Source organism: Malania oleifera, chromosome 1 (genome assembly GCF_029873635.1).
Source record: "Malania oleifera isolate guangnan ecotype guangnan chromosome 1, ASM2987363v1, whole genome shotgun sequence".
Taxonomy (NCBI): domain Eukaryota; kingdom Viridiplantae; phylum Streptophyta; class Magnoliopsida; order Santalales; family Ximeniaceae; genus Malania; species Malania oleifera.
In genome coordinates, this window is record NC_080417.1 from 10,664,610 (window position 1) to 10,736,698 (window position 72,089).

The following is a 72,089-nucleotide window of genomic DNA, read 5'->3' on the forward strand; positions in this document are numbered from 1 at the left end:
TTTGAGACAAATTGAGTTTCATTTGGTTTCGATTGATTTTGGATTTGGATCATTGGATAATGCTAAGAGGCTTGAGATCCAAGGCAAGAAGATTGATATGCATGTTGTTGGGAAGCCTGATCTTATATTTGGAATGACTTTGGATTTGAAGTTGTATTGGGTTTAAATTGAAATTTGTCCAAATTCATCAAAATTCAAATTCAAGGTCCAAAATTTATATTATCAAATTTAACATGAGAGTAAATGCGAAATTAACCTTAGTATTATTGTGTTTGTGTAGGTGAATAGGAATGAAAGTTCTTGATTTCATTTGGGCTTTATTTTTGTTGTGATGGGGAGAATGGATCTAGCTTGCAAAATGATACCCTCCAACTGGAAAAAATATATATAAAGTCGACATGTAAGTAGATTTTAAAAATTTTTCTTAACTCTTTATAATGTGTCCCGTAGTTTACTTGATGGATTTTCAGGGATGCATTAATAAGTGAGTGACAATGTTTCCATCCCTACGGTTTGGAGTTGCCTAAATAGGTCCGAAGGGTTTGTCCAAATAGAAATCTTGAATCATTAAAAAATAAAATAATATATAAATAAAATAATATTTAGGTCCAAGGGACATATGTCAACACTTGAGTAGAACAAGACAACATAGGTCATGTTGAGTTGAAAATTTTCAAGTAGTCCAAGACTGCTTAGTTATGTTAATAACCATACATTTTTATTAATTAATTAATTAATAATATCACATGATGCCTGCGAGACGTTTTCCCATGGCCGGCCTAGCCATGACAATCTCACCGCGCCACCACGCTCTACCCCTGTCCGTACTCCCCCAGATTTTAAATATTTCCTTCAACTTACTTCTCGAATTGAACAGCTTGACCAACCAAACCGAACCAACGAGATCAGTTCAGTCTTAGACTAAGGATGACAAAACGAGTTAACAAACCGGGTTTGGATGGGTCACAAATGAGTCGAGGGTTAAACGAATTCGGGTTCGAATTGATCCATTTATTAACTGGTGACTTTTATGTAAACTCAAACACGATCGTTTAATAAACAGGTCATAAGCGGTTAATCCGTTAAAAAAATATAGTTTTTAAATTTTAAAAAATTTAAACATTTCATATAAAATGACTTTTAAAAAAAAAAAAAAATCCATTTTATTTTTAAGCAGGTCACCTGCCTAACCTGTTTAATTAATAAATGAGTCGGGTCTAGGTTGTCCCATCTATAAACATGTCAACTTGTATTAAACTCAAATCTAGTTTAAATGGGCAGGTCATAGGTCATTCGTCGGGTTTCGACCCGTTTTGCCACCCCTATCTGAGACCTTGGAAAATTGAATCCAGTTTATAAACATACATACACATATACACATACATACATATATATAATTATATATATATATATATATATATATTAGAATTAAAGACACTCACCTTTCTTGAGATCGGTCAATATGACATATATCTCCTTTTGAAAAACTTGTATTTTTATAAAATATAAGAAAATGATTGTGTTTTCCTAGAAAATCTCAAGAAAAATTTTTGCAATTCTTGAAACCTTAGGATAAGTTTTTGAAAATTTTAAAATCTCAAAGGAGACCATTACAGTTAATATCTTTTACCCTAAGCATTAAAATAAGGGCAAAAGATAGGAACATTTTCTAAGAATTGATAAAAGACAATGACCTCCTCTAGGTTCCAAAAATTTTAAAACTTTCCTTGAAATTTTAAAATTTTCAGAAACCTCCATTGAAACTTGTCAAAAAGAGATAATTCTCTTCTTACATTTTATAAAAAAAAAATGTAAATCTTTTTAGAGAAGATATGCCTTTGTGACAAATTTTAGTAGAGATATGTAGTATTTTTAAAATCTAATGAGATAAGTGTGATTTTTTAAAATTTCAAAAAAAAAAAATCCATCATTTTAAAAGGGTGAAAGACTTAAAATATATATATGTATATATATATATAAAGAAAATGGCGGTCCGTATTCAGATTCTCATATGAATGCCATACATTATTTAATTTTCCACATGTAACATGCGAAAGTATAAAGGCTACAAACTTTGAATCTTAAAGGGAGGGATGGCGCTCCGTCCATCGCCAGAAATCATGACGACAGACGCAACCATCTCCGTAACCAAAATCTTCTTATTATAGCAATTGTATCTTATTATGGGCGACAAAAACAAAGTTGTCGTCATCTTAAGACCGAAAAGAGGATCTGTGATTTGTCCAATTGTCCTTGTGTTAGATATTTTCCATTTGGGTTGGTCGTTTTCGGGGTGCATGGGCAGCTGGCCAGGCCAACTACTGGGCCAGCCCAGCCCAGCGCAGCCCACAGAGCTTACCTATTTAAAAATTGAATGGGCCCCCACTGTCGTATTCTCTGTTTGGCTCCTCCTAAATCATGCGCCCTTGTCAGGTACTAAATTACTATAACACTGGTCTCGCCCATCTTGCACCGCCCAAAAATATGGAAGGTGTGACCATTTTATTTTTTTATTTTTTTATTTTTATTTTTTAATATTTTCAAAAATTTTTGTTCGAAAATTTTAATTTTTGAAATTTAAAAAATGTGGGTGTTCCTTTTTATAACTTATCTTCCAAATAAAAAAAACCTTATCTGATGGATGCTCCGGACCACTTCTTGCCAAAATAATAATATTATTTATGATTAATTAAATAATTAATTATTAATAATTAATTAAAAATTTCATTTGTGATGCAAATAATTGAATATAAACATTTTATCCAAGCCATATGCTTAATAATGTTGGAGACCATTTCTGCATATTATATATATATATATATATATATATATATATATATATATATATATAAAGATAATAATTAGTGGATGCAATAATATAGAATAGTACATCATACGGCTTGGATAAAATGTTGACATTCAATTAATTGATTTTGTTGGATCAAGCGATTGGTTGCAATTTTGAAAAAAAAAACAAAATTTTTAAAAATATACGTATTTAATATATCCATTTTTGTAATTATTTCAGTACGTATATATTGTAATATTATATGATATTAGAAGCTCAATTACCTAATCAACTTTTAGCATTTTACTACTAGTACTTCATTCTTTTTCTCACTTAATAATATGATGAGTATGTTGTAGGCACGAGTAACAACTCGAGAGGGGGACAAATTTGTTTTAATAAAAATTAAGTGTTTGATACTAAATTTAAAGTGATTAAACAAAGGAAACAAATATACAAATACTGAAATAATTAAACGAAAAGAATAGGGAAGAAAGAAATACAAACTCTTTTACAGTGGTTTGACTATCCCCACCTACTTGTACTCTCTTAAAGCAAACCAACTTAAAGTTCCACTAACCCTTTAGAGACAAAGAAATCAATTTACACTCTTATTTTATACAACAACAAGACATCAAGTATTAGAATGACTGCGACAAAATTTTCCTCACATGAAAAAATATATAAGTTGAAACTCAATCAAGAATACTCCAAAGAATATATGAATGACAACCAAGAATTTTGACATTTCTCTCAAGATGAGCAAGTTTAAAGCACAAAGAGATTAAATGAGAGCGACAAGAGTTTTGAGCAATTAGAAATTAATATAGATATGTTCTCTAATATTCCATAAGCTTAAAAGGAAATGTTTATATAGAGTTCTTGATCAAACTAGTCATTTTCTATCTACTAGAATTAGTCTTATGTTCAAACAGATCAACATGTCCTGGTTGACTAGGTACTAGCTATTAGATTACAAAACTGACTATTGGAGTCTCTAAAAAGTAAGATCAATCAACTATTTTGTTTTCCTAGTCGATCACTCAAGCTTTCTGGTTATATAAGTTGGTCGACCTGTCAATACTGGGTGGTTGGTTGTTTGGACATTCTACTTGAACATTAACATTGTCCCTAGTAGGGAAGCCCAAAACAATCTCTTTGTTTTATTTGTTGTGTGTTTTTCCATTGTAAGTTCATTTGTGCCACGACCTAACTTCATATACTTATAAATATATAAAGTTATATATAGATTAATACAATATAAGAGAAATGATACAAATATAATAAATCAAGTCTTCAAATCTTTGGGAGTCTTTTTGGTGGAGTAACATGAAAAAAGAAATCACTGAATTTGTAGAACACTGTTTGACATGCCAGCAGGTGAAAGCTGAGCATCAAAGATCGACAAGAACGTTGTAGCCACTCCTAATTCCTGAATGTAAGTAGGAACACTTTTCGATGGACTTTTTCACAGGATTACCATCGGCATTGCATGGAAAGGATGCCATTGGGTAGCCGTTGATCGATTGATGAAGACTGCATATTTCCTTCCAATCAGAATTAACTACTCCATGAGTAGACTGGCAGAGTTGTACATACAAGAGATAATTAGATTGCATGGCGTGCCAGTGTCCATAGTATCATATCGAGACTCATGGTTCACTTCTCGTTTTTGGAATAGTTTGCAAAGAGCCATGGATACACAACTGACATTCAATAGAGCTTTTCATCCTCAGACCAATGGACAGATAGAGAGGATCATACAAATACTTGAGGATATGTTACGAACTTGTGTGTTGGACTTTGGAGGTAGTTGGATCCAGTATTTACCACTGATTGAATTTGCTTATAACAACAGCTACCATGCTAGTATTGGGATGGCACCATATGAAACATTTTATGGTAAAAGGTGTCGATCGCTGTTATATTGGGATAAAATGGGTGAAAAGCAGGTTTTAGGACTAAAGATGGTTTAGCAGACTTCAAAGAAGATCAGACTCATTCAAGACTAAATCAAAACAACTAAAAGTCGATAGAAAAGTTATGCAAACACTCGCCGACGAGAGCTAAAGTTTGGTGTAGGAGATCATATATTCTTGAAAGTTGCATTGATGAAAGGAGTTATGAGATTTGGGGAAAAGGGTAAGTTAAACCCTAGGTATATTGGACCATTTGAGATCTTAGAAAGAGTAGGTCCAATTGCCTACAGGTTAACATTACCTCTGGTGCTATCTAAGATCCATGACGTATTCCATGTATCAATTTTGAGGAATTACATCCCAAATCCTTCATATGTAATCAGTTATGGGGCACTGAAACTTAGAGATACCTATCATACAAAGAAGTGCCAATGCAGATTCTGGATTGGAAGGAACAAGAACTGCGCACTAAAAAGATCCCACTAGTAAAAGTACTCTAACGCGATCATGCAATTGAAAAAGTTTTATGGGAATTGGTTAATAAGATGTGCCAGAGATATCCACACCTGTTCAGTGGAGCCCAGAGTTGAGCTAGTAAGAGTAAAAGTAAATGACAATGTATGTTTAATAACTTGTACAGTGTAAGGTAGTTAGTGTTTTGGTTTTTGGGTTATGAATGATTTTGGGAGAGTTTTCTTTTTATGTGAATGATTGTAATCTCCCAGAACCCTCCCTTGTAATCACGGTATTCCTCCGCCATAAGTGAGGGTAATTAATAAAATTTTGGTATTTTTCCTTAAGGTTGGGATTAGTGATAGATAGCAAATTTCGAATACGAAATTTTTTATAAGGAGGCGAGAATGTAAAGACCCGAAAATTTTAAATAATAAGAAAAACAAAGAAAAATGGAAGATGGCTTGGTGTAGACCAAACCGTCGACAGTTTGGTGGGAGGCTAGAAAATCGTCGACAATTTTGTGTAACCGCGGCCCAATAACGGTAAAATAGTGAGAAACGGAGGGGTTAAAAACCCAAACCGTCGACGGTTTCGTCTAGCAGTGCTAAATAAAAGGAAAACCTGCAGCCTTGTTTTAGTTTAAACAAAAAAATAAATCTCTCTCTCTCTCTCTAAACCTACGGAGCCCTCTCCCTTCTCTCTTCGATTTCTCTCTGATTTCAGCCTGATTCAATGATCAGACACCACCACGGGGTCTTAGAAGCGACCCTTAGCAAATTAATCAGAGCAAAATCGTGTTTTGGGGTTCCTAGGTACCACTCCAAAGTTTAGGTAAGGGTGAAATATGTGTTAACTACTTAGAATTTAACTGATTGAATGGAGTGTATGGGTTTAGGGATGTTTAAATGATTAGAATTCTAGGGTTGAGCTGATTGAACTAGAAAATTTGATTTCATGCTTTAGGGATCCTAGTAGGCTGTAACGACCCTAACCCGTCACGTGGGCCCGGAGTGCTACTTTAGTGACATCAGTGTATCTGATCCCTTATTCATCAAATATAAAACACACATACGCAGCATAAATAAAATATAAAATCATCAAATTATATTACCAGAGTTCTAACTATATTTATACACAAATATATTTATTTTCACATAATTACATCCCATAAAACTAAACAAAAATAAAATCTCTATTTACACACCACCTACATAATTTTACACCTCTAGCTCGGCTCCTCTAGCCTGCTAGACCCTATCTCTAGGATTTCCTGAAAAGAAAATTTGTACAGTAAGGGTGAGGCACAGCTCAGTAAGGGAAAGACTAAGTTAATGTCAGTGTGTGGCCAGCATGCATTTAGTATACAGAAAATAACCAGTTCACTAAGCAGATAAACACATTTATGAAAACATTCTTATTTACATTCACACACACAATTAGCCGAGAATAGGGAAGATTACACGCTCATACAAGTAGCTTCCCTCTGCGCTAGTATCATTACTGCTACCAGGGCACTCATATTTCTCAACAAGCCCTCGAAGTTATCTTATTAATTAACCGTATTCACATAAGTTAACAGATATGCATATAAGACGCTCCCTATGACAAACACACCATTTACATCCCCACGGCACGGGTTGTGCGACCCGAAGGCTGGACTGATGTCCTAGAGGATCCACCTAGACAGTAGTCATCTATACTCTTCGCTAACATAGTCTGCAGGTACACGGAGCTCCAACTGCTGGTCCGATTGCCCTCACCCTATGGTGCATTCTCCTCACATAAGCAAATCGGATAAGGCCACCCTACACCTCTCAGCACAAGTGTGAGCGCACACGGCCACATAACAAATCTCTAGCAACAATACCATGCTCACAATACACTGGTCTCTAGGGTTCCTAAAGCATATCATGCAATTTAGATAATAGAAAACATCATTTAAAATATTAATTCACATATATTCCTTGTTATTCCAAAATTCGGCCCTCGGTTACAAAATACAACCTGGTTCAAAGTCGTTTAAACAAAACCCCGGCCCTCAGCCGTCAAATCACAGTCCTACATTTTTCACAAGCAGTTTCAGTATTTTTCACAACAATTACAGTATTTCTCAAACAATTCAGTATTTCACAAACAATTCAGTATTTCAAACTCTCAAATCCACAAATCCAGATATACAATAATTCATACATATTAAATCATCTACTATATAATTTTCCACATTTTAACATATCCATATAAACAAACAAGCTTTCCACCGTTCATTTTATTCAAAAATACCATATTATATATCCTAAGTTTGTAAAATCCATTTCGAACGGTTGGTTTTCAAAATAGCCTTCAAATTCTTAAATAAATAAATAAATATATTAATTAAATCAGTTCAAATTAAATAAAATTCCTAAGTTAACTTAATCTCCCTTACCTGATTCTTGAAAAAGCCTGATAACATCCTGGCCTACACCCTAGGTGTTCAAAAACCCCTGAGCCCTGAAATTCAAATTTCACCATATCATTCGCCATAATCCCTAGAGTAACTTTCCCTAAAATTTTCCTAAATTTTGAATACCCTAAATAGCCTAATACAAGCCTAAATTATCAAACTTACCCCGATTTAGGATTGATACCCTGGAACTCTGATTCAAAAACTCGCTCCAGCTAGATTGTAAAGAATCTCCCCACGAATCTCCTGGCAATTTCTGTTCATTAATGGGGCTTATAGTTTAAGAAAAATTGAGGTAAGTTTGAGATTTGGCCTTACCCCAAGAGATATGCCTATGTCGCTCCCTTGATAGATCTGCTCCAGTGGAAATGTTGGTCGCGGCGAGCAGAGCCCAACAGTATTTTCAAATTTTTGATCGACCGAATAACAGAGACGAGATGGAGGAGAGTGGGAGAGAGGGGACGCAGTGAACGGAGCTGCTTCTATTTCTTCTGAAGGTTTATATATATATATATATATATATATATATATATATATATATATATATATCCTATTATAATATTATATTATTATATTATATTATTTAATTAATAATATTATTAATTATTTATTTATTTTTAAAAATTTTAATTTTAATTTTAATTAATTTTTTTAAATAATAATTTTTTTTACATTTTTTTTTATTTTTTTAAATTTTTTTATGATGACTACACAGGCACCTTCTCAATAAGCAGGTAAGGGGAATACATTATGTCAGTTATTTTCAAAGATTAACCAATTAAATTAAAGAATATAATTATATGGATATTATGTTGATTTTAATTTGAGTATATGTTGGTTTTAAATTTGAATATATGATTATATTATGAGGTATATGATTTTGCTTAGTGTTATTAAAGTATGATTCTATTATTTAAATGTGTGGCATGATATTATTTCATATTATTGTATAAATTAAACCTATTGAGATCACGGGAATTGTTGATAGTAATGTGGGTAGACCTTTATGAATATGGTACCATGGTATTGTGCAATTTTATATTTGAGGGATATGTTTGGTGATATCAAGGGAAAAGGGGACACAATCTTGATTATGGGACCCTGATCCTCGGGACTTAGCCGAGGGCTTGCTGGTGGAGGACGGCAAGACGTAACGCCTCACAGCGAGTGCCTGGATATGTACTAGATGTGGTCTCCGAAGGATAAATAGATTGCTTGATACGTGAACATGATTCGGGGAGTGAGGAGATAGATATATTGATTTATGTGATTATTTTATGGTTTATTATACAGTATAGAATGTTATTTATGTTACGCAATGAATATTATTTATATATATGATACACTAAAACTCATTGGCCACACACTAATGATAATTTATTCTATCTTACTGAGAGGTGTCTCACCCAGAATTTAAACATTTCAGGAAATCGGGACTGATAAGCGGAGAGAGCTTCGAGGTAGAGAAGATTTGGTTACCCTAATATTTAAGGTAAGTGTTTAGAGTTGGGGATATGTTTTGTATAACCCCTAGGGTATTTTTTGAATTTTGAGGATATATATATATATATATGTTGAGGATTATAGTACTATGGTATTGTATGTGGGACCCAAACACTTTGTGTATTCCGCTACATGGATCGTATGTATTAATGGACAGACTACCTGGTACCCCACTTCGAGTCAAGTCATCTTGATATATGGTATCAGAGATATTTGATAAATGAATTATTATTGCTTATTATAAAAAATAAAAAAAAAATGGTACAAAAATCGGGTCGTTACAGATTTCATCCCAAATAGTAGCATTCATGGCATTATAATCTTCTTTTCAAAATTTACCTTTGTGTTTGATCAAGGGACAATTAGTTATTATATGCTCATCCTTCTTGCAATTGTAGCACCTAATGCTATTATTTTTTGCTTATTTCCTCTCTTCCAGTTTGCTTACCAAACTATCATCTTTTTACAAGGAATTTCCTAAATTTTCTTGTGAGTGATTCTATATCATCCTCACTATCTTCATTTTCTTCTAACATTTCTTTGTATTTTGAACTAGATGATTTTAATGCAATACCTATATCCTTCCTAGGCTTCTCAGGATCCAAAGTCATGTTTTTCTTAATTTCATAGGTCATAAGGGACCTAATTAACTCATCAAGTGTGACTTTGGTCAGATCTTTTGCTTCCTCAATGGCGATTGATTTATCATGCCATAACTCAGGTAAAGATCGAAAAAAATTTTGTACATTATCCTCCATAGAATAAGTCCTGTTTGGGAAAGGCCTTTTCTTTTTTGCATTTTTTTTCGTCTCCTTATACTTTTCAAAGTTATCTTTGTTTCTACATTTTTGCCACATTTTATATCAAATTTTTTTTGTCTTTATGGCTTTTTGTACAACTTTATCCCATCACCAACTTTCTTTGCTATTTGAGAATCTTACCCTTGATTCACCTAAAATCTCTTTTGCTATCTTTTTAATAGAACTAACTAATCTACTCCAAAGAGAATTTGCATCTATCACATCCTCTATAGTCCAATCCCCATTTTTGATCATTTTATTTTTAAATTTTATTATATTTTCTCCTTTTAGGATCCACCACCTACTCTTACATTAATTTATTTTATCATTTTTCTTCCATTTATATATATATATATATATATATATATATATATATATATATATATATCACTAAGACTCTATGTTATGTTGTTAGACTTTCACCTGGAATAACTTTATAATTCTTACATGATAAACGATCTACCCTCCTATTTAAAAAAGAAAAAATCTATTTGACTTCTATTTTATCCACTTTTAAAAGTTATTAAGTGTTCTTCTCTCTTCTTAAAGCAAGTATTCATTATAATAAAATCATATACATAGTGAAGTCTAAGATCATCTCCTCATGCTCATTTTTGTCTCCATATCCATATCCTCTATTTATCCTCTCATAATTTTTATTATTCCTTCCAACGTGTCTACTTAAATCTCCTCCTATAAGTATTTTCTCAATCCCTGGTATGACTTGTATAATACTATTCCCATCTTTCCAAAATTGTCTCTTAATATTTTTTACTAAACCGACTTGAGGAGCATAAGCACTAATGATATTTGTTCTCTCTTGTCCTAATACCATTTTGACTTTTATAATTTTATAACCTACTCTATTTACATCAATAACGTTATCTTTTAAGTTTTTATCTATAATTATTCCTACTCCATCCTTATATTTTTATATTTCAGTGTATCAAAGTTTAAATCATGGTTTATCGATTTTCCTAACTTCCCCCCCCCCCCCCCAAAAAAAAACCCACTTAGTTTTTTGAAGACAAATTATATTAATTCTTCTTCTAATCATGATTGCCATGCTAGGAGACCCTAAAAGACCGCACAATTCAAGCAGTGCCTTGAATGGTAGTTGAGATGAAAAGAACATTTAATTAAAAATAAAGGGAAAATACACTTATCCTATGTTTGGGGAGAGACATTGAATTTGGATTTGAATTTGTGTGGAATTCGATTGATATAATACAAATTTGTATGAAAATTCATTTAAATCTAAAACCCAAAATTCACGCGCTCAAAGGCAAAATCAATCTCCTAACTATCTACAAATGCTCCCGCAAGCTTTTAAAAATAACACAAACCCTAAAAATCATTAAAAATGTAATGTACAGGACACATGAATAATCAATAATTTTTTGAACAACTTTACTGTGATGCAAAATTACAAAACACAGTTATAGGAGCGAATACGACGGACAATATTCAAGTGAGAGTATCCATATTTAATTTTTTTACTCGAACATCTTTCTCTAATATATAGACAACGATTCTCTATTTTATACTGGTACAAAAGAGAGAATCTACTATCGATGGAGTTGGAGTAGGAGCATGAGCAGGCCTGGCCTCCCCCATTATTTACTTTTAAAAAAGAAATAACTATAACAATAATAGAAGAAGGACCTGTCTTGACTTGTGACTAATCCTGGGTTTGCGGGCGTCATCTCTGTTCCCACCCGGATCCAGATCCAGATCCAGCTTCTAATATTAAAAACCCACCTGCCGCTTCTCGCCTTATACAATCGCGTCGTTCACAGTCACTGTTCCCGCCTGATAAATAATAAGAAGGAGAGGGGAGTAAAATATAACTATAGAACCAAAAAAAATAATCAGCTGACGACAAACTTCCGCGGTCATTGGAGCGGCAAGCCAACCTACCAATTCACGTGATTCCACGTGCATTTTTTATTTTCTTTTTTTTTTTGTTGTAATTAACTACTGTGGTGCCAATGTGTTCTTAAAGGAGACGGCTAAAGTGACGACGGAAAATATTTCATGCGTCCCTTTCAGTTTTCACGTGTGTGGTCCCACTCCCACCCTCACCCTAAAGACTGAAGCCTCCTTTTCAACAGTCTTATAAAATAGAAACTAATTAGGACGAAAGGTACTCATCATTCTTTACCTTTGATCTTTCGTGTGACGTTTGAATTATTCTAACCTTAACGCCGGCCTTAGTGTCGAATTCATCCCATGCGACCTTTTTCCAACCTGAAATTGTTTTGTATACAGGGAAGAATTGGTACAAACAACTGAAATTGATAACCTCCATAATATTAGTGTAATACTTTATAATAAATGTACACAAAACTTACACCCTTCTAATATATGAATTTAGTTTATAATCGATCATAACTATCTTCATAGTATTCTAACACTATAAATCGAAAGAGCATCAAATCAAGGCGTTCCAAAGCAATCTGACAGCTTAAGCATCATCGAACTAGGCAATAACTTACCTATAGTCGGTGAATTTCTATTGTTTGGTCATAAACCCAAAGAATTTCTTCAGCCACAATTCATGAGATAGATTAGTACTTGCGAAGCTTTTTGTGCTCAAATACATAGAGAATATATGTTTGTATTTCTCTAATTCGTTAGCTGTCCCACACCAAAACTTCATAACAAGAAATAAAATTTATACATTTTGTTGGATATGTGACTCATTGAGTGAAATGCATGCACTGAGAAAGTATGGTGAAGCAAAAAACAGGGGTTGCAGGAAGAAACCATCGACTGTTTGATCAATGGTTTAGCCTTAGTAGATAACTTGAAACCCTCGACGGTATGCTAAAACTATCGACGATTTTGTTTGGCGCAAATCATGGATTTTGAATTAAGAAATCAATAGATTCGGAAATTTGAGGAATTTCCTTCTGGAATTTACTATAGAAGTGTTTTAGATGTATTCTAAATCTGATGTATGCATAGGGTTAGAATATAAAATATATTTTTTAACCCTTGATGTAAGCTTTGACGATTTGATAGTGAAAATCAGCCGCTTGCTTGCGTGGACATAGGCACATTGCTGAACCACATAAATTCTTATGTCGTGTGTTCTCATTTCTTTATTTTATTCTCTTTGTGATTGATTATTTCCATATATTCATCGTTCTTGTTGGTTTTCGCTATGCATTGCCATTCAGCCAGTCTGCACGACAGATTTAATAAAGAAACATCAAATATTATGTACATGCTTCCACTTTCTTGTCAAAACCCACTCTAATTGTATACTAAGCACAAACCTGTACACGACAAATCCACAAATAGTATGGCCTTCCCCAACTGTTTTTTCTTCTTCACAATCTGGCGCCACAACACTTGTTTACCAAATCTGACAATCAATGATCAACAATTACAAAAAAGGAAACCATACAAATAAAAAAAAGCCACTCCTGCAATTGGGTCGACTAATCAAATCCAAGGTATAGCGAAAAAATAAGATGTAAACTATTGAACTCCAAGAAAGAAAACAGTATACTGAATTTTTATTTTGAAATTCTCAAGTTATAAAAAACCAAAATTCATGGAAAAAAATTATGTGCCCCTAAGGTCCATCCAATTAAACAATCCACATAAGCCTGCGTGGACTCGCGTTTCTTATCTAGCATCATTTTATTGGATCGGTGCACATACCCCTGGGGCACATAAATCCTTCTCAAGATTCAGTGATGTTTCTTTCTAAAGATTCAAAATTCTTTCTCATAAAGTTTTCAAATTTTTAATTTCTTTTTTTTTGTCCTAAAAAAATTGTACACTTGTAAAAGCAAAAATTGCAGACAATTTCCACTCTTGCAAAAGCTAAACTTTACAACCACTTTGCCTGTTATTATTGTTGGTCTAATAAACTAAAAGAACAAAAAATATGATTTTTTTTCTTCTACAAAGTCCAAATACCCTAAATAGAGGATACAATTGCAATGCCCAAATAAATTAAGGAAATAAATGAAACAAATAAAACTTGTAAAAATAGAACTTGTTAAGCTTTTGAATTCTTTTTTCAACACTAGTGTCCTAAAGAAAGAAGAAAAGTGGCAGGGGGTAGCTGTGCTAAGTGTTCCACAGGTAGACACTCAATTCACAGGTAGCCTCCTTTGCTAACAACAATAATCCATAAAAATAACCATAAAACTACAACAAAATAAAATTTAACTTATTTTTCTTTCAAACAATTTTAGCATTGTGCTGTGCATATAATTCCTCATCTTACAAACGCAATTCTATTACCTATAGGCATCCATGGGGTTTCAATAATCAATTAATATCTCATATTTTCACATCCTACCAAAAATTTTGCCATGACAATAGTTGGATAACAGCAAGATATAACAAGAAATAAAGTCAATAATAGAGGGGCTATGATTTTAAGATGTGAATGGAAGGTGTGAGGGCCAATCAGAATCAGCAAGAGAGCTCCTCCACTTCCCTATTATAAAGAAATTTAAGAAAATGGAAATCCCCATAGTAATATCATTATTAGGGATCAAAAAGGAATAAATGGAATCATATGCACCGAGGAAAGAAAATAGAGATTACCAGAAGAGATGAAAATCGCAATATCACCCAACCAAATGTCTTCCCAAAAAGCAGATTCGAGAACCAATACCCAAAACAAATTTGGTATAATGATCAAGAGAGAGTAAATCTGAGAAATAAGGATATGTTCCATCTAAGAGAATTAAAAGCCACCTATTGAAAACAAACCTTGTTCACGTCATTTTTTTTTCTTGCAACTGAGAGCACCTGAAACTGTTCGTCAAGAATGTGTTTGACATGAGTCTAAAATAAACCACTTATAGTTCCTGTGATAAAAATGATTAATGAATTACAAATAAAACAAGCAAAATCATTTGAAAAAGCATAAAAACATCTTAAAATCATGCAGAAAGTCTACAGCTGGAGGTAAGTCCTCTCAAGTCCAACAAACAAGCATTTTAAGTCAACAGAAAGCTTTGCATTCCTTCATACAAATCTCAAGTTTCATGCAAATCTCAAGCCATAGTTGAGCCAAATAATTGAAGGGATCAATTAGGTGGTGGTCGCACAGTTTTCTTATATGCCAAGGATTTTTTTAAAAAATATCCAAGACTAAGTTTAAGTTTTGTTTTACCTAAGAAATTTAAGTTTTGTTTTACCTAACCAATCGCTCCGCAACCAAAGGGTGAGACAACACTAGTAGTCTTAGTTTGTATTAAACAGTGCATTAAAACTGAGTGATGCAATTTCTTTTCTAATGACATGATGAACCAAGATTTAACTTAAACTTCATTTCTTCTTTTTAGTGATATTTTACCTACCAAAGGGGCAGCAAACATTAATAACTTGAATCGGTATTTTAAAAGATGTTGTTTAATGATCCACAAAAATATAAAGATAAAAACAAAGGGGCAGCAAACATTAATAACTTGAATCTGTATTTTAGTGATATTTTACCTACCAAAGGGGCAGCAAACATTAATAATTTGAATCTGTATTTTAAAAGATGTTGCTTAATGATCCACAAAAATATAAAGATAAAAATAAAAAGAACCAAAAATGCTATTTCATGGCCAACCAAAAACATGTTGTTTGATACCTGAGATGCAAGGCAAAAAGAGGATAGAGAAGCAGAGAGAGAGGTTGTTCGATATATACAACCTCTCTCTCTCAAGTACCATCCCATGGGGAAAAGTGACTTTAATTCAATATGTGACATCTGCCGGACCCAAACATTGAACACTTGATTCAAACACATAACTGTCTCCACTTTATATCAGCATGTTGTGGGAGTGCTGTCATCCTTCCAATTGGAGGGATGTTCACTATTGGGTCTTAGATTCTTCAGGTGTTTATTCTCATAAAACTGTTTTCGGTCATTTGACTAGGGCTAACATGTCATTTTGGCCGCATCATAGTATTTGGAATGCCGAAGTCCTCTCTATGAGTAAGGCTTTTGTTCATTTTTTCAGAGAAGAAATTCTGTTAATGGTGAACCAAAGCAGTAGGAGGAGGAGAACAAGATGTCCTTCAAAGAGCAAAAAGAAACTAGAAAATTACAATAACACTGCCTTCCAATTCCTAACAAGGTCAGGGATTGATAAACCCCAAAAAAAAGCCCAAATGAATGGGCCCAAGGAGGCCAAGAACAATACCCTATCCCACAACGTACAAGGAGGAGGATGTGTAATCCATGAAAGTTCTTGCATTCCCCTCAACTTATAAGGTCCACAAAATACCAAACACCTGCTGCACTACAGAACTCCTCCCTCCTGCTCTTGGTCACAAGCAAAAAATCATCCACCGCCCAAGGTGGGACTCAAGATTCCCCAAAACAAGAAAGAGGGCACTCTAGAGATGGCTTGCCACCTTGCAATGAAGCAATGTTTTAAGAAGCTCAATCAAGGCTCACCTCAAGGTAACGTATGCCTAAAATGCCTTTAGGTTCAATCTGAAATATCAAATTCAAAAAAGGCTAATGCATTACGTGCTGAGGCTTACGCATTTTGGGAGTGTGATTCTCAAGTTAGATTTGGCTAGAAAATTTTAACTACATGTCATAATATGAGTTGATTTCCAAAACTATTAAACATCAGCCTTTCCAAAATAAATGATAGTTGTATCTTAGATCATATAAATAATTTGAACTTTGTAGTAGTATAGCTATCTCTTGTCATGATTTATGTCATGAATTCAAGTTAACACTTTTTAAATGGCCAACAAGTAGGTTGCAATGTGTGTGTGTGTGTGTGCATATATACATGCATACATATATATTACATTGTATTTGTGATTTTCTTTTTTTTTTCTTTTTTTTTTTTAAAAATATATGTAATTTATTTACATATTTTTCTATGGAAAATTAAATTCTTAAAAGCTTAATGCCTCAATACCTTAAGGCTATTGCCTCGCCTCCTAAGGGTTAACAGTTTAAAACATCTCGCCTTATGCCTTTGCCTTTCAAAACATTGAAATGAAGGAAGAGGTGAGCATTCATTTCATTGGACTTGAGGTTTATCACTATGACATGTTGTGCATCTTAATCTTGTTCAAAGTCATAGTCTAGATGAAAGTCTAAATCTTGAAAGGAACTTTTGCCTTCCAAATGACGCGGCTCCAAGGGAAGAAATTGGGGAAGGAGACTTAAGGAGGTGAAGGAAGAAGGATTTAATGGAAAAGAGACTTGACCAATCGCCCTTCCAAACCCTCATGCCTCATTTATTGGATGGAACAAAATGATCTAGAGCATTAAGTGAAGTGGTACGCTCATCAACCTCTCTTCAACTCAAATTCCTTTAGAATGGAAATCTCAAAAAGGAGAACTTATCTCAATATTAAAAAAGAAAAAAAGACATTGATCGGCACATTGTGAAAAAGAAAAAAAGTTTAAACAAGTGAGAAACCAACAACTCCAATGAATCCTCACCCATCCAAGCATCCTCCCAAAACCGAAAGCCGTTGTCATTACCCAATTTGACTCAGGTGAGGGTGAAGAAAACAAGCAACCTTGAGCATGAACTTTCAAAGGCATGCATGAGAAACAATGCCACTTCCTCTAGAATTCCACTCATTTTGATGAATCTCATACTTTTTTTAATCACCTTGTGTCATATGGAATCAACCTCTAGGCAGAATACCCACAACCATTTTCCAATAAAAGAGATGTATTTGGAAACCACATTACGAAGCCCCAATTTTTCTTCCAATTTAGTATAACTAGCATCATCCTAGCTAACCAAGTCCTCTCTCTCGTCCTCGCCAAAACTACTAAGAAAGTCATTCATCATCTCTCAAGAATCCTAGTGACACTAGGAAGTAAATAAGGACATTAGAGAGGTTAGCACTAATGAGAGAGGCATGCCCCCCCCCCCCCCCTAAAATATTAGTACATCTTTTTCCCCCCCTCTAGTCTCCTGCTAACCATATCCATCATAGGATCCAAAAAAACCATGGAATTAGCGTTGCCCCCGAGAGGGAGACCAAGATAGGAGAGTGGCCACTCCAAACTAGCACAACCACAAGAGCTCTAAACTACTCTAAAGCCCTGCCATCCACATTAATACCTTCTAGCTCACTATTGAACGATTTGATCTTTAATCCGAAAATCTTTCAAAAAAAAAATTAAAAAAAATATGCCTCTTGGAATTTCACATCATTGACCTTCAGAAAAAAAATAAAAAAATAAAAAACATAGTATCATTTCCAACTAGAGATGTCACACCTCCACCTCCTCCTTCCCAATGAATAACCTCTAATCACGCCCAGGCTATGTCCATGCGAGTGCATCCTAACATTTGCCACTAAGGTAAACTGAAACGATGACAGCATATGCTCTTTCCTAAGCCCTCGAGAAACCTTGAACCACTCTTTAGGCTGACCATTAATCATAACAAAAACATCAATGGAGCTCAAACAACATCTAATCCACTTCTTCCACCCATCCCCAATGTCATGGGCAGAACACTTCCCACCTTGTGAAGGGCCATGCAACATTAGCCACGGCACTCTTGTTTAACTAGTTAGCCAAAGTATACCACAATTAACCACCAAATTCTCAACCTTAAAAGTATGCAAAAGTAGTAAGCAATAATGTAAGGAAATAAGAATCACACAGTGAACATTAAAACAATGTAATTCATTAAAATTACCTCCGTAGGCAACATTTGTTTAGTGAGAGAGGCAAGTAGGCTAAACACGTTTACAAATTCTAGTGATTTTACAATACTGATGAACACCCATCCTCCCCTAAAGAGTGTTATACGCTATTCTAGCTCTGACACTAGGAAACATCAAATGACCAAGGCAGACTAAGGTATAAACATACTCAAAGCATAAAACCTATACTACAATTGATATGATGGCTACCATCCCAATGTACATAAGGGAAGCGATCATGGGAGCATAATGCCCTGAACAAGCTTGGCTCGTGATATTCTCTCCATTTTGGCTACGTACTCTTCAACTTTGTCCACGAGTATTCCCAAGTCTTCCACTAGCATCTAGCTGATTTCTTCATCTCAAAGACCTTTCCACTTGACTAAGAACTCAAGTTGCTTCTTCCTTAATGATGTGAACTCTCTGCTGCAAGGATGACTTCAACTTCTCTTCTTCAAGTTGTGTTGTCTTCAAGGTTCTCTAGTTAACTAACTTATGCTTGGATCTCTAGTGTCGACGCTGAATGGTTTGAGGCAGCCAATATGAAACACATGGTGCACTTTCATCCAAACTAGAGGATCAATGTTTTAAAAGGTTTTCCCCACTTTAGCTAAAGTGGGGACTGGTCCTTCATATTTGCGGAGTAGTCTCCTATCTCAACCTCATAGTGACTTGATCTATTATGGATAGAACTTAACGAGCACCAAATTACCCATGTTGAAGTGCAACGGTCTTCTCCCCTAATCTGCCCACTTCTTTTTCTTCTTGTAAGTTTTCTCCAAGTAAGCTCAGACAATTTCTACTTTCGATCTCCATTCTTTAGCGAAGATGTGTGCTTTTAGATGCTTTCCTTTACACAACTCGTCCAGTGTGTGATGTAAAAGTGGTTGTTGGCCTGTAATAAGCTTAAAAGGACTCTTGTCTGTGGTTGAGCTCTTTTAAGCATTGAAACAAAACTGAGCCACGTCGAGTAGCTGCACCCATGGCAATGATGAAATGGCATAAGTACTCCTCTAGTAGCCCATTGAATCTCTCCGTCCATCTATTTATGGGTGATAGCTCGAAGAGATATCAAGCTGTGAATCAAGGATTCTAAAAAGTTATGTCTAGAAATGGAAAACATACTAATACTCTACTTAGGTTCAAATATGAAAAGTTATGTCTAGTTGACTCCTTTTCCAAACAATACTTTGGTTCAGATATGAAAATACAGTACTTCAAAAACCTGCCTAAAACCACTAGTATAAACTCTACGTCTCCCACTCTGGGCAGATTAGTGATTTTGGTACTTGAAAAGGCTCCAACAACCCTGCAATCTTCCTTCACTCCACCTTGTCTTGCTAGTAGGTGAGACAAATACAGGTATACTTGACCACCTCATCACACATGTGCGACCAGTAGTACCTTTACTTCAACAATGCCAAAGTGTGCTGCCATCCTAGATGACCTACCCACATGGTGTCATGACACTCTTAGCAATGTCTTCCTTAGGTCACCAGGTTAAGGCACAAAAAGGTGGTTACCATATGCCATGAGCAATTCATCTTTTACCTAGAACTAGCGCACTTTGGCCTCTTCCACCAACTAGTGAGGTTTTGGACAATTGGATCTTTGACATGGTTCTCCTTAATATGCTCCCATATTGTTGTGGTAACCTTACTATCAAATGTGTTACCATTCTATAAGGCTGCAAGCTCAGTTTTCTTGTTCTATCTGCAACTTGGTTCATCCGCCCTACCCCGTGCTCAAATAAGAAATCAAACTCCACTAGGAATTCTTGCAAACGGTCTACTTGGGTTATAAATTTGATTGGGTAAAGAAGTGATTGATAGCTGAGTTATCTATTTTCACCACGAATTTCAATCCAAATAGGTGATGCTGCCACACACGAAGGCAATGTCTTGCTACTAGCGTCTCCTTTTCTTGAGTCATGTACTTCTACATTGCCTCATTAATCCTATAGCTCTTGGTTGCAGCCTAATGTCCATCCTATAACAAGACTTCACCAAATACATAGTTTGATGCATCAATATGCTCCCACGTTGTTGTGGTAATCTTACTATCAAATGTGTTACCATTCTATAAGGTCTTCAACTTGGTTCATCCACCCTACCCTATGCTCAAATAAGAAATCAAACTCCACCATGAACTCTTGCCAATGGTCTACTTGGGTTATAAATTTGGTTGGGTAAAGAAGTGATTGATAGTTGAGTTATTTGTTTTCACCACGAAATTCAATCCAAGTAGGTGATGCTGCCAGACACGACAGCAATGTCTCACTACTAGAATCCCCTTTTCTTGAGCCGTGTACTTCAACTTTACCTCATTAAGATTATAGCTCTTGTACGCAACCTAATGCCCATCCTATAACAAGAGTCACATCCTTCAAGTTGTCAAACGCTCCTTGGCACTTCTCTATCCAACTCCACCTATGACTCTTCTTCAGCAGTTCTGTCAACAGGGCAGTTCTCCTCAAGTACCCTTCCACAAACTTGCAATAATAGTTGGCGAGTCCAAGAAAGGAATGCAGCTCCTTTATTGTCATTGGGATCTTCCGATCTTGAATAGCTCTCACCTTCTCCATATCCATTCTGATACGACCTGACTTGATTACTCGATCACATGACCATGAAAATTCATACTCCTCTTAACCAAAAGATCATTTTTCTTTCTTTAACATAAAGGTTGTTCTCCTTCAGCCTGTCAAACACCTTTTGTATATGCTCTTCACGTTCCTCCATAATGGAATTGTAAATAACAATGTCATCAAGGTATACCACAATGAATTTTGATTTTCAATTTTCGGTTCGGTTAACCGAATAGGATAAATTAATAAAAAATAATTATATATATTATATATTAAAATATTTTATTAATTATATATATAAATTTTATATATATTATATATTATTTATATTTTATATTTATATATATATATATATTAAAAAACTATATTTTGTATATATTAAAATATTAAATCGGTTAACCGATTTAACCGAAATTCAGTTTGGTCAGTTTTGAGTTCGATTAAATATGGAATTTTGGACGGTTCGGTTAATGAGATTTTTTAATCTAAATTTTTCGGTTAATTAACCAAACCGACCGAATGCTCACCCCTAGTGGGATCTATATTTGTGATAATAGACACGTATTTCATACAATACTTTCATACGACCATGAAATATTGCTTGATAAACAAGGCAACATAATTGTTTTTCAAGCACATTATGAATTATTGGGGTGTGCCAGTGCATCGTCAATAATTGAGATATAGGATTTTTTAGAATCCTCAATTCACAACTTGAATTCTGTACAAGCTATATCACCAGCATATGGGTAGATTCAACAGGCTACTAAAGTTCTTTCCCCATTTCTTCAACGCGCTACTTGACATGGCTTAGTTCCTTTTCAATGCCCAAAAGAGCACAACGGTCTTTTGAGCTTGTTACATTGCTATTACCTCACACTATGGATGATCCATACAGATGAAACAGCCTAAGAGCATATGTCCTCACCAAAGAATGGAAATAAAAGGTTGCCTAAGCCTACCTAGAGAAAGCTACCAAGCAGCAGAACAGAGGGCCATTGTACTTCAAAGTGGAAGACTTGGTACTTTTTAAGCTCAAGCCTCTTAGAAGGTTGATCTTCTTAATTGGATGAATGTGCACCCTATGTTTCACGTCAACTATATCAAGTCATTTAATGCAAACTGAAGATCTTGCCCACAATTAGTCAATCAATGCACCACTAAAGAGTGAAGACTTAAGCAATCCAATAGAAGAGAAGTTGGATCCTTAGAGACAAGGAGTTCAAATCATCAAGGTGACAACAACACAAGTTCCTAGTGAAATGAAAGGGCTTCAGAGATGAAGAAATGTTAGCAAAATACATGCATCCATTCGATGACCATGTTTAATGGTCAACAACAACAAAACCAAGTCATAATCCCACTAGGTGGGGTCAGCTATAAGAATCCTTTGTAGCCAATTTATGCGATCATGGACCATTTCTTTTGATAGATTTAGGGATATTAAATCCTTACTCAATATCTCCTCCCAAATTATTTTCGGTCTACCCCTACCCCTTCTACTGCCCCCATAGTAACTAACTCACTCTTCCTCACCGACGCACTATGTGGCCTACGTTGCAAGTGTCCATACCATTTAAGTCGTCCCTCTCTTATCTTATCTTCTATAGGAGCTACACCTAACTTACCACGAATATGTTCATTCCTTAATTTATCTTTCAATGTTATACCACTCATCCATCTAAGCATTCTCATTTCAGCAACTTTTACTTTTTGGATACTATGTTTTTTCATCGCTCAATATTCCGATCCATATAGCATAGCTAGTCTTATAGCTGTCCTATAAAACTTCCCCTTCAATTTTAAGGGTATTATACGATCACAGAGCACACTTGAAGCATTTCTCCATTTTACCCAACCTGCTTTAACTTTATGCATTACATCATCTTCAATTTCTCCTTCAGCTTGCATAATAAATCCAAGGTATCGAAATCTGTAAGTGCTATTTATTTCTTCTTCATCAAGTTTAACTTTGTCTCCAATATTCCTCCTATCATTGCTAAATTACATTTCATATATTCTGTCTTATTTCTACTTATCCTAAAGTCTCTAGATTCCAAAACTTCTCTCCATAATTCTAACTTAGCCTCTCCTCTGTCCCTAGTTTCGTCAATTAATACAATATCATATGCAAACAACATACACCATGGAGCCTCCTTTTGAATACTCTTAGTCAATTGGTACATCACTAAAGCAAAACGATAAGGACTCAAAGCAAAACCTTGATGTACACCCATGGTGATTGGAAATTCTCTAGTTTCTCCATCTATTCCTTACACTAGTCTTTACTCCATCGTACATATCCTTAATGACATCAGTATATCTACTACACACACCTTTTTTTCTAAAAACCACATGGAACTTCCCTAGGTATCCTATCATATGCTTTCTCAAGGTCAATAAATATCATATGCAAGTCCCTCTTATTTTCCCTAAATTTTTCCATTAATCTTCTTAAAAAATAAATAACTTCTGTGGTAGATCTCCCAAAGCATAAACCAAATTGATTTTCCAAGACCTTCGTTTCTAACCTTAATCTTTGTTCAACTAACTTTTCCCATAGTTTCTCCGTATGACTCATCAGTTTAATTCCACGATAGTTATTATAATTTTGAATATCTCATTTATTTTTGTGTATATGTATTAAAATGTTTTTCCTCCATTCATCTAGAATTTTCTTAGTTTTTATAATTGTATTAAATAAATTAGTTAACCATATAATTCCATTACCACTTAAACATTTCCAAACTTCAATTGGGATGTTATCTAGTCCAATCGATTGCCCATTTTTCATCTTTTTTAGTGCAAACTTAACTTCGTTAACTCTAATTTTAAGAATAAATCTCATATTTTTAGTCATTACCCATCGTTAAAGGAAGGGGAGCTTAGGCGCAACGGTAAGGTTGTCGCCGTGTGACCTAGAGGTCACAGATTCGAGGCATGGAAATAGTCTCTTGCAAAAATGGAAGGTGAGGCTACGCACTATAAACTCATTGCGGTCCGCCCCTTCCTCGAACCCCGCATACGCGGGAGCTTCATGCACCAGGCTGCCCCTTTTTTTTTTTACTCATCACTGAAGTCTATGAGAACGTCAACTGCATAAAGGGGAGAATTGTCACAAGCCAAGCTAGTTCAAAGTATTTGCCTATGGCCGCATGTCATGTGCTCTATGTTTAACAACCACGTAAATAGTAGTTTAGGGTTTGTTCTTTAGCTTATTTGGTGTTCTAGCATAAAAGGGGAGTATCATGTTGATGTTTCCTTGTGCTAGACTAGGAATTCAATAAAAAACTTTCTACAGGAGGGTGAGTGTTCATCAATCATTGTAAAACTCACTAGCTATTGTAAAAGTGTTTAGCCCACTTGTCTCTCTCACTAAACACATGTTGTATTTGCTTTGTTGTCCTCTGCACAATTCTCATATTTACTACTTGCTTACTTACTGCTTCACCCATACTTTGTATCCAATGTTAGTGAAAGTGTTTATGCGGTGAATCTGCAGCTTACTTTTGGCTCACTAGTTAAGCTTGTGCGCTACAACTAGTGCTGCACAACCCTTCGCACAGTGTGAAGTGTTTTTGCTTTAGACCTAGTTCTCCATCTCTTGTTATTCAGGATTTTATCCAAAAACTCTACTTAGCTTACTCCTGATCTAAGTGTATTTGATAAAAGGTTGATCCTTGAGGTGTTTTTACTCTCAAAGAGGATAAAGCTCCCAAAGTCGAATGGAAGGGCAATTTGTTAAAAGGAATGTCCAAAGATATGTTTTTATTTCTTGGTCTGCTATGCTCAAGAGACTTCGTACTTTTAATAAGCTGGTTGAATGGGTTTAAGAACTTCTCATTGTTTGCTTTGTCTTGAAGGAAATGAGTCTATAAATCATTAGTTTTTTCATTTGCAGGTTTTCTTCTAAGATTTAGGCAAGGTGGTCCGTTTATGTTTTGTGAGTAAGGAGAATCCTACCTGGGATAATGGATTCTTAGGATGAGTTCCAGTCTCCCTTACCTTTATAAGCTGGTTGAGTAGCCACTATCAACTGTGTTGGGTAGGAATTTGAGAATTTTTCAGAATGTGCAGCTTGATGTAAAGCAAGTTGCTGATGGTGTTCTTTTCCATGTTAAGGGTAAATCGTTAGGCTCTAGGAAGCTAATGACTGTAATTGTAGGATATGGGACCAGCTGGGGGCTTTTTATTTCCACCTGCTGATCCGTCTTTGTAATTTTTCCCTATCCTAAAATATTCCAGTGCTTAATTCTTTCAGAAAAACAGAGGATAAAACATCCCATTTAATCGGCAGAATGCAACCTGCCAATTAGCTAATAAGGAAATATTTGTCATGATTTCTGAAAGGAAAAATGTAAAGAAGAGTTTCCAAGAGTCCTGAGGAGTAAATGGTTTCAAATTTAAATTTGAGCATTAGGGATACAAGAACCACCAACTTAGTCCAACCAACTTGAAAAAGAATAAATAGTTACAGGAAAAAAAAAAGAAAAAAAATTTAATTTTTTAACATCAACTAGTCAACAAATTGTACAACATAAACATCTTCAATGTGTATGTATCAATGTATGCGCACGTGTGTGTATCAAACTGTTGATATTTTTTATTAAATGAATAACCTAACACAACGATAGGTCTCTCCCTCTATTTATAATACATATCAAACACATTCTAATGATCATAATACCGTTACTAACTCTCACTCATTAACATAATACTAACACACTAATAATACTAAAAGACTTAAATAACCATTAACACTCCCCCTCAAGTTGGAGCATAGATATCATATGCTCCCAGCTTGTTACACCTTACAAATAAATTTAACATGAACATCACCCCCCCCCCCCCCCCAAAAGCTTTGGTAAAAAAAATCAGTGAGCTGCATATTAGACTTCACATAAATGGTGGTAATGAGCTTCTGCATAAGTTTCTCCCACATAAAGTGGCAATCAACTTCAATGTGTTCTATTCGCTCATGGAAGATAAAGTGGCAATCAACTTTAATGTGTTATGTTCACTCATGGAAGATTGGGTTGGAGGCAATATGAAAAGCAACTTGATTATCACATATCAATTCAACAAGCTGAGAATGTGGAAAGCCCAATTCTTCCAACATGTTTTCCAGCCAAACAAATTCACATGTGATATGATCCATGGCCCTATACTCTAACTCAGCATTTGGCCTAGCTACTTCAATTTGTTTCTTACTTTTCCAGGAAACCCAATTACCACTAACAAAGATATAGTACCCAATTGTGGATCTTCTGTCTAAATATGATCCAGCGCAATCTACATCAGTATATCCACGTATGTAAGTGTGACCCCGATCTCGATATAGGAGACCTCTCCCAAGTGCACCTTTGGGATATCTCAAGATGTGAACTACTATGTTGCCCTCAAAGAATCTAGAAATTGACTCACAACATTTGTTGCGAAAGATATGTTGGCCGAGTGACTATGAAATAATTCAACTTTCCAACAAGTCTCCAATTTCGTCTTGGATTAGGCAACAAAACACCCATATCCAGCACTAACTTGCTGTTAGAATCCATGGGATATCAACTAGTTTGGATCCCAACAACCCAGTCTCATCCAAAAGATCAAAAATATACTTACTCTATGATAAAACAACTCCCAAACGAGATCTCGATACTTCTATCCCCAAGAAGCATTTCAATGATCCCAAATCTTTGGTTTGAAACTTAATCTGTAGAAAATGTTTAAGACTCTAAATACATTGATCATCATCACCTTTGATTATAATATCATCCACGTACTCGGTAAGAAAAATCCTACTCAATGAAGTATGACAATAAAACACAAAGTGATCCACTATACACTGTTGAAGGTCAAACTCAAATACTTCAACACTGAATAAACCAAACCATGCTATGGGAGACTATTTTAAACCATATAATGCCTTTTTGAGCCACACACTAAGCCTGACTACCCCTAAGCAACAAACCCAGGAGGTTGCTCCACATAGACCTCTTCCTCAAGATCACCATACAAGAAGGCAATCTTCACATCTAACTAATGCAAAGGCTAATGACAAGTGGTGCTCTGGGAGATGAATAAATGTACTAATGTAAGTTTGGTAAGTGGTAACCGAGGAAAAGTGTCTGAATAATCCAAACCATACACCTCAGCATACCCCTTAGCAACAAGAAGTGCCTTTAGATGAGCCACAGAACCATCAAGGTCCACTTGCACAGTATATAATCCAGCGACAACCAATCATAGATTTGTTAGGAGGAAGAGATACCAACTCCCAAGTTTATTGTCCTATAAAATATTCATCTCTTCAACCATTGCATTCCTCCACCCATACTGGGGGGTAAGGCTTCAAAAACATATTTAGGAAGAGCAATTGATATTAGAGCAGTAATAAAACAATAATAGGAGAGTAATAAGTCATAGCAAACAAAGTTGGAGATGGGATGTTGTGTACATGTGCATTTACCTTTCCGGACAACAATGGGAGGATCAACATCGTGGGAAATATGATCCTCATACAAGGAAACCAAAGGCATGGTACTAGAAGCTAAAGGGGACTCTCTTCCTTTGAGCTATAGTCATGAATACACCCTCAAATTAAGACAATCAAGATGATGATAACACCTCAAGCTACATGGAAACACAAGTGGATGATTGGATAAGGACAGCAAACCAAAATCTAGATGATTAGGTAGAGGAAGAGACTCAAAAAAGGTAACATCAGTAGAAACAAAGAAGCGATACAAACTAGGACTATAACGATGATATCCCTTTTGAGCAAGGTTGTTAGAATCAGGATCTTACATAGGGTTGTGGGAGGGCCTATAGGCTCATATCGAAGGATTGAATTTGGATCGTAAGATTCTTCTTACAATGTAAAATAAATTAAAATTTTATATATTTGGCATTTTATGACAACTCTCCATAAAATAATACTCAAAACTTGGTCATATGTGTAAGAAATTAAAACAAATTTTAGGAATGTAGATAGCTTTCTAGCTAGTAATAGATAGGTTTTTCCTTCAACAATTTTGACAATAAAACAAATCTAAATAGCCTAAATTGCAAAGTGCTTTGCAAAGGCCAGACAGTCTAGATTATTTACTTAATTATACCTAAAAAAAATGAAGAGAAAAAAGAAGAAGAAATTTATCTTAATTTAATGAACTAATGTAAATTTCTCAACTTCTGTGGTTTTATCATCAGACCATAAGAAGAAGAAAGAGAAGAAGTGGGGGAGAAGGAAGAGGCAGAAAAGAAGAAAAAGGAAAGCTTTTTCATTGAAGGAAGAACTTTTTTGTTAGTAGCAAAGAAAAGAAGAGGCAAAAGGAAGTTATATGCTCTCTGCTTGGGGAAAAACGATAGGTCTCTAGCTTTTAGATAATAAGAGAAGAAGATGAAGAAGAAGAAAGGTTTTAAAAAATTAAAAAAAGTTAAAAAAAAAAAAATAATGCATACTACAACAAGCCTGGCAACTTTAAGCTTTTTACCTGACTGTGCAACTCCCTATTTGTTGAAGCTCTTTACTTATCTCAAAGCTCTCAACCAGCCTATATTGTTGTTGGAAAAAGGAATAGTTAAAGCCTAATGAAGGCAACCTAGGATCTGTCCATCAAGAACTCCAAGCTCTCAAAGATCTTTCAATTTTAAAGGAAGAGAGCTTTCAGGAGATGCCCAACTGCTCTCTTGACTTGGATCGAACAAATCCTAGAACATGCTTGTTATTTTGCCCTAATTTTGATGCATTTAAGCCAACCAAACCAAATTTTGTATCCATTGCAAAAGTAAAGTGTATGGACCAATAAAAATATACATTGGGCCTTTTCTTTAAAATTTGAAATATTAAAAATCCATATTCCATTGCAAAAAGTAAGATCAGTAGGATCTCAAGTAGGAACGCAATCCTAAGATCCTAACGATCAAGATAGGATCCAACTGGGATCCTACTTTATTAAGATTCTACTTAAGCAGATCGATTAGGCAAGTATGGATCATAGGATCGTAGAATCGCACAATCCGAATCTGGATTTTGATAATGATGCTTTTAGGTGAACAAGTAGCACAGAAAGCCACATTTTATAGCACAAGGATCCAACTTATCCACCCCGAGAGTCGGCTAATGAATGGACACACACCTGAAAATATGAGAAGGTTGAGAGAATAAAGGGGAATTAGGAAAGAGAATAGAGTAGGAAATTTTACCACTAAGAATAGAGGATGGCATCCTGTTGATAAGATAGCAAGTAGTAAGTACAGTTGTACAACATCACGCAAAACACGTTAAGTACATGCATTTGATAAATCAAGATGCAAGTGATTTCAAAGATATGTTTATTTGTCCTCTCTACAACCCCATTTGTTGAGGAGTGCGACCACAAGATGATTGATAGATAATACCAAACTAATTCTAAGTAGTGAATTAAGTATTAAAATACTCTTTCGCATTATCACTCTGAATTATTCGAACTGGCAAACCTTGAGTTTATATTTCAAAAACAAAAAAAAAAAAAAACAAGCACAAAATATATGAAATAACTCAAAACGATCTTTTATTAAATTCAACCAAGTCATCCTTGAATAATCATTCACAAAGGTTACAAAGCATCAAAAACCCAACGTTGACCCAACTCAACTAGTCTTGCTGCCCATTTATTGACTCAGGAAGCAAAAGGAATAGGATAATGTTTTCCTAACTGACAAGACTCACAATCAAGACTAGACATAGAACTCAAACTAGAAACTAAACTTTTCAACTTTTCCAACAAAGGATGACCAAGGTGACAATGAATTTGGAGAGGTATGGCAGCAATAGTGCAGGCGGTAGAAGGAGATAGCAGCTCAAAGTGATAAAGTCCACCAGATTTACGCCCTCCACCAATCATCTTCCTCATCTTCAAAAATCATGAATGATTACAGAATCAAGGAAGAATGTTGCTAAACAATTCATGGATTTGATAATCTTGCTAATTGACATAAGATTGAAATAAAATTTGAGAATATACAAAATTGAAGGAAGAGAAATAGAGGAAGTGTGATTTACAATCCCAAATTTCCCTAATGGCAGTGATGGATCCATTAGCAAGAATAACATGAGGTAAGTTTTCAAGATGCTAGAGAGTAGAGAAGAAATTAGGTATACTTGTGATATGATCAATGGTAGCGGAGTCTATAACCTAAGGATTAGAACAAGAGTACCGAATGACAGGCAAGTTGGGGGGTTACCTATTTGGGTGAGAGATGAAATTGAAAAAGAAGCTTCTTGTGATGCTCGATACTATTGGAACTTGGAATACTCTTCCTCTGACATAGAGATGGCACGCCTTCCCACTTGGCCCCAAAGGTGTGGATTCGGTGATAGTTGCATTGGTAACACGTGAAGGTTTACTGTGGAGATCCCAACACTGCTTAACAGTATAACCACCTCATCCACAATAAGAGCACTTGCGAGGAGTGCCTCTACCTCATCCATCTCTTCCACCACAACCACTTGAACCACGTTGATAACTTCTACGACTGCTTGGTTGAAAACTAGAATAAATGCGTGTGGCAAAAGCTATCCTCTCAAAGCCAAATGCAAGAGCGAGAGAATGTGCGTTGAAGGAAGCGTGAAAGACACAAGAATAAACATAGGCAAATGATGGCAACTCTGCACTACTAAGTATCTAGGACCAAACTACCTCAAACTTGGGTTTTAAACCCACTAGAACCCAAAGAACTATCATCTGCTCCCTCTATTTTTGTATGTCACAAACATCAGGGGTTATAGGTTGCACGATATTAAGCTCCTCAAGAATAAGTTTCATCTCTCCAGAACACTGTGACACTTCTATCTAGTTCCACAAAAGGGAAACAATCAAAGCATCTTCTTGAATCCACACTTCTTTTCTCTTCTCATCAGAAGGACCAGATTTGAACAAGTGGTCAAATTTTTCTAATCCTACTAAATAAACCTTAACAGCCTTAAACCACTAAACATAATTATTTCTGTCCAACTTTTCAGTGTTTATCTGTGGAAACTATGAAGGAAACATGTTTTTAGGATTCATAGATTCCACTCCAACACTCACAAACTAGACCGCTGTCAAACAAAACTAATTGAGACAACCACAAACAAGGTCAACTACCGAAACCACGGCGGACAAGTCACCAACAAACTGATATAACACTGCCACAACCTCACAAAATCAACTTATGAACACCGCCACTGCTCCAAGAGACTCACCAATGGCCTTTACTAACACCAAACAACAATTAACAAATTACCACGAGTGCATGATTGAAAAATATTGGATCTTTGACCAAATGCATGCCTAACAGCTTGATATTATGGTCTATGGAACAGAACATGCTGAAGTAAAAAGTCAGAAAAATGTGGCTGCAGACTCACGTACCGGTGCGGGGGGGGCACGTGGGGAGGTTTCCAGCGATGGTATTTTGCAGGCCTATAGTTCAGAGGGTTCTGTTTATGGCTAGGTGGTTGGTTTTGTGAAATATTGAAGGGTTGTAGTGATTCTGAGAAGGGCAGAGACAGGAGGGTGTTTTCTGGCGACAGGGAGTTTGGTTTGGTGGTAGGTTTAAGGTTAGGATCTTGCTCTAATACCATGTTGAGATTTTTCATTAAACGAATGACCTAACACAACGATAGGTATCTCCCTCTATTTATAATTCATATCAAATACATTCTAGTGACCATAATACCCTTACTGACTCTCACTTATTAACATAACATTGACACACTACTAAGTTAATAATACTAAGACTAAAATAACCACTAACACGAACAAATAAAAAAGCCAAACTATCAATCTAGCTCATTAACATTAATATCAACATTCAAGCCACTATTTGGCTGATCTGTATCATCAAGTTCATGGGTGACCTCATCAAGCTCACCGTTAGAATCATCTCACCATTATTATCATCAGATGCATTGGTGTATACAGTAATAAATATATGTCATTCGGCTGATATGCTCAACCCAAGTATTGACGTTGGAAGTTTGAATCACTTAATGAACATCAATCTAAAAATTATTTTTTAAGTCCATCATTTTGATAATATTAGAGAAAGCAAATCACTTCTACGTTCTAATTTATTCATTCCTTTTGCAAGTTACACATGACAAACAGCAAGCCTAAAGTATAATTAATCAACTAAAATTTAAAAATGTAACGAAATGTAGTTTCTCAGTACGATGCTATCTATACAGCTCTGATTCTACCAATTTGCAATTCTATATAGGATTAGGATCGTTTTGGTAAAGTAGAATCATAGGATCATATAATCCAGATTCAAAGTGTTTCATGCCAATTAGCTAACAAAAAAATCTGTGTCATGAATTCTGAGAGGAAAATCATTAAAATAAAATAAATAAAAAGAAAAAAATAGTTTCCAAGAGGCACGAAGAGTACTTGATTTCAAATCTGAATGGCTGCAATACAAGGACCACAACTAATACTCACGAGTCAGAACCAGGAACTCAGTTGCTTCTGCAAGTGCTAGTGATCAAGTAACTCTTACTCTTCCATGCTCAACTGGTAAATATTCAGCAAAATATGACATGCCAGTTAGTTAACAAGAAAATATTTGTCAAGAATTCTCAAAAAAAAAAAAAAAATCTGAATCATGAGGAGTACATGGTTTCAAATATAGATATGGTTGGGATATGAGAACCGTTAATGCATTCAGACTTAAGAGTCAGAACCAGTAACTCAGCTGCTTCTGTGAGTGTCAGTGATGAAATTTTTCTTCCTCTTCCATGCCTGACAAGTAAATATTGCTCGAACATCAATCAACCATCTGTCCCCAAGCATTCATCATCAATAGTCTCCAAATCATTTGTCCCTTTGGGCATACACCCAACCGCCATCATTTCCAAATTCAGATTTTCCAACTCTGCATATATATCTTGTGATTGAGGGTTAGATGCATCACCTGCTGAGAAAATATTAACTCTATTGTCTACCTCAACCCAACTCCATCCTGCACTTTTCCTTATCCCCTTCTGTTTCATTGATCGCCAAATCGTAGCCACATTGTCCCATAAACCAGCTTCTGCATAAAGATTTGCCATTGTCACATATGGAGCAGCATTAGATGACTTCATGTTAAAAAGCTGATCTGCAGCCTCCTTTCCAAGCTCTACTTCACCATAAACCCTGCAAGAACTCAAGAAGGAACTCCACATTACAAAATTTGGATCATAGGGCATTTCCTCCATCAACTCCTTTGCTTTTCTTAGATGCCCATTTCTAGCATAAAGGTCAATCAAGGACGCATATTGATCTATTTGGGGAACCAACCCATACTTCATTTTCATTTGGTTAAAATATTTTATCCCTCTGTCAAGATATCCAGCATGATTGCAGGCAGTTAGTACAGCCGTATAGCAAATATGATCTGGTATAAACCCTTCTTCAGTCACCAAATGTTCAAATAGTCGCAATGCATCTGACCCTTTCCCACTTCGTGCATACCCCATGATCATTGAAGTCCACAACACACTGTTCTTCTGTGATGTCTGATAAAAAACAAGCCAAGCTTCATTAATGCTGCCACACTTTGAGTACATATCTATCAAGGCACTGGCCACAAACACGTTGCCATCTGAACCCATTTTAATGACAATAGAGTGCACCTGTCTTCCTTGTCGCAATGCTGTTAGGCTTCCACAAGCATTCAAGAGGCTTGTTAACGTATGACTAGTTGAACTCAATCCAGCACTCTTCATTTCCATAAATAGTTTCAATGCCTCTTCACTGCACAGGTTATGTGAATATCCCGAAATCATAGAATTGAGTATAATATTATCTCTGTCTGTTGTTGCATCAAACAGCAGTACAGCTTGATCTATTCTCCCATATTTTGAATAACAATCAATCAGAGAGCTTACGACAAAATTGTTATTTTGGAGACCAAGAACAATAACATGTGTGTGGAGCAATAAAACCTGTTCCAATGTTGCTTGTAGCCCCGTGCATGCACTAATAACACTAACATAGGTGAAGCAGTTGGGCCTAATTTGAGTACACAGCATCTCTTTAAACAACAAAACAGCTTCCCTTCCATGTCCATTTTGCGAGAACCCAGATATGAACGAGGTCCATGAAACTTGATCATGACTTTTCAGACCATCAAACACTGTTCTTGCATTGACAAGTGCATCATGTTTTGCATAAAAATCAACAAGCGCACTGCTTAAATACAAATTCTCCTCGTAACCGTTTTGAATTATACAAGCATGAATTTGCAAGCCTAGATGCCAATTTAGGGATTTGGTGCAAGAATTAAGAGCACTACATAGAATGAACTTTGCAGGTTTTTTCCCAGAGGCGATCATTCGGCAAAAGTTCTCTAATCCTTCGTAGGCATTGCCATGCTTTGAAGTTCCACTAACAAAAAGGTTTTCCCGTTCTCTGTGATAGCTCTTCTTTGCAAATAAATCGTTAAGCACAAAACCCTTTGATAATGAGTCAAACACTTGAAACACATTTCTTTCACAAATTTCAGTGAACAATTTGTGTGCACCACAAGGGATGTACTTATTGTTGGAACAGAACAACAACGTGAACTTACAAATGCTTGGTAGCCTAGTAGCTGCAACAGTATTGGAAAGCATCTGTCACAGGCTCTTGCCGCCTAACCCAAATATGAAAATATAAGGGCATCAACTCCTCTAATATACAAACACTTCTGCTGTTCCATGAGGACCCAAGTGCTCATGCTGTGCCTTTGAGGACCGTCATGCAGTGATGAAGCCAGGATTCTATGATCAGGGGGCAACACATTATCAAATATCAACAGAAAATTTTAGAAGGAAAGTTTGTGTCTAATTAAGATCTTCATTGATAGTAACAAGGTGATAAACTATCACTGTATGCTCCATAAAAATATTATTAAATGCCAAAAAGCTAACATTAGAATACAAAATGAAAGCTTAACAATCATTTAAAAAAAATCACAATGCATTTTTACTCATAATTTAAATTAAAAATAATGAAACTAAATAATTAAAAACTGCACAATTTGGGGGTGGGAGGGATCCTAGGATTTCATTTCTTATAGGGATTTTACACAACATAGAGATAAATAATTATCAACAAATTCTCAAGAATGAGAAAATATATGAGAGGGGGCATGCCAGGAATCAATTTCTCAAGGTGGTCTAACAGAAAATAAAGATAAATAATTAACCAGGGAGTTCAGTTGAAAAAGAGTGTATCTGTGTATCTGCAGTCCTTAATTGATTCTGTTGACAGAGATGAATCAAAATCGGGAAGAAATTATAACAAAAACAGACTCATTCAAACCATTCCTATTTAAAACACTAGAAACATACACTCATGCACACACACTCCCCTTATGCTTGGATGCTTAAGTGAAATACCAAAACACCCTTTAACTGTGGGCATTTTTTTATCATCACTAGCACCTTGCCTTTATTATCAACCAGCTAGCTCCAGTTTGAATGGAATTTCACCCCTAACAACAACGTATCCACTGATTCTTCAACATCAGTCGGTTCGGACCTCCACTTAGTTTCACTCAAGCTTCATCCTAGTCATGGGTAGATATCCCAGGTTCAGGTCCATAAGCAATGACAAGTGTCCTATCCCCTTGGGTACGCACTACATGCATGCTCCAAAACTCCATAATTTCCTATTTTTAATTTCTACAAAGGTATATATTATTATTTTGACTATTATACCATTAGTAGAGTAGATAGGCAGTTATATACACATTTCGGAAACCGGAAAAATCCGACCAAAAATAAATGCAAATTGAAGAATGCCATCTCTACTTCTATTAGTAATAGAGAAAACAAAATTCAACAGAAATCTAATTTATTAACTCACTCCTTCTCTTAGCCACCAACTTATAACTTCTCTAGTGACAAGTTTCCATGTGTCTTCTTAGTGGGGCACAAATTTAAATAAATTGTAAGTTTGTAACTTCTTTCATAAAAAATTTTCATATGTCAATATAACTTTTCCCATCACAAATTGACAAGTGTCTTTCAGTAAAAAAATTAAAAATAAAAGCACCTGCAGAGTGTACTGACTAGTATATAAGTCAACCAAAAAACAAGCTATTTACATTTTTCCTTCTATTTCTGCTGGGAAAAAAGGATGAATTTACAAATCCTTCCATCCACCCTTGGGGTTCAGGCCTCAGGGGGTATAGGGGATTTGCAAACTGCCAACATGATATGTCCAACAGTTTGTCGCTCTTCCCTATCCTTGCTCAGTTGCTAAAAGGTTGGAGGAATTTAAAGGAGATTCTTTCAGGGGAGTGATGCAGGGCAGCATCATCAGTAAGCTGCCAAGGCAGAAATGAGAAGAAATTGAGGAGAGAAGAGGAGGGTGGGGAAGAACAAGAAGGAAGATCAGAGGAGAAGAAAGAAAAACAGTTGGGGCAAAACTCATGTACACTTCTCAATTCAAATTCATCAGTAACCACCTCCTACATGGTTTTCACACTATCTATAAGACAGCCTATAAAACAAGAAATTACACATATACCCCTAAAAATATATGCAATTATAAGCGTGCCCCTAAAAGACACACATATTACAAACAAGACCCCAAACACAAAATCCTACAACAAGCATAATAAACCACTAATGAACAAAGCAGATCTGAGTTTAGGACTCAATAATCCACTACCTCTATTCTTTGAAATAGGCTTCAAGATTGGGTCAAAATGATCCATCCAAATACCCGCTTTCATCCTACATCAATTCCATCAAGTTGGGAAAATTCCCAAGGAGTCCATCATCATGAATAGAATCACCTCGCTTCACAAGAAAGGAACCAGTGGTATGCTTCAATTTGGTGAGTGGAAGAGCTCGAGATGGCATCAATTTATATTTCTTGTCGATATTGAGGGAATAAAAATTTTCGTATCTGTCATGCTTAACCCTCCTATCAAATAAACGTGGACGGGCCAAAAGGATATGACAAATCTTAAGAGGAAGGATATCATATTGCACAATCTCTGCACCTAAACCAATCTTGAAGGTAAGCAAGCAATGATCAAGGACCTTCAAGTTAGTATTGTTCACCCAAGCAATTTTATATGCATCAAAAAAAGGTTCAACTTCCAAACTTAAATTCTTCACAGCTTCTCTTGAAACTATATTTGTTCACCCTACCAAGATCAAGAACCAATGTACCAAGCTATTTATGACTGACTATTTAAGTCTGAAATATGCTAGTTCGACTCCAATCTTCTTTTTTTCTTCAACCTTGTGAAAAGAGAGCATATGTCAGAGTACCAAACATACTTTCCATTTTCATCATCATCAAACACTTGGGATTTCTGCTTCAGCTTCAACTTTCAACTACTTAAGTTCCACCATCATCATAATCTTCTTTCTCCACAAAATCGTGACTCAGTTAGGACATTGTGCAGCTCAATCCCCAAAACTTTGAATTTGAAGCACTTGATTGATTTTTTGATAACAAAAGAAGATATCATTAATAGATAAATAATTTACAAGAGGGAAAAAGAGAAATCTCTCAAGACAAACTGAGACACTCCAAAACTAAACAAAAAAAATATCCAATAGAAAAGGGATTATCAAGTCAGCATGTTCCTCCAATCTCTTTAAAACTCGAGGAAGCTTGCCTCTTAAAAATCCATAATTGACACGCCACCGTGAGGCCACATACTTAATTTTTTTCCCAAACCATTATCTGGTTTAGTTTTTTCCCAAAAAATATCCAAGTATTACGTTCCATCCGTAAACCCCATAATACCATTAAAAAACCACACTTCCATAAAGTTGCCCTATCCTCCCTTCTACCAAAGCCAATGAAGGATATAAAAATTTTCCACAACAGGAGGACAAACTCAGCTTTCTCCCATGACACCAAAAAGCATATTCCACATCCTCCAAGCAAATTCACATTGCAAAAGAAGGTGAGAAGTTGTCTTAAGAGTTCTTGTAACAAAGCCCACATACATCAGAGAGAGAACCTTCATAGGTCCTCTAATTTGCAGCAAGTTATTAGTATTTAACTTATTAAGCACAACCAACCAAGTGAAAGCCTTTATTTTAAGAGGAACCTTAACCTTCCAAATACTAGAGTAGAGTGGGAAAGAAGAGTTGGAACAAATCAAAAAATCAAAAAAAGATTTGCGAGGAAACACTCCTGACTGGTCCAAAGACCAACATCCCTCCCTGAAGAAACCACTCCCACTCAATAAAGATAACAAAGATGATAATTCCACCATCTCCCTATCATTGAGAGGTCTCCTAAAGTGGAGATTCTAGGAAACCAAAAGACTACTCAAGTCACCAACAAAAAAAGAAATGGCTTTATTTTGCTCAAAAATTAGATCAAAGAGACCAGGGAAAGAAGTGGAAAATGATGGGTTTCCCAACCAAGGGTCTTTCCAAAAACGAATTGGACCTCCGAGGACTCCCCAAAGAGCATCTTAAATTAGCATTGTTACCCTACCCATTCTCATCCATCCCAAACTTACTTCTTATTGTATTATGCCAAAGGGACGATTCCTCCAGGGGGAAGCGCCATAGCTATTTAGCTAGACAATCAATGTTTTTAGACACCAATTTACCAAGACCAAAACCCCCTCCTTTTTAGATCTACAAACCTCAGCCCAACACACTAGATGGTCCCTTTGACTCCCCCCGCCATTTAGCTTGAAGCACTTGATTGATGGTTGTACCTTAGAAGTTATTCTGAAATGCTCAAGAGTCCTCCAAGGGGCATTAATCTGAACTCCTTCACTCAATTGCTCAATTGACTTCTCTCGCATGACTCCAGCTGTACTCTTCTTAAATTGAAGGGTCGATGTAGCTCTAGGAGGAGTATGCCGCATATCCTCCTCAATCCTCCTCAATTTGAGTGGTAAACTGCATTCCAAACTATATGAGACAACATGCTACAAGCTTGGAGGCAATAGCTGGCTACAACCCTTTCCTAGACAAAGCTATAATCACATCCTCTTTTATGTCGGCATAAGTAGCCAAATGATAAAGCCTACTAGTGCACTCTGTCATTGTTTTTTCTTCTTGTTTCAAATCAAAGGCTTATAGATGAATACGCTGCTTGTAGTTAGGAGGCACAAATTGCTCCTCGTGCCTTGCTTCATCCCATCTTACATTGTAATGCCAGCAAATCTCCTTCTCCTAAAGATATCAAGTTGTTTAATCCACCAAATTCGAGCAGTTCCCTTCAATTTTGATTCAACCATACAACTTTCTAGCCTCATTCATGTCACACTATTGGAAATAGTACTCCAGAGAATACATCCAATCATCAAATTCATCAAAGGAACCATCACAATTAAAACTAGAAACTTCTAGTTTAATTCCCTAACTCAAATGAATATTTCGGCCTTCATGTAACTCAAAAGTATGAGGAACAACAACTCTACCACTTTCTTGTTTGGTAAGAAAATCCATGAGCCTCTTGCCTAAGGTTGCAACTTCAATTGTTAGCCTATTCAAAGCATTAGTAATAGTCCCCAAGGCATTCCCCGTGTCATGTACCCTACAAACAATAATCCTACTTTTGCAAACAACTGAACATTAGTAATCATACTGCCATATATGGGTCTTTCTCTATATATATACATAGGGCATCCCCAGGCCACAATGCTTCTCGCTTTGCAACAGTAGGGGGACGATTGTCACAGCTATGTATGCAGCCCTACCAGTACTTTTATTTAAACAGAACGTTTCCTTTGACTCAAACCCATGACCATCCAGTCACAAAGGAGCAACCTTACCATTGATCCAACGCCCAGCCTATATATACGAATATGCTACAATTATTTATCACTAAGAAGGACCTTAAGACAACTTGCTAAGAATCCTCAATCTCAAATTTTCAAGAACAAACTTGAAGTAAAACAATCCTCATGAACAACTTACAAACATTAGCAAATTGGTATGATTCTGATGTTAGCAGCACTAGTAGCATGGTTTCAAAATCTTGATCTGGATCGTACGACTCTACGATCCTACGATCCATACTTGCCCGATCGATCTGGATCTTCAGCAGAATCTTAATAAAGTAGGATCCCAATTGGATCCTATCTAGATTGTTAGGATCTTAGAATCAAGATCCTACTTATGATCTTACTGATCCTACTTTTGCAATGAAATATGGATTTTTAATATTTTGGATTTTAAAGAAAAGGCCCAATGTATAATTTTATTGGCCCATACACTTTACTCTTGCAATAGACAAAAAATTTGGTCTATTTGGCTCAAATGCATCAAAATTAGGGCAAAATAACGAGCATGTTCCAGGATTTGTTCGATCCAATTCAAGAGAGCTATTCAACATCTCTTGAAAGCTCTCTTCCTTCAAAATTGAAAGCTCTTTGAGAGATTTGGGTTCTTGATAGACAAATCCAGGGCTGCCTATCACTAGGCTTGGACTATTCCTTCTTCCAACAACAGTAGAGGCCAACTGAGAGCTTTGAGATCAACAAAGAGCTTCAACAAATAGGGAGTTGCAAGTTAGGCTAAAAGCTTAAGGTTGTATGCTTGTAGCAGTTATGCATTATCTTCGTAATTTTTTTTTTTTTTTTTTACTTTCTCCCTTTTCTTCTCTTATTATCGAAAAGCTAGAGACCTATATTTTTTCCCAAAGCAAGGAGCATATAGCTTTGTTTTTCCTCTTCTTTTCTTTGCTATTAACAAAAAGTTCTTCCTTTAATGAAAAAACTTTTCTTTTTCTTCTTTTCTTCCTCTTCCTTTTTTTCTTCCTTCTTCTCCTTCTTTTTCTTATGGTCTGATGACAAAACCACAAAATCTGAGAAATTTACATCAATTCATTGAATTAAGGTTGGCAATTTCTTCTTCCTTTTTCTATTAATTATTTTTGATTTTCTTTTTACTTATAATTATTAAATAAACAATCTAGCAATAGTCTACCCTTTGCAGAACACTTAGCAGTTCACATTGTTCAAATTTTTTTGATGGTCAAAATTGTTGAAAGAAATAGGAACTAGCTACATTCCTAAAAATTTATTAACTCCTACCAAGTTTTTAGGAATATTTTATTGAGAGTTGTCATAAATGTCAAATATATAATTTTTTAATTTATTTTACATTGTAAGTAGAATCTTACAATCCATATCCAATCCTACGATCCGAGTCTGCAGACCCTCCTATGTAGGATCCCGATTCTAACAACCTTGACTAGTAGATCCTTCCAAATGTGTACCAAACTCAAGTAATCAAACTTTCCAGTTTCCATCAAATAGTTTCACAAAATTGCATGTTCATAGGAAAAATTCAAAGTACTGTCACTGAAGAAATTTTTTCCAGTTTTGGAGGTTACAAGATGGGGGGATTCCTCATGCGCGTCACTGGCGCATGAGGCATGTGAGTCGCAGGATTTGAGTAATGAAATTTCAACCAAAGGTAGATCAAAGGGCGATGATTGCAATTATGGTGGTGATGATAATTAAAAAAACACAAGAAGTTAGTGATTGAAGAGGAGTGACGGCTGGAAATTTTTTTGGCCAGCATGTGATCAAATTTCAGGGGATGGGGATTTGGAGGTTTTTATTTTAATGGCATGGTTGGTGTTATGTTGGCTGGAAAATAGGTTTTGATTTCAAAGGGCACAACTGTGATTTTTGAAGAAGTGCAGAGAAGAATGCAAACACACTGGTCTTCAGTTTTTGCAGGACCTTGTTGGCTGCAGGGAAAAAATTATAGGGCTGATAAAAGGGCAGCCCAGTGCACAAAGCTCTCACATATGCGGGGTCCGGGGAAGAGGCAGACCATAATGGGTCTATAGTACGCAGTCTTACCTTATATTTGTCTAAGAGGCTGTTTCCACACCTCGAGCCTATGACCTCTATGTCACATGGCGACAACCTTACCATTGCGCCTAAGGTCCCCTTCAATTACAGGGCCGATATGAGCCCAAAAAAAAAAATAATAATAATAATAATAATAATAAAATAATAAAAAAAAAAAAAGAGGAAGAAGAATCAGTGAGGGGGAATGAGAATTAAATGAAAGAGAAAGAAATAAGAGTCGAAGAAGAAGAGCAGATTAAGACAGAAATAAGAGAGAGAGAGAGAGAGAGAGAGAGAGAGAGAGAGGGAGAGATTACTTAGACAACATAACAAGAAATAGAAAGATCATATTAGACGTGGGAGATTGAAAATGGAAATATAGAGATTGTGGTTGGGCTCTGAACTCTGATACCAAAGCATCATGAGTTTGCTGCAGGACAGCATCACGAGTTTGCTGCCAAGGGAGAAATTAGAAGAAATTGAGGAGAGAAGGGGAGGGGGAGAACAAGAATGAAAAAGGAAGAAGGAAGAACAGACGAGAAGAAAGAGATGTCATGTTCACTTCTCAATTCAAATTCATCAAAAACCACCTCCTACATGGCTTTCACACAATATTTATAAGAAACCCTATAATACAAGAAATTACACATATATCCCTAAAAATAAATGAAATTACAAACACCACTAAAGACATAAATATTACAAACAAGCTCCCGAAACACATAATAAGCCACTAATTATTAAGTGCATTTGGGTTTAGGACCCAAGAATCCATTGACCCTCTTCTTTGAATAGGCCTCCAAATTGGGTCAAAATGATCCATCCAATACCTGCTTCTTGTTCTACATCAAAGAGCTCGAAGGAAGAATTCAAAAACCACTTGGTAAAACAAGGGGTTGTTAAACAACCTCTAAGATATGGAGGCTTAGTAATTAAATCCTATCTTCCTCTAATAAAGCTCTCCTTGGTAAATGGGTTTGGAGATTTATGAATGAGAAGCATAATCTCTAGAGGGCGGTAATCACTTCAAAGTATGGTCTTCAACATAATGAGTGGACTATCAACACCAGGAAAGACCCCCATGGTGTTGGAGTCTGGAACATCAAGAAAGGTTGGGAGGATTCTTCCCTCTATATCAGCTTTTGGGTAGGGAATGGGAGCAATGTTTTCTTCTAGCATGATATTTGGTGCGGCCAATCTCCCCGTAGCACCAAAGTCCCCCCAATCTTTAGTCTAGCTTGTGGCAAGGATGCTCATCAGCAACCATCAAATTTCTGACCAAGGAAATATTGGAACATTCCTCAAACTATGAATGCTTTTGACTGAGAAATGGAACAAATTACTAATTTCTTTGAGTGTTTATGTAAAACTCACTGCAGTAACACCACAGACGATCCCAAGTGGACCCTAGCAATAAAGGCACATTCATGGGTCAAATCCTCCAATAGGAAACTCACTACCTTGAGAGAAACTCTTGACAACTTTCCTTGGTAGCCCATTTGGCAAACAACAGCCCCCATTAAAGCTGCTTTCTTTGCATGGGAAGCAATTCTTGGGAAAAGTCTTAGCTTGGACACTCTTCAAAAAGGTGCGCTTGACCCTTGAACAGGTGCTTCATGTGTTTTGAATGTGTAGAATTGATCTATCACATCCTCTTGCACTGCTCCTAGGATTTGGTCATTTCCTTGGTCAGATGTCAGTGGGTTATTGTTAGAACAGTGGAAGGTGAGCTATGGGCTTGGAACAGAATCTGTTCGAGTAAGGAGAGGAAGAAAGCCTTATCCCTCATTCCCCTTGCCATCTTTTGGTTGGTGCGGAGGGAAAGCAATAAGAGAGATTTTGAAGGAACGGCTAATGGCTACACCCCTTACTAGGGGTGAGAAAACGGTCGGTTCAGTTAAATTCGGGTAATTAACCGAATTAACCGAAAAATACGGTTAAATAATATCATTAACCGAACCGACCAAATTGACGAAGGACATCGAACCGACCCCGACCGAATTGCCCATTTGGGTAATTCGGTTAACCGATTTTAACCGAAATCATTTAAAATTAATTGCTAGAAATATAATACAATTATAAATTTTTTTTAAAACCAAATCCAGCTTAATTAAATACCTTATTTATTAATTTTATTAATGAAAATAATATTTTAACATAGAACAAAGAATCCAAATGGGTTAATTAAACTCCTTAATGCACTTGCATAAGCAAAATTTATATTCATAAATTATATTTAAAATCTAATTAATTAGTAATTCGGTTAATCGGTCGAAATTTTTTTTACGCTTAACCGAACCGAAACCGATTAACTGAAATTTTGTAGAATTATAACCAAACCGACCGAACCGGGATTTTTACCCGAACCGAACCGGCCAATTTCGGCCGGTTAATTCGGTTATTTCGGTTTTCACCGAATTATGCTCACCCCTATCCCTTACATCATGTTTGGTTTGGGGAATGGAATGAAAATTTGAATGGAGAGTATGATGAAATCAAGTGATAAATTCGATTAAATTCCCTCCAATTCCATTCCTGTCCTAAGTTTTTAAAGGACAATGGATTACTCCTACAACCAGATGGCATATTGGTCTGTCCTTAGTTGACTCTCTCATTAATTCTTTTTTTTTTTGGCTGAATCGACTCCCTGCACAGCAGTTCAGTGTTTTCTGTTCTGTACATGGGTGGGATCCTCTTGATGTCCTTTAATGAGTTTCCCTTTCCTAATTAAAAAAAATAGTATGTCCAAATGTCTAAGAAATGCTCTTTTACCCCAAACCATATCATATAAAGGCAGGAAAGGCATAAAATTTCTAACGTTCCAAACACTAATGATTGAAGACTTCCCTACCCAACATTCTTCACAAATCACCATCAGCACCAAGCAAAGCCACATATTCAATAAGCTCCCAAAGCTCGGGCAGCGCCAAAATGGAAGCAGGCAGATTCCACATCTTCGACAATCCGAGAAAACCAAGCTTTCTCCATACCGATACAACATGAGCCAAAAGGCACCCACTTCATCAGTTATTAGACCAACATAAGTTCTCAACCATAACCATTTGTCTGAGTTCTCAACCATTCCCATTTATTTGAGTTCTCAATCATTCCCATTTATTTGTATTCAGAAAGTAACGGCAGGTAGATTCCAATTTCAGATTATGAGAGAGAGAGAGAGAGAGAGAGAGATGGGTACCTGCAATGGCCTCCTGACTAGTTGATAGTCCAAATAGAGAATAGGGCTCAGCAGGGGTGGCAAAACAGGTTAATGGGTCGGATTCAAGCGGGTCATAAATGGGTCGGGTTAAACGGGTTCGGATTGACTCGTTTATTAGCCGGTGACTATTATGTAAATCAAAACTCACCTGTTTAATAAATGACGATAAACAGGTTACTCATCTAAAAATATAATTTATTTATTTTAAATTTTTTTAAAAACATTTCGTATAAATCAATAGTATTTCAAAATACACTGGATCTTTTTTTTCATTCATTTCACTTTTAAGGAACATACAGCTCCACAAATTCCCCAAGCCCAAAGCCATATTTTCAGTCAAAACATGAAACTTTAGAAGCTCATCTAAAGATTCAATACATGTCATTTTTGTCTGTACAATCAGAATACAAAGCCATGCATTAAAAATATATATATTGAAGATTACCAAAACAAAATTAGAAAAATGAAAGAGAAACTGTGAGATACTATGTTTTATTTTTATTTTTTTTTAACATGTTCTAGGTTTTCTTTACTTCATTCTGCAATGTAGCATGAAAAATTTATCCAAAATAATAGAAAATCATCAAGCGAACACTTAACCTTGCAGCCACCCATATGTAGTGTTTGAAGTTTAAAGGCCGACCAACTAGCATGCTTCCTTTCAAAATGTGCGGCAAGAAAACTAGGAATATCAGAGCAAAGAGCCAGAACTGAATTCCTCCCATAAGAAGTATCACAAACGACAATTGAGCGCGAGAAGCCGAGAACTGAGAGGTGAGAACAAAATGCGTGCCGATTGCCGTCGCCGAACAGGGTTTGGGGGAAATGGGGAATGAGGGGAAATGGGTGCCGTCGTGCCGATTGCCGTCGCCGAGCGAGAGAAGTCGAGAAATGGGTTGCCGTCTGTCAGTGCGAGTGGAGACTGGGGGGGTAGAACAGACAGGGTCTGCGTCTGCTGGCCCGTCGACTCTGCGAGGGCCGGGTGGAGAGGCCGAGACCGAGAGTGTACTGTGGAGACTGGAGAGTCCGAGAGTGGCGTCGGGTGGGGGGTACTGCCGCTGCGAGCCTGCGGCTGGGGCTGGGTCAGGGAACTTGCAAGGAGAGGGAGACGGGTCGGGTTAGGTCTTATTTTATATATATATAATAAGATAAATGGGTCACCCAGCGACACCGAGTAAACCCAATTTTGTTAAGTTTCAACCCATTTTGTCACTTGAGCTAAGGATGCATTGATTTCTTGAAATTACAAAATTAGAAATTACTTATTTAAAACAATAAATTAACCCCTGCTCAAGTGGATCCAAAGGGTGGACATTAATTAATCAAAACAAAAAGGTGATGCAAAAGGCATTTCATCATCTTACATTTTAGTATAAGGACACAAATTTATCCTAAAATTTTATAAATTTTTTTCACTTTAAACGTTTATACTTTTTTATTAGTTCGTTAGATAATAAAATATGTTTTTTAAAAGATTAACTATTCTATTATTTTACCCTTAATAATATATATGAAATAATATAATAATAATAATAACTAAAAATTTGTCCCTATAGAGTTTGCATTCTTTTAAAAAACTCAATTTATAGCTTTATGCTTTCTTACTAATAACATAATAATAATATTACGAGTTAAGCTTGTTTAGGTTATTATACTTACTTCTGAATACTTGTCACATGTGCATAGGATGGATTACCATCATGTATATATTAGTGTAAGTTTATTTTTCAAGGGTATTTTCTAGGGGTAAAAATGGAAGTATAACTTTTCGGAGAGTTTGATGTTTCCTAGTATTAGAATTATATTTGAATGTAAAACTTTTTTACAGTAGGGTGAGTGTTCATCAATTTTATAAAATTATTTAGTTATTGTAAACGTATTTAGCCTACTTGCCTCTCTCGATAGACACACATGGTTAATATAGGTATTGTTTTGATGAACTATGTTACTTCGATGTTTACCACTTACTTGTCATTACTTTTTTGAATTTGTTACTCTTCCACTTGCATTTTGTTCAATTACTATGATAGTGTTTGGCTAGTGAATTATGGTAAACTTTTGGTTAACTAGTTAAGTAAGAGTTTTGTAGCTAGCACCACACACCCTTCTCAAAAGTGTGAAACACTCAGACTCGTGATAGTTGGTATCAAAGCTTAGTTAATTGTTGTGTGAATTTAGTTGCCTTCTTATGGGACTGTGAAGCTTTGGTAAGAGACAATATTGGCCAATACAGAAAGAATTGAGATGCTAGAAGCACAAGTTGAGACAGCCAACAATGTGGCCATAGAGATGGCCCGACTTGTTGAATTTGTCAATGAATTGGAAGGGTCATTGTTCCCAAAAGTGAAGTCACCTGCCAAAGGGATATAACAAATGGCACCTCCAGAGCTAGCAAATCTAAGAAAGCAACTTCATGAACTATTGGAAGCAAGATATATTCATCCTTCCATAGCACTGTTCAAAGCACATGTATTGTTTCAAAGGAAACATGATGGGAGAATATAGATTTGTGTGAACTACAATGCACTTAACAAGGTGACAGTGTGTAACAAGTACCATATTCCATTAATTGTTGATATGTTTGATTAGTTGAGTCATACAAAGTACTTCACCAAACCTCACTTAAGGTTAAACTACTATTAGGTGAGGATAGTCAATGGGGATGTATCAAAGACAACCTCTGTGAGACGATATAGGACATATAAGTTCTTAGTGATGTCATTTAAGTTGACTAATGCGTTTGTGACATTTTATACCTTGATAAACCAGGTACTTCATGAGTACCTTGACAAGTTTGTCATGGTATGCCTGGATGACATCGTTCTCTATAGTACCACTCTAAAGGAACATAAAGAGCATCTACAAAAGGTGTTTGACAAGCTAAGGGAAAACAATTTGTATATGAAGAAAGTGAAGTGCTATTTTGCTCAGCAGAGCATAAAATTCATTGGTTATAAACAAGGTCATATTATAATAGATATAGAGAGGGTAAAAGCCATTTAAGATTGGAAGATCCCAGTGACAGTGAAGGAGACACGTTCCTTTCTTGATCTTGCCAATTACTATAGAAAGTTCATGGAAAGGTTACGGAAAACTGCTCCTTTAATTATATTGTCGAAGGAAGGTCAAGGGTGCAACTGGATATAGAAGTGCTAAGGAGCCTTTGACAATGTAAAGGGTGTCATGATGAAAGATCCAGTACCAAATGCATCGAAGTACACCCTTGTAGGAATCTTGTTATAGGAAGGACATTCTCTTGCGTATGAAATCCGTAAGCTTAGTGAAGATGAACGGATGTTCACAGCTCAAAAGAAGGAGGTACTAGCAGTGACCCAGTGTCTCAATGTGTGGTAGCATTACCTACTTGGGATGAGAATCTTGGTGAAAATGGATAACTTGGCTATTGACCACTTCTTTACTCAACTGAAGTTATCACCCAAGTGAGGCCACTGGCAGGAATTCTTAGTAAAGTTTGGTTTCTCGTTTTAGCATAAAGCAAGACAGGTGAACCAAGTTGCAAATGCATGGGGCAAGAAAACCAAGCTAGCGACCTTACAAATGGTAACACACTTGACATCGAGTTAAATTACCATGATGATGCAGGAGCGCATCAAGGAAAACCTGGCTTTAAAACCTTACTAAGACTACGGAAGAGGACAAAACATGCCAGTTTTGGATAGGAGATAGATTTTTGATGAGCCATAGTAGCCAGATCTTTGTACCATGATCTAGAGATATGAGGAAAACACTGTTGAGAGAGTACCACGATACCATGTGGGTTAGATATCTAGGATGGCATCACATGTTAGCATTACTGAAGCACAGGTATTATTAGTCACATGTGTGTAACGATGTGATTGATTATACTTAAAAGGTCTCATTTGTCAAGAAGCCAAGATGGAGCGGAAGAAGGTTACACGGTTGCTAGAGCCCCTACCAGTGCCAAAGGAGAGTGTCTTACTACACTTCATCATCAACTTGGCCAAAGTAAAAGATGTAGGGTCTATACTTGTTATCATAAATAGGTTTTCAAAGTACAATACCTTTAAACACATTGTGAAGTTTTGAGGTGTTTCCCAAGGCATCATTAGTGATCGAGAGTCAAGATTCACTGGCAACTTCTAGATGGAATTTTTCATAATCCTTGGTTCATAGCTTGACATACTTTCGAGTTATCATCCCCAAACATATGGATAGACGAAGAGATTCAACAAGCTACCATAAGATTTAATGTGACTCGGTTTTTTTTTTAATGCCCCCGGTTTTTTTTTAATGCCCAAAAGAGCTCAACAACCAACAAGAGTTTTTTTGAGCTTATTACAAGGCAACAACTATTGTTACCTTGCATAGTGGACGAGCCATACGGAGGAAAGAGTCATATAACATGTATCTTCAACAAAAAATGGAGATAGAGTGTAGAGATTGTATAAGCCTACCTAAAGAAAGATTCAAAGTAGATGAAGAAGTGGGCAAATCGGGGGAGAAGATCGTTGCACTTCAATGTGGATAACTTGGTACTTGTTAAGCTCAATCTTGAATAGATCATGTCACTACGAGGTCGAGACAAGAGACTACTTCCCAAATGTAAAGGACTAATCTCTATCTTGGCCAAAGTCAAGAAGATCTCTTACAAGATTGACCATCTGATTTGGATGAAAGTGCATCCTGTATTTCACGTCAGTTGCCTCAAGCTATTTAATGTTGGTGTTAAGGATCCAAACAGAGGTCAGTCAACTAGAGCATCAATGAAGACAACGCAGTCCAACAGAAGATAAGTTGAAATTATCCTTGCAGGTAGAGAGTTCGCATCCTCAAGGAAGAAATGACACAAGTTCTTCGTGAAGTGGAAAGACTTTGGAAATGAAGAAATCAATTGGATTTCTAAGAAATATATGCAACTATTCATGAACAAAATTGAAGGATACCTAGCATCAAAGTCTATAAGGACGTTGACTATATAAGTGGGGGGGGGGGGGGGAGAGCGTTATGAGCCACACTTGTTCAAGGCATTGTGCTTTTCTTGACTACTCGTCTCATGTGCATAGGATGGGTTAACATCATGCATATACTAGTGCAGGTTGTTTTTCAAGGGTATTTTAGTCCTAGGGTAAAACTATGAGTATGACTCGTCGAATAGTTCAGTGCTAGAGCTAGATTTATATATAAAGCTTTTTAGGGGAGGGTGAATGTTCATTAATCTGTAAAACTCACTAGTTATTGACTTATTGTAAACATATTTAGCTTACTTGTCTTCTTTGCTAGACACATTTGGTTAATGAAGGTGTTGCTTTAATAAATTACGTTGTTTCGATGTTTACGTTTGCTTGCCATTACTTTCATGAATTGCTTACTACTTCCACTTACATTTCATTCAATTACTATGAATATGTTTTGTTGGTAAATCATGGTAAACTTTTGGCTAGCTAGTTAAGCAAAACTGCTTTAGCAAGCGCCGCATGACCACGACCCTTTACAAAGGTGTGCATACACTCAGCAAATGACACATCATCTTAGATTTAGTATAAGGATACAAATGTACCTTTTTTCTTCTTCTTAATTTAATATACATATATATACTTTAGAAATTTGTACTTTTTTATTAGTTCATTAAATAGTAAAATAAATTTTAAAAAGTTAATTATTTATCATTTTATCCTTAATAATGCATATGAAATAGCACAACGATAACAAAAAATTTATGCCTAACCGAGTTTGCATTATTTTAAAATTTTCAATTGATAGTTTTATTCTTTCTTGCATATTTTTATGTTTTGTTTTTTCAAGATTGAAGATGAATTTCTTGCTAATAATCATGTTATTTCGTGTGTATCAAAAGCAAGGGTAACTTAGTCAATTTTTTAAAATTTTATTTAATTACTTGATAATAATTTAATGAAAAAAAATATAAATACCTCAAAAATCAAATTTCTATGGTGTCTTTTGCCTTCTAAAAAAATGCGAAATAGCAACGAGCATTTTTTGGCAACTTAGGGGATGCCTATAGGAGTTTAGGCCCAAATTAATCTCCGAGAACAAATTATTTTTCATGTTAGGTGTATCTCTCATTTTAGGTGTATTTTTGTACCATTGCAAAAACAATTTTTTAGTCAAAGAAAATACCTCTCGTATCATGTTTAGCTTACAAAATAGAATCAAATAAGAATGGAACTAAAAAAAGATTTAAATGGAGAGTAATGAAATCAAGTGATAAGTTCAATTTCATTCCCTCCAATTTCATTCCATTGTCAAACATGTTATTTGTTTGTCATAATCCCCCACACCAAATGCCACAAATGTGCCTCAGAAGTTGAAATTGGCAATCACCCCAAGCCCCCAGACAATCTCATCCTATGAGCACGCCATTCAATTCCATCTTCACAAAGCTAACGACCATCTGTGAGGATACTTTCAACAAAACAGCATGCCAAAGCCCAAGCAGAATCCTATAGGAGAGAGAGCTGCAGGGAGGTTCCATATTTACCTGCCCAGACACCTTGAACCACCAGTGCTTACTCTCCAACTCCATTATTGTCCCTAACAGGAGAAAATTATGCCTCATCTCAGTAGCCTCTGAGCCCAAGTTTGCAGCCAAATTGTAACTGCAATTGTTTGAATCTGCAGAGATTCTCCCAGGTCGGGTCTACTACAGAATGATCAACAGTTACCCAAGATCAGGAATGCAATTTTTATAAGAACATAATACAATTCCAAGCAAGCACTATTCCAATAGACGGTCACACACAAGCACCTGCGCACACACAAGGAGAGAGAGAGAGAGAGAGAGAGAGAGAGAGAGAGAGAGAGAGAGTTCCACTGGTTTCTGGATAAATGCTTAGAAACTGGGAAAAGACTTCGCATTTATCTTAATAAACATGTCCCAAAAATGGAGTGAGCTGATTGCTGCTAGATAATGATACAGCAAGCAATCATGTTACAGGAATTCCCGAAGAAACAATTCAATCTTTCTCCTGAGTCCAAATTTTCACCGTCTTATCTTTGTCTAGTGCCCCAGAAGCAATCATATTCTCAGAGGGATGACACGACACTGAGATAACTGCGTCGGAGTGCCCTTCTAATTTCTGGACTACTGTTCTGGTCTGGAGTTCCCACAAGTATACACAATTATCCTCAGAACCACTAACAATATACTTCCCATTTGTCACAGAAAATGAGGATGAAATGCAGTACTTTGAATTCACATGGCCAGTGTATGTCTTCAGGAATTTTCCCGTGGAAAAGTTCCAGAGTCTCTGCAGACACAACAAAATTAGCAAAAAATAAGACAATACTGTAGCATGACAAGATACGGCTACCATGAAGCAAAATGAACAGCAGATATTGAAAAGAAAGAAAAATTTATCCACAAACATGATGAGCTAATTTCTTTTTGTAACAGGTCAAGCATTCACATTGGCTTTATGTCCACAGTTGTTACAATGGAAACCCTCCTAAAAATGAGCCAAACAAACATGCAGGCATGCACCTCTCAAGAAAGCAATAAATCTATTTACGCAAGAAATTATGGCCTGGACACAACACAACTAAGGATAGTGCACTTACTGTGCTCGACATATGTAGAACTCAAATAAGAAAAAGGTTGGCTGTAAAATGAAACCAGATTGTTAGACTGCTGTGTGTTAAGAAAAAGGTACACCTGTCCCCATGGTAAAAATTAAAAGGGTAATATGGAAACCATTTGCAACATTAGCAGTACAAAATACCCCTCCATGCACCAATGCATAAGTTTCTGATGTTTAGTGGCTTGCTGCTGACCCCAGCACCAAAATTTCACTTTAACATATCCTAATTTAAGAAAGGATGCACCAAATGATGGAAAAAAGCAACACAAACAAATTTAGCCATTTTTATCTTTGTCTCTTCTGTCATGTGCAAGACAATTGAACCATAATGTGTAGTAGATAAATCAAATTGTACATTCATCAGCGTTTTGCACCCCAATTTTTCCGTAAACTCTTCTAATTGTGGTCAAACCTGAGGTATCAAATCATATAAGTTGAGTCAAAAATCAGATCATAATTCAGGTAGAATGGTGCTCTATTTATTTATTACTTATAAATTCTTTATTTAACTTAGAAACATTCTTCAGGCTCTAGAATTTGGGACATAAATCTGGGGCCAATTTCTCTTACCTCAAATCAATGGGGCACAAAGTTTGTCACTAAACAAAATAAAGATTACAAACCAAACATATCATTCTAATGCAACAAATGAAGAACTTGAAAACTATTCTGCCATTCAACTATTTTCAATCTTGTAATGCTGATACATAAAAGTCAGCATTTTTTCCTTTCAACTTCTAATTACTTCAAATCTCAAGGGGAAATGGCTGAAATTTGAACGTTCTATTAGATTGAGTTTATAAATATGCTTCAAAAATATAAAGAGTAAGACCAGATAATGCCAAATGTATAAAAAGGTAAGGAACCAGGACAATGGTATGCTGATAAAACTAGGATATATTAAAGAATATGATGAAATTATTTTAAAAAGCTAGTCAAAGGAACTAGAAAAGAAAGCCCAAGTCTAAGGGGCCTCTTTGCAAACACTCAAAAACATGTGATTACAACTACTTTCACTTAAATAAGTAGGTGTAATTAAAATAAATAGTGCTTGGATCACTTTAAATAAATATTCATGTCGTTATATTAAAAGTGTTCATTTATTTTACCACTTCATTAAAACCATAAGTACAACACCAACAACAAACAACCAAGCCTTAATTCCCAACTACGTGGAGTCGGCTGCATGAATTCTTTTCCACCAATTCACAAAATCCATGGCATTTTCCTCAGACAGCACAAGAGCTATTAAATTCTTCCTCACTATCACATGCAAGTTATTTTAGTTCTACCCCTACTCCTTCTCTACTTCCAGTAAGAGACTAAGGGTAACTAGTCGACTCCTCCTAAGTAATGCACTATTTAGCCTACATTTCAAGTGCCCAAACCATCAAAGCAGACCCTTCCTTATCTTATTGTCCACTGGTGCTATGCCTAACTTATTGCACATGTTTGTTCCTTAATCTATACTAGAAGTCAAGTTACAACTTGATTGAAATATAACTACTTTTTTATTTTTTTCTCCCCAAAGTCCCAATCAAGCCATGAAACCCCTCTCTAACCTTGCTTTAACCATCCAACTTTAGCTCCTTCCGAAATGTCTCCCACCCCTGCCACTTCTCCACCTTTGATCTTTCACCAACTCTCCGTCAGCTCCATCTATTGCAGCCAAAACTCTATCAGAGTCCTGGCAGCTCGAATGACCTTGAGGTGCAACTTCACAACTTCTTGGTTGAACAAAGTTGTTGCTGTTGAAACCACCTTGGCTAGGGCTGCAAATGAACCAAACTGCTAAATGACTCAAAAGTGCAACTCAGAAAGAATTCGTTCAAACTTGTTCACTGTATAAATGAGCGATTGCCAAGCCCAATATTAAGGCTTGTTTAACAAACAAGCCAAACCTCACGGACTTGACCCGTTTCGACTCGTGAGTAGCTTGGTTACAAGCTTGATTGGGCTCATTTAATAGGGTTGGATTGATCCCATTTATGGAATTGTTTAATAAGGTTGAATTAGGCTTGATAGACTATAGTAGCTAGTAGGGACTGTCTGAGTGTGAACTTGTTTAACTCAAACCCAATAATTGAATTTAGTGATAGGATCATTGCCCAAGTCCAACTTGGTGGGGGCAAAAAAAAACTATTAATAAGAGCCTCTTTTCATCTTTTTGTCAAACAAAACCCTAAAATTCTCTAACCTCTCACAATAAGAGATTCTAAAAGAACCACACAATTCATGAGCATGTCAATAGCTTGGCTCAGAAAGGGATCATTAGCTCATTTATTTGCATAATGAATAAGCTTGAGCACGTTTATTAAAGTTAGGTTTGAGCTTAGCTCGATCCTAAGCTCAATCTTAGGTAAAACTTTAATAAACAAGCTTGAGTATGGCAAATCTCAACTCAACTTGTATCTAGCCCTAGCCCTTGTTGGAACATTCCTCATTGTGATCTTGATCTAGACTTTACATTGTGTCCTCTTTGGCCATGTGGTGGCATGTTGGTTGTAGACAAGACAAGAGCAATGATGATTGGGCCAAAGTGAGGTTACCTAGGAAATGAGTAATTACTTGCTTGATCCATAGGTATCGAGGATGAAGTAGGAGACATCAACGCTAAAAGAGAGAACCAAGGTGAACCACAACAACCTAGTTCTCATCATCTTGCAAGTTTCTATACCAATGAGTTGATTCCCAAAATACCATACTGGTTTTTGTATATACATTCATCAATTATCTAGCTATTTAACCAAACTTTACAAACTTGAATAAGAAGATGACCTAATAATTCACTACTTGAGTAGGAAGATTCGATGCTCCTCCCTCTCCCTCTCTCTCCATAAGTATTTTTTTGAAAAAAAAAAAAATGATGCCAAACACATTATTATAATACAAGTTATTTTAATATAGAAATTTTTTTGTTAATTGATTGAGTACTTTATCACAAAACTATGTGTACATTAAGTATTTATATAAAATCATTATAAATCCAATAATTAAGTGTTGTCAAATGCAACCTAAGACTAGGAAGAAGGTAGCACGATATCACAATATGGTTGTATGTCAATGACAAAGGCTTTGTGTGTGTGTGCGTGTGATATTAATAACAAGTTCATGGAAAAGAAGAGGGATGTACACATGGTTTATATTGATTTAGAGGAGTATCATTCATAGGTAATTAGGTTAAGTATAGAAGTATATGATGGGTTCTAGAAAAGAAAGGAGCATAATGTGGGCATATAGAGGCCAAGAGGATCCATATGCATTAGAACTACGAGAGAGAAAACTAAGGAGTTTTCCAATCACAATAGGTGAGAATCCATTTCTGTTCTTATCTCTTTTGCTTTGGTTATGGATAAACTTCCTAGACCTGCCGAAGACAGTGTCATATGATGTATGTCATTTGTGAATGACATTATCATGGTAGATGTAAGAAGATAAGGAACAGAAACTAAGTTAGAACTACAGACTACAGAGGCAGGCTTTTGTTGGATTCATATAACTCTACAACATAAACCCACTCATGGTTTTATTGTTATGGGTTGACCAACTATAATCTAATCACGCCAGTCCTCCAAAGTCGAGAAGTGGACAGAACTAATATGGCTACAATTCTACCTGATGTGAGTTCCTTCCTTAATTTTTAAATGGTTGATAATTTGTGAATTTCTACAACGCGGTTAATTAATAGTAAAAGTCCAAACTTCAAATTTGGGTTTCAGTGCAAGTTCACCATGGAATCAAAAGAACTACGTAGCATGTACCAACAGCAAGCGCTACTCTTCAAATTTAGATGCCAGAATAAGTTCATTGGACATAAACGAAACCTTCAGCTAAAATTCAGGGCCAAGGGGTAAATGCTTTGAGAAATGAGAATAAAGCGGGATAAGATAATAGAAGCAAAGAAGCCTGTTCTCAAGCAGCTAGCTACACTACCTACCAAAGTATTATCCAAAGTCCCAACAAGAATGAACTTGCCGTTTGGCGAGAACTTCACGAATGAAACCGGCGGATTATCGTCGTCAATCAAAGTCTTCATACAATGCCCCGTCGACGCGTCCCAAATCCTACACAACCCGTCGTAACTACTCGACACAATCAACGAACCTTCGCGATTAAAATTGACGGCAGTGACGGGGTCGGAGTGCGCTGGAAGCACTTTGAGGCATTTGCCGGTCTTCACATCCCAAACCCTAACGGTCTCGTCGAAGGAACCGGACACAATCATGTTGGACTGGGGGTTATAATTGACGCAGAACACGTAGTTAGTGTGGCCGTGCAGGGTCTTGACGCAGGAGCCAGTGGTAACGTCCCAGATGCGGACGGTCTTGTCGTCAGAGCCGGAGCAGAGGAAGCGGGAATCGGCGGCAAAGGCGAAGTCGGAAATGCCCTGTTCGTGGCCTCGAAAATCTTGGAAAGCGGTGAAGCCCGTGGTGGACCAGGTGCGGACGGTCTTGTCCGCGGAGCAGCTACCGAGGAGCCTGCCGTCGTCGGAGAACTTGACGGAGGAGATGGCACGTTCGTGGCCGGTTAGGGTTTGTTTGAGGGTGTAGCGGGGAATGGGCTCGACCGGGTCTGATGACATTTTGGTTTTGGGGTCGGCCGCAGCGACGGAACCGGTGCGCATGCTTTTGTTCGCCGGGGAGACGCCTGTACCATTGTCGTCGTCTTTGATGGAGCTGGGACGCTTGTGGCCGGTTAGGGTTCGATTGGGAGCGTAGGGGCTCGAAGGTTCAGCTGGATCTGAAGCCATTGGGGTTTTAGGATGTTCGCGATTCTAAGTTGGGTTTTAGGGAGGTTTTAGAATTGAGCGCTCCTGATCAGAATTATTCATTAAGGGAGAGTTTTTTGTGGCAAAAATGATAAGACTGATCTCTCCCATAATTCGGGTAAAATTGAATTCATGGTCTCCAAATTTCTCACTCAGTTCTCAGATTTCATACCCCATTAGTTTTAATTAAAGATTTTAAATAAAATTTCACATTGTGAGTGGTGTAGTAAATTTTACCAAAAATCTTAAAATTATTGACTAAATTATACAATCGTCTCCTAATTCAATTATCCACCAACAATTCCAAACTAAACTAGACTTGATTTGTATATTGATGTCTAGCAATCCTGATAATTTTACAAATATGCATTCCAAATTTCACTTGATAAAAGACTTAAGTGGTGGTTATGTGGGATTAAAAAAAGCATAATGTAGATTTGTGATACAATATTTGAAAAACTTCAAAAGGTCTAGCATTTTTTTTTATTATTTATTTAAATATTAATTAATTAAATTGAATGAATTAACCAAATAAGAAATAATAAAAATAAATTACATGTACAATTTTTTTTATTATGTTTTAAATTATTTATTTTACAGTGAATAAAATATATATTGAACAATACTTGACAAATTAAATAGTTAAATATTTCGTGCATCAGGAGCTTAATTTTAAAGTAACATGCATGATTAGTAATCTATTACTATACAAGAAGACCTAGTATATTTATGTTGATTTGGTACAAAATTAACACATTTACAAGTCATGAAATATTGTGAATTTAATGTAATAAAAACATTCACCTAACTAACCAATTTATTGTAATATAATTTTTATTTCACTCTAAAATTTTCATGAATATTTCATATACTAATAAATTGTCAAACAAATTCTATACTTAGTTGTATCAATTGCATATTTAGTGCAAAATTATGCCTCATCCAACAAGAACCACCTAAACAAGAAATCAGGGTATGAGAATTATAATTTGAAAGAATAAAAAATTATCATTTTTGAAATTTGAAACTCAAAAGAAGTAAAATTATAACTTTACAAAATTATAGGCAGTACATGGGAGAATGAACTTTGCGTTTTTGAATTTTGTATAAATTCCGAGGAAACTCGACACTCTTTTATATTATGTTCTATCTAAATTCACACAAATCTAAATGCAAAACTCAAAATCCATGTTTTTCAATGAATTAGGTCAATTGGAGCTACTAGGCCTAAGGCACAGAATGGGATGTAAAATTACAAATCATATTCCTTCCTACTAAGACTTGAGTATGAGGCCTCTAGAAATCCCAAACTCCGTGACACCCCGAACCCGCCACATGGGCCCTAGGGTGCCATGTAAGAAAACCTACATAATAACTGTAATAATTTCTGATACCATAATACACAACCTGGCCTCAATTGGGGTCCCAGGGTGTTCCTGTCGGTAACTGAAAACATAAATATGCAACGGAAGACAAACCACCTCAAAACACATTACTAGAGTTCTAATTGTCCCCAAACACAATTACAAAGTTCCCTATCATTATATTACAATCCCAAAATAACAAAACACAACACCTGGTGTCTCACTAGCTCTGACAACTACTACTGACATTCTAATCTCAGCCCAAAATACACTAGGCTCAGTTCCCTGTAGGACCTAAAATATTATATGGATATTGGGGTGAGACATTTCTTAGTAAGGAGGATTAAATTATCATCAGTGTGTGACTAACATGAGTTTTAGTATGAACATAATATTCCAATTTATTTAACTGAACAGGAAATGACATTTGAAAATTGTACTCACTTGTATAACTGAAAATACGTATATTTTCATGTATAACATAATTCGGCTCAATATAGCCTATTTCTTGTAAATTCACAAATATATGCATAGAGGAACCAACCTCTTGGGCCACTGAACTAACGGCATGCTTCCGCCCTATACCGGGTTGTGCTGCATGAAGGCTGGACTTAGCATTTGACCGACAAAACTAATGCTAAGTCAAAAGAACTTATCTACAAGTACGGTTTGCCTACCCTGTCCCTGAATGTACCTCAGTAGCCTCCCCTGGAATGTCCTTCGAGAGGGGTCTCCTGGCAAAGCCTACAGGAGTAGTATTGTACCTAGGCCAAATTGACTATCCACTACCACACTTTCATACAAGTGTGGTTGCACTCCCTCCTGATTATAGCTACGGTACCGTGCTCACATTACATTTAATCCCTTAGGGTTCTTAAACCATATATTGCAATTTATTTAAATAAAAATTGTAATAAAATATCATTTCCATTTATCAGTGTAAAACATGCCATTATTGTATCTCGACATATAGTCATCATTTCAATATATCACAACCGGCATATAACCGCCATTTCAGTATATGACAAACAACATATAGTTGCCATTTCAGTATATCATAACCGACATATAGCTGCCATTTCATTATATTATAATCGTATCAATCTGTCATAACATATATTGATAAAATCATCTGATTAAAATATCATATTTAATCATACCATAATACTCGTTCTCATGCCACATCATTTTGACTAATAAATCATAATATAATAAAATGCCCAGGGAATATAAAATTTGCTGAAAACAAGGGTATGATCATCTCTATGGTTTAATTTAACTCAAACTATATGTTTTACACGAAAAAATAGATGATCAACCCATTCACTTTAGTTTTCCCCCAAATACATATAATACTCAAAACTACCATTTTCAGAAGCCCGATGCATTCATAAAAACACACATACCGTTTATAAAATCATAAACAACAGTTTAATTGGTTCATATTTCAAAAAAAGTAGACATAACCTAATCCATTTACCTGTTCCTGAAAAAATCTTCCTAAAACTTTCAGAATCGAAACCTTAGTCGTTTAAATCTGCTGAGGATCGACAACCTACGAGCTGGTAGGAAGGAGAGAGTATCGGAGAACACAAGGAAGCTCGGGAGAGCCTTAGAGAGAGAAAACCTCAAAACCCTAGGAGAGAGAAAAAACGAGAAATTATTTTTCTACACAAAATGAGTTCACTTCAATTTATAGGAAAATTGGCCCACACAAAACCGTCAACGGTTTGGCTATTTACTAAACCAAAATCTTCCTCAGAAACCTCTCGGTAGTTGAAATCGTCGACGGTTTTCCTAAACTTTCTAAAATCGTTGATGGTTTGGTCTTGTGCCAAACCAATTTCCTCTTTTCTTTCCCTTTCTCTTTTCTTTCCCTTTTTCCTTTTATTTTCTTGGTTTGAGTTCCTACAAACTCTAACTACTTAAATGTTTCTTCAGAGATGCACTTGTTTGGGTAGTTTGGCTTCACTTGGCTAATGTAAACTGTAAGGACCTGAAAATTCTTCTACTTTGATACCACAACTGTAACGCCCCAAACCCAATGGGTCTGGTGTGCTATTCCCTATGACATATGTCTCTGATACCATAATTATAACGACCCGAACTCAAAGTGGGGTACAGAGTATACCTGTCCATAACTCCTTAACAAACATGCAGCGAAAAACATAAATACCATAATAACTATACCAGAGTTCTAATACCACCATAATTATATATATACCTCCAAAATCCTAATTATTTACATCCCAAAAAGTCAAAAGCATATCTACATATACATATCAATGTCTCACCAGAACTTACCTACACAACACGAACTAATCTCGCCCCTGAGCTCTTTGGGCTTGATTCCTGGTACTTCCTAAAATGTTGAAATTACTGGGGTAAGACACTTCTTAGTAAGACTGAATGGATTATCATTAGTGTATGGCAAATGAGTTTTTATATAAGCAAAACATAACCATTAATTTAACTTTAACTGAAAAAGGCATTTATATACCATAATTCACACCTATACAGTTTTAAATACATATTTTATACTCAATCATACTTTAACTTAATAGATGATCATGGATTTATAAATATACATATATATATATATATATATATATATATATATAAAAGAATTTCCTTGATGGAACTATCTATAACATCATGTATAATCCCCTATGATTAGGTTGTGCGGCCCGAAAGCTGGACTTAACCATGGCTGGCTTACCAGGCTAAGTCAAAACTGTTATGTCTGTAGTACGATTGCCCACCCAACCTAGTAGTGGGTAACCTGCTCCTACAATTCATCACTTCAAGGGCCAATCGACTGCCATTCGCCTACACTTTCCTGATAGTGTGGCTGCACTGCATGTAATACTAGTTACGGTACCGTACTCTGAATCATAACTAGTCCATCAGGGTTCTGCTACCATATAATATAATTCATATAATAAAACTGTAACATGATCTCATTTTCAAAAGTTTGTATAAAATCTCACATGTTCACAATTCTATATAAAATCTATCATATCATATCTCTTTGTATAAAACTATCATTTCATAACTCGACGTAAGCCGTCTGAACTTGGCATAAATCTGTCTAAATTGTCATTTCATTACACTATATAAAAACCATCATGTTTAATCATACAATAATAATTATTCTCATGCCACATGATTTGACTGATAAATCATAATATAATAACTGTCCGGGAAAAATATATTTTGTTGAAAACAAGGGTATAATTAATTTCACCTATTTAATTTAATTCCATTAAATTCCAAGAAAACCCGATATACTCTAATCCCTGTCGTTTATAATTCCAAATTATTATCAATAATCTGACATAATCAAATCCCTACAGTTTAATTTAATTCCAAAATATTCTCCAAAAATATGATATAATCAAATCATTGCAGTTTAATTTAACTCAGACATATTTTTAAAATAAAATTTGAATATAGATATAACTAATTTCACATACTCAATTTAAATCGGGCATATTTTAATTAACATGAATCTAATTAAATTCACGTACTCAAATTTAGTCGAGAATATTTGAAAAGTGAACTGACATAATCTATTCCCCTGACCTTAATCCTGGAGTGGTGCTTAGGACCCGGATATGATGTTCATTTTTCAATTTGGCCGAGAAATAGCCAAAAAATCAAAAGAGAGAAAGAGAGATTGAGGGGGGGGGGGGAGAGAGAGAGAGATTAGAGAGAGAGAGAGAGAGAGAGAGAGAGAGAGAGAGAGAGAGAGAGAGAACTTGAGGAGAGAGAGAATACCTGAGATGGGGGGTAGACTTGAAATCCAATTCAATTTTGAAGCATTAGGAACTTTCCTGATGCTTTAAGTATATACTATATATTATAATATTATTATATTATATTATTTAATTAATAATTATTATTTAATTAATAAAAAGTATTAATTAATTAATTAATTTTTATTTTTTTTGGATCATTACATCCTCCCCTCTTTATAAAAATTTCGTCTTCAAAATTTTCTAACCCACACTTATTTTAACCTCTGGAATTACTGAAATGATCACTAGACTTTAGAAAGAGCCGACAGCCACCCACATAGCAGTCCCGTTCCAAATTTATTAATAACCCTCACGTATGGCGGAGGAATATTGTGGTTACATATATGACCTTTGGGAGATTACAAATATTCAAAATATAAACTCTCCCAAAACCACTCATAACTTAAAACAATAATAGGCAAATTCTAACTAAACAAATTACTATACAATCTACACTGACCACGTCAACAACCAAAACAACCAAATATTTACAAGAATCGTCACAATTGTCTGAATAACACTGGGCTTCGCTGAATAAGTGCGGGAACTTTTGACGTAATTCCTATAGCGCCCCAACCAGTCACGTGGGCCTGGGGTGCTACTTTAATGACGTCTATGTACCTGATACCATAATCAATAATATAAATGCAACGAAAATAAATAAAATAGTCTCCATAATCTATTACCAGAGTGATTACGCGCCGAAACTGCGTAATTGGACGTTTAACCCGGGTTTTACGGTTTATATTTTTAATTAAATGTCCAAAATTATCCAATATTTTAATAAAGTGCCAAAATCATCATTCTTGAACTTTATTGCACTATTTATGAAGTTTTGGTAATTTTTTGTCGCAGGAAAATTCCCGAGAACCAAAACCGACACCTGTTTGTATTTCAGGCATAACTTTTCCTTCCAAGTTTCGATCGAGACTATTCAAATTTATAGAGAAAGAAGAAAGGATTATCTACAACTTTTGTGTTTTGAGTTTTGTGAGATAAGGGCTCCAAAAGAGTCAGATTTGTAATGAACAGAGAATGAAAAAAATATAGCAATTCGGGTCAACTCCAATTGGGTCAAGTTGCCGGGTCAAGTCTCCTATCCGGGTCTAGGGCTTTCTCCCCTATCCTATTTAACCCTTCTCTTCCTCTTCCTGCGTAGGCAGCCCCTTGAGGGCTCTCCTCTCCTCTCCTTCTTCTTCTTCTTCTTCTTCTCTTGTCCTTATTACTCTTCTTCTTCTTTAGTTTGCTTTGCTTCATTCCATCTTGCTTTTTCTCTTCCCTTTATTTTCTTTCCCTCAAACTCTCTTCTCTCTTCCCCTGCTCTTCCTTCATTCTCTGTTCTCTTCCTCCCCCTCTCTGTTTTCCTTTCCTTTTCTTCTTGTCTCCTGAACATCCCAGCAGTCACTCCTCCAGCAGAGTAGCAAAACATCAGCTCCAGCTCTCCTTCAGCCACGGCAGCCGTGTGTTCTTCTCCAACACTGCCTGCAACTTGCTGCAACAGCCCCAAAGCCACGCACCAGCCCCTGCTCCTCCAGCACTACACAGCAGCAGCTCCCTTGAAGACCCAAGGAGACCCACACAGCAGCAGCTCCCTTGAAGACCTGAGCAGACACACACAGCAGCTGCATCTGCTGCCATGGCCGCCTCTCTCTCTCTCTCTCTCTATTTCTCTCTCTCTTCCTCTCTCTCTTTTCTTCCTTTCTTTTCCACTTCTTTTTAGTTGCAAAATAACATTTGTTTTTATTTTTTTATTTAAGTTTATTGTTATGTTTAGAAGATGGTTTTCCTTATTTTATTTTTTTTATTGAAGTTTAAATTTTCTTATCTTGCTGTTAGTAGATTTAAAAGTTTTAAATTGTTTGTTTTTATCTTTCTCTTAATTTAAATTCTCGGTTTGATTAAAGGTTATGTTTTTATCATATTTCGTCATTGTTTGCGTGTTTTAAATTCTCGTTGAGTTTGTGTTTGTGTTTAAAATATGATGCTTGATTTAATTTTCGTAGTTTTTTAAAAGTTTTGATTTTAGTGTGTGCGTTTGTGTCTAATTGAGTTTCCATTCTTGTGTGTTTTAGTTCCATGTTCTAGGTTTCTAGTTTTTATTAACGTGTCCCAATGTTTCCTTAAGTAGACGTAGGGTTTCTATTCTTGTTTTCTTTTATTTAGTGCATGATAGTTTAGAGTTTTAAATTACGTGTCATTTAATTCATCAAAAGTGAAATTGAACCATCTTGAAAATTCGAATCTGAACCGAGTTCAGTGCATTTTTGTTTTTGATTGGATGAACGTAAAATTTGAGATTAAAACGCATTCCCTAAGGAGACGATCTATCCCTTGGACTTAATATTGCACAATAGAACTCCTATACTTTGGATAGCTTTCGAGCTGCTCATTTTTCGAGTGAGTGAAGTTTTTGGTGCCGTTGCCGGGGAATGTCGGTCTTAGTCTCAAACTTACGTTTTTCCCGTCATTTTTGTTAGTTTTATGAAAAATAAAAAAAATAGAAAACAAAAACAGAAAAAAATTCGAGTTCTGAAAAATAGCTGCACCTGCACCACGCACGATAATGGACTTTTTGCAGCTTGAATATACCACTGCATCTTCTTCCACTATTTTGCCTTATGATGAGCTTAATTTCATGATGCAGCGCGGGAGGACGTCACTGCTACCCGAGTTCTACGGGACGGAATCTGAGTGCCCATATCGGCACTTAGCAAAGTTTGGATTAACCTGCAACATGTTTTTCTCTCATGCTAGAGCTGACGAATCTACTAGACTGAATTTATTTCTTGCTACTTTGCAGGATAGGGCACTGATTTGGTTTCATTCCTTGAGATCTCACTTTATCATTAATTGGGTTGACATGGAGCGTGAATTCCTGCATGCATTTTGTCCGTCACAGAAAAGTCAATTTTTGCAGGAACAGATTCTTAATTTTGTGCAACATGATGATGAGACATTTGGGGCTTGCTGGGAGCGATTCAAGGATCTACTACGCACTTGTCCACATCACGGGTTCGACTCATGGAGGTTAGCTGATTGTTTTTATACTACTCTTACCCCTGATTGTAAGTGTTTTGTCCAAACTATGTCTAATGGACAGCCCGTCAGCGAGGATCCAGATTAGGTATTATCATTCTTTGATTACTTAGCTGACAATGTCCCACAGTGCAACACAAGATACACTCAGGCACCCATGACTGCACACCCTATCAGCACAATTAGTGGTGGTGATGTATACAAGCCACCAAACTACCCTGATATTCCTCCGCCTCAATACCAGCCACAACAGATGCCTCAGAGTTGTACGCCGTCAGCATTTCTGGAGGATAGCATAACTCAGATGGCGAACATGCTCCAGCAGTTCATGCAAACTCAAGTCAATCATAATAATGAATTGCGGGACATCATTAATGCGATAAACACGCAGCTGGACATCTTAGAAAACGAAGAATTGCCCGTGGAACCTCAGCCTAGTCCTCAAGAGTACCAGCAGCCACACCAACAAATACACGATGTTTCTCTTGAGACAGCAGAGGCCACCACTACTTTGAGAAGCGAGAAAGAATTTTCCCAATCTGAAATGCTCATCGTCGGGCAAACAATTGTCCCAGCACCGGAAGTTACGGCTGAAATAGATAATTCAAAGAAAAATTAGAGGAAATGAGCCCAAAAGTGGAGCATTTAGTTGATGATGAGACTGATACTCATACAAAGTACCAACCTGTGGTACCTCATACTCCGAGCTCAGAAATCGTGAAACCGTCACTCCCGCTTGATTCAGATGTTAAGGAACCTAATGTAGAGGCAGACTCTTGCAGTGGTATGATGATATGTACACTCGATAAAGAGGGTGACCAGTCTGGTGAGCATATAATTTTTAAAGAACCAGGTAAAACCTTTAATGTTAATGCTTCTGAAGAACTGCAGGTAATTATTCCGATCACTTTCTCTCAACCGTTAGTTCGTAAAGAAGCTCATTTCCTGGAAACAATGTTAAATAAAGACCCTTTCTTATCCACACACGAGGGTCGACCTGCACACAAATTATTTGGTATTTTGACACGCATTAATTCATTTGAGGTTGATTTTCGTGCAAGTATGACAACTGATCGATTGTGGCTGCTCAAATTTGGAGAACCGCCGATGCAATTTATAGACCTGCGGCCACCAGACGAAATTCCTCGAGAGCCTCCGCCAAGACAATTGTGATGTTTTTCTTTCCCCTATTTTCCTTTTATTTTATCTTATTTTATTTTTAGTTAGTTTTCAGGTCTATTTTCTCGTAGTTCGATCTTTGTTTTCCATTATTTTGCCACTCAAGTACGCCTTACTTTTTCCGTGCACAGTATTTTCTATTTTTCTATGCTTTCACATTAAGGACAATGTTCCACTTTAGTTTGGGGGGGTTGGTATGAGCATTCGCATGTGACACTGTGCACGAACACGTACTGGGTTTTTTTTAAAAAAAAATCAAAAAAATCAATAAATCAATAAATCAATAAATCAATAAATCAAAAAGAGAGAGAAAGAAAGGAAGAGCACTGAGGAATTACATTGCATTATACCTTACTTAACACTGACTCATACCTTTTGCATACTTGCGTATAACTTACGAATGACACACTTTGAGTCAATCATGCGTAGTTTCTCTCTATATGATCTTATGACTCCATGAAAAATCGATTAGTAGTACACTCGTGTTAATTTGGTTATATAATTTCCTGTATTTACACGGCATCTCATGAGGTTGAATACACACTCATGTGATTCATTGCACTTAGGGTTTCCTGTGAGCACTGAGAGAGCACCCGTGGCAACTATGACACCTTTGTGAGATATTCTTGAGCTATTATCATCCTTTTGAGCGTTAATATCAAATCAGACTTCATAGAACTCAACTCTCTTTTTCTGGATGATTCCTTTGTATACTAGTCTTTGTTTTTTGATTTGCTAACCTAGAGGTGACATCTAGTGGGGAGATAGAAACCTAGGTCTTATAGCCTTCTCAAAATTTGAAGGCTGAGCCACCCCTAGAGATAGACTTAATTCATGAACTCCGATTCGAGCTCAATTCCCATTGATGGTATGAAGATTACAAAAGAAGTGTTATGAATTGTCCTAATTGATCAAGAAAAGTCAGAAAATGAAGAATGAGCAAAATAAAGAATAAACAATACACATGCACATGAAATGAAAAGTCAATGCCGGTCCAAATACATATCACAAGGATACGACACATATTTTCCACGTATGAAGATTCTTTAACCTATTAATGCTTCAAATGTATTCACGACAAGTTTGTGAGTAAGTTGATCTAGGGTGGTCTCAGTTGGATATGGCGAGTAGGTGAGAAGATGCTAGGGTGAAGGACCCGACACCTCATAGATAGGCTACCAGACTAGTCCACTCCATATACTTAGCGTTTGTTCCTTTTTAATATGTGGGATGTTTGATCGCGACATTCTTCCTCACATATGATGAGTGAATCCATTCCTTTTGAGTGTTTTTGAGGGTATACCAGTTAGGCCGAGTCAAAGCGACCGTTCTGTAGGTGTCCATTGGCATCCTAAGTGTACTGAGTCACACACATCACACACACCTCGAGAGTTTACCTGTTTGTACTCGAACTTATATGCTTGCATTAACTTTGAATGTGCCACTAATTAACTTCATGTGAGTATAATGCTCTTAAATGACATATAAACGATGAAACTTGCATGGGTGACGTGTTTTGGAGTCGTGTGCATTGAATATGAACGAGCTTGTGTGAAATTCAGTTATGTTCTTGTATGTGAAGTGGTATAGTTATATCGCATGTGCATTGATTTCATTTATTTTTTTATTTAAGTTTATTGTTATGTTTAGAAAATGGTTTTCCTTATTTTATTTTTTTTATTGAAGTTTAAATTTTCTTATCTTGCTGTTAGTAGATTTAAAATTTTTAAATTGTTTGTTTTTATCTTTCTCTTAATTTAAATTCTCCGTTTGATTAAAGGTTATGTTTTTATCATATTTCGTCATTGTTTGCGTGTTTTAAATTCTCTTTGAGTTTGTGTTTGTGTTTAAAATATGATGCTTGATTTAATTTTCGTAGTTTTGTTAAAGTTTTGATTTTAGTGTGTGCGTTTGTGTCTAATTGAGTTTCCATTCTTGTATGTTTTAGTTCAATGTTCTAGGTTTCTAGTTTTTATTAACGCGTGTCCCAATGTTTCCTTAAGTAGACGTAGGGTTTCTATTCTTGTTTTTTTTTATTTAGTGCATGATAGTTTAGAGTTTTAAATTACGTGTCATTTAATTCATCAAAAGTGAAATTGAACCATCTTGGAAATTCGAATCTGAACCGAGTTCAGTGCATTTTTGTTTTGATTGGATGAACGTAAAATTTAAGATTAAAACGCATTCCCTGAGGAGACGATCTAGCCCTTGGGCTTAATATTACACGACAGAACTCCTATACTTGGGATAGCTTTCGAACTGCTCATTTTTCGAGTGAGTCACAGAGTTCTATGTTACTAATATACATCAGAGTCTCCCAATGCTCATAATACAAACCATAGTACAATACCAAAAACTGACTTAGTCCATACACCCATATTACATACTCAGGACTTCAAACCCAACTTAAATACAGTAGAGTTCTTACTAACACTCACAAAAACTAACTAGCTATCACCCCGCCTCCGAGTTCACTAAACTCAACCTCGAGATGGTCTTGAAAAGATAATTTGTATATTGGGGCGAGACACTTCTTACTAAGGCAGATTAAGTTAACATCAGTGTGTAGTCAGCATGCATTTAGTGTTTACAGAAAACATCTATCCTCTATTTAACCAAAAATAGCTATTTTACATTGTACTCGCTTTACACAGTTGAAAATACTCATCTCGTTTCCATAGTATAGACAATTCAGTAAATACGTAACATCATTTACATAAATCTACAAATATGCATAAAAGACACTCCCTGGGACTAAACACCATTTACTTTCCCCATGGTATGGGTTGTGCAGCCCGAAGGCTAGACTTAGCCCTAGGGCATCAACCCAGACTAAGTCAAATCATACGTTTGCTAATACACCTACAGGCATTCGCAACCCAGTTGCAGGTCTGATTGCCTTACCACTTCCTGGTTCGAACTTCCAAGGAAGGTACATCCTCTACTGAGGCTAATCGATTGAAACCACCCTACACTTCTATCCAGAATAGTGTGGGCACACCTGGAAAACTACTAAATCTCTAGCAATGGTACCGTGCTCATAATACAACTGGTCCTTAGGGTTCCTAAAGCATATCATACAATTTAAGTAATAAAACTGTAGTTCAAACTCATTTCGTATAAAACCTGTTAGATTATAAAACTCGACCCCCGGTCGTCATATACAACTTGGCTCACAGCAGCCATACAAATCTTGGCCCCTGGTCATCATATAAAACTCAGCTCATAGCCGCTAAACAAATCTCGGCCCACGACCATCATATAAAACTCGGCTCATAGCCGCTAAACAAATCTCGGCCCACGACCATCATATAAAACTCGGCTCATAGCCGCTAAACAAATCCCGACCCCCAGCCGTCATATAAAACTCGGCCTACAGTCACCATATCAAATTCTTGTGTTTTTCACAAATAATTCCAGCTGTCGCGACGTCCCGGGAGCGCGTGTGTCCCGGGCGGCGAAATTAAAAATTAATTTTAATTTTCAATAAAAAATATGAATGTCGGAGTCGCCACTAACCTTTAGTGCGGTTAGAACACATGATTACTACCCCGTTAGGGGTAGAATCAGTCTACATTACCAGAGTTGGGGTCGGGAGTTCGGTTACGCGAGGGGAAGGTACGAGCACCCCCTACGCGCCCGTTCTTACGAACGGTACCTAATTAATTTGAAATTATCCCTAAGTTAATCTAATAATTCTTTAAATTACTCCTTTTATGAATTTACAAATACATGTAAAAAATAAATAAATAAAATAAATAAATGAAGATAATATATACATATATATATTCCCTTAGAGCTTAGGGTACGTGACGCTCGAAGGCTCATACCCCCGCAATAAAATCATAGGGATCAAAATCAAAAATAATTTACAAAAATACACTCCCAAATTTTTTTTTTTTTAAATCTTATAGGATTTTTTCTAAGTATAAAACTACTAGCTTGGGAGGTTTTTGAAATAACAAAAAAATATATATATATATATATATATATAGTTAAAGAAAATAGTGAAAGTCAAGTCAAAAATGTTTTTAGAATTTTCTGTAACACCCCGACCCCGAGGGGCCTGGGATATTAACTTTTTACTACTGATTTACAGCGGAAGCAAATAAACTCAACTTTTATTAAACCAGAGCGCTAATTATTCATGTTACAATCACTTATTTCAAAAGAAGAAAATTACACAAACGTAAATATCTGAAATCATACTAATGTTTCTAATTAATCTTTATTTTTCTAATCCCCACCCGCATGCTTGCTAAGCCTGATTTCCGACATGTCCTTCAGAGTTATCTGAAATAAAATATGATTGGGGTGAGACGACGCTCAGTAAGTAAATAAGATTATTATTAGTGTGTGGCCAAAATGAGCTTTTAAAGAATTTCGTAAAACAATATTTAATACTATAACTTCAAAACTGCTTTTAGAATAAACATAAATTTAAAAATTTCTGCATAAAACTTTTTCATCAATTTTAACAGTAAATTTTTATAATCATATACTATAACTGTTAAATTAAACTTTTAACTTTAAAACTGTAAAAATATTTAATGATAAACATACATATACTTTTCCTTGTACATTTTCCTTAGATCGTCATTTAAGCACCAAAATGATCCTTTTCACGTAAACTTACATTTTTCCTTCAAATCATCAGTAACTTTGTACACGTAATTAAATATGTATAAACATATATTGTAAAAACCACCCTTAGGCCTGTTTGCCGTAAGTCATGTTTACCCCCATGACTGGGTTGTGCGGTCCGAAGACTGGACTTAGCTGGCTGGCCGACCAAACTAAATCAACGTACGTAAACTTTAAGTGAGATTTTCCTTATTAAGTCCTGGACTTAAACCAGGTGTGCACTCAGGAGAAATCCACTAACATAAATAACCACTCTGTAAACAGTGTGGGTGCACTCTGATCCGTATAAACTTTAAGCTGCGGTACCGAGCATCTGTAACTTTGAACTTTCGTTGCCATAAGGGGTTTGAAAATCATCTTATTATAATTTATGCAATTTAAAATAATATCGTGAAAATTTCATCTTTACTCATATTTTCATAAAAAATGTAACGTAAAAATAAACTCATGCCACACAATTTTTGTGTTAAAAATATATATAATTTTATTTTTGAATAGGAATAAATGCTGAAAATTTACCCGAAGGGATTGGAACATTTCTT

General features: G+C 36.1%; 2 protein-coding genes across 29 annotated transcripts; both read right to left on the reverse strand.

Annotated features, from left to right (window-relative positions):
* Positions 1-11,291: 11,291 nt before the first annotated feature.
* LOC131166426 (pentatricopeptide repeat-containing protein At2g13600-like) lies at positions 11,292-46,287 on the reverse strand. Of its 28 annotated transcripts, none has more exons than XR_009139860.1 (9): positions 45,777-46,233; positions 45,156-45,324; positions 32,803-34,931; positions 32,629-32,700; positions 14,653-14,697; positions 14,485-14,523; positions 13,194-13,282; positions 12,110-12,159; positions 11,292-11,721 (listed from the first exon to the last, which is right to left on the reverse strand). XR_009139860.1 is itself a non-coding variant. In XM_058125074.1 (2 exons), the coding sequence occupies exon 2, from the start codon at positions 34,782-34,784 to the stop codon at positions 32,958-32,960; it is 1,827 nt and encodes a 608-aa protein (XP_057981057.1). In that variant the 5' UTR covers positions 34,785-34,931; positions 45,777-46,287; the 3' UTR covers positions 32,672-32,957. The 28 variants fall into 28 exon arrangements, 1 of the variants encoding a protein (XP_057981057.1); XR_009139836.1 differs by having other exon boundaries at positions 12,074-12,159; positions 32,578-32,700; XR_009139854.1 differs by having other exon boundaries at positions 12,074-12,159; positions 13,194-14,374; positions 14,653-14,750; positions 32,578-32,700.
* Positions 46,288-51,993: 5,706 nt separating this feature from the next.
* LOC131152408 (COMPASS-like H3K4 histone methylase component WDR5A) lies at positions 51,994-57,702 on the reverse strand. The gene is made up of 2 exons (XM_058104275.1): positions 56,694-57,702; positions 51,994-52,426 (listed from the first exon to the last, which is right to left on the reverse strand). The coding sequence occupies exons 1-2, from the start codon at positions 57,504-57,506 to the stop codon at positions 52,133-52,135; spliced, it is 1,107 nt and encodes a 368-aa protein (XP_057960258.1). The 5' UTR covers positions 57,507-57,702; the 3' UTR covers positions 51,994-52,132.
* Positions 57,703-72,089: the final 14,387 nt, after the last annotated feature.

Bases quoted from the DNA above. Each gene is read 5' to 3' on its own strand.
- LOC131166426 (XM_058125074.1), bottom strand. From the start codon at position 34,784: ATGCTTTCCAATACTGTTGCAGCTACTAGGCTACCAAGCATTTGTAAG.
- LOC131152408 (XM_058104275.1), bottom strand. From the start codon at position 57,506: ATGGCTTCAGATCCAGCTGAACCTTCGAGCCCCTACGCTCCCAATCGA. The intron at 52,427-56,693 runs GTAGGTAGTGTA...TTGTGTCTGCAG, and splicing joins GGACTTTGGATAATACTTTG to AGACTCTGGAACTTTTCCAC.